At 39.7% G+C, this 70,943-nt stretch overlaps 8 protein-coding genes across 14 annotated transcripts in view; 3 read left to right on the forward strand and 5 right to left on the reverse strand.

The window, feature by feature from the left end:
- Positions 1 to 13,248: 13,248 nt before the first annotated feature.
- Positions 13,249 to 31,486, forward strand: RB195_004394 (uncharacterized protein; the record flags this gene model as incomplete). Of its 2 annotated transcripts, XM_064182218.1 has the most annotated exons (15): positions 17,129 to 17,219; positions 17,444 to 17,610; positions 18,937 to 19,047; positions 20,022 to 20,141; positions 21,962 to 22,098; positions 22,158 to 22,280; positions 24,655 to 24,799; positions 24,864 to 24,937; positions 25,051 to 25,085; positions 29,426 to 29,502; positions 29,662 to 29,753; positions 30,656 to 30,731; positions 30,786 to 30,889; positions 30,950 to 31,022; positions 31,400 to 31,486. In XM_064182218.1, 15 exons carry the CDS (start codon positions 17,129 to 17,131, stop codon positions 31,484 to 31,486), a joined length of 1,512 nt encoding a protein of 503 aa, XP_064033485.1. The 2 variants fall into 2 exon arrangements, with proteins under 2 accessions (XP_064033484.1, XP_064033485.1); XM_064182217.1 differs by lacking the exons at positions 29,426 to 29,502; positions 29,662 to 29,753; positions 30,656 to 30,731; ... (1 more) ...; positions 30,950 to 31,022; positions 31,400 to 31,486 and adding an exon at positions 13,249 to 13,308 and having other exon boundaries at positions 17,105 to 17,219; positions 25,051 to 25,096.
- Positions 31,487 to 33,005: 1,519 nt separating this feature from the next.
- RB195_004395 (uncharacterized protein) lies at positions 33,006 to 36,638 on the reverse strand (the record flags this gene model as incomplete). Of its 2 annotated transcripts, XM_064182219.1 has the most annotated exons (5): positions 33,006 to 33,135; positions 33,190 to 33,287; positions 36,277 to 36,416; positions 36,497 to 36,536; positions 36,612 to 36,638. In XM_064182219.1, the coding sequence occupies 5 exons, from the start codon at positions 36,636 to 36,638 to the stop codon at positions 33,006 to 33,008; spliced, it is 435 nt and encodes a 144-aa protein (XP_064033486.1). The 2 variants fall into 2 exon arrangements, with proteins under 2 accessions (XP_064033486.1, XP_013295995.2); XM_013440541.2 differs by lacking the exons at positions 36,277 to 36,416; positions 36,497 to 36,536; positions 36,612 to 36,638 and adding an exon at positions 33,358 to 33,483.
- A 1,789-nt stretch (positions 36,639 to 38,427) lies between these two features.
- On the forward strand, positions 38,428 to 40,771 carry RB195_004396 (uncharacterized protein; the record flags this gene model as incomplete). 3 transcript variants are annotated; one of them, XM_064182222.1, is made up of 6 exons in its annotated part: positions 38,428 to 38,520; positions 38,680 to 38,771; positions 39,351 to 39,426; positions 39,481 to 39,584; positions 39,646 to 39,718; positions 40,478 to 40,771. In XM_064182222.1, the coding sequence occupies 6 exons, from the start codon at positions 38,428 to 38,430 to the stop codon at positions 40,769 to 40,771; spliced, it is 732 nt and encodes a 243-aa protein (XP_064033487.1). The 3 variants fall into 3 exon arrangements, with proteins under 3 accessions (XP_064033487.1, XP_064033488.1, XP_064033489.1); XM_064182220.1 differs by lacking the exons at positions 38,680 to 38,771; positions 40,478 to 40,771 and adding an exon at positions 40,079 to 40,123 and having other exon boundaries at positions 39,343 to 39,426; XM_064182221.1 differs by lacking the exons at positions 38,428 to 38,520; positions 38,680 to 38,771; positions 39,351 to 39,426; positions 39,481 to 39,584; positions 39,646 to 39,718 and having other exon boundaries at positions 40,466 to 40,771.
- A 3,973-nt stretch (positions 40,772 to 44,744) lies between these two features.
- Positions 44,745 to 47,276, reverse strand: RB195_004397 (uncharacterized protein; the record flags this gene model as incomplete). Its single annotated transcript, XM_064182223.1, has 7 exons — positions 44,745 to 44,874; positions 44,929 to 45,026; positions 45,097 to 45,181; positions 46,663 to 46,745; positions 46,914 to 47,059; positions 47,139 to 47,178; positions 47,253 to 47,276. The coding sequence occupies 7 exons, from the start codon at positions 47,274 to 47,276 to the stop codon at positions 44,745 to 44,747; spliced, it is 606 nt and encodes a 201-aa protein (XP_064033490.1).
- Positions 47,277 to 49,507: 2,231 nt separating this feature from the next.
- On the reverse strand, positions 49,508 to 49,801 carry RB195_004398 (uncharacterized protein; the record flags this gene model as incomplete). The annotated part of the gene is made up of 1 exon (XM_064182224.1): positions 49,508 to 49,801. One exon carries the CDS (start codon positions 49,799 to 49,801, stop codon positions 49,508 to 49,510), a length of 294 nt encoding a protein of 97 aa, XP_064033491.1.
- Positions 49,802 to 56,395: 6,594 nt separating this feature from the next.
- Positions 56,396 to 58,267, reverse strand: RB195_004399 (uncharacterized protein; the record flags this gene model as incomplete). The annotated part of the gene is made up of 6 exons (XM_013437019.2): positions 56,396 to 56,513; positions 56,605 to 56,702; positions 56,778 to 56,859; positions 57,898 to 58,045; positions 58,129 to 58,168; positions 58,244 to 58,267. The coding sequence occupies 6 exons, from the start codon at positions 58,265 to 58,267 to the stop codon at positions 56,396 to 56,398; spliced, it is 510 nt and encodes a 169-aa protein (XP_013292473.2).
- A 3,915-nt stretch (positions 58,268 to 62,182) lies between these two features.
- RB195_004400 (uncharacterized protein) lies at positions 62,183 to 64,716 on the reverse strand (the record flags this gene model as incomplete). The annotated part of the gene is made up of 7 exons (XM_064182225.1): positions 62,183 to 62,312; positions 62,367 to 62,464; positions 62,535 to 62,619; positions 64,103 to 64,185; positions 64,354 to 64,499; positions 64,579 to 64,618; positions 64,693 to 64,716. The coding sequence occupies 7 exons, from the start codon at positions 64,714 to 64,716 to the stop codon at positions 62,183 to 62,185; spliced, it is 606 nt and encodes a 201-aa protein (XP_064033492.1).
- A 2,769-nt stretch (positions 64,717 to 67,485) lies between these two features.
- Positions 67,486 to 70,943, forward strand: part of RB195_004401 (uncharacterized protein) — a gene marked incomplete at both ends in the record, with an annotated part of 3,464 nt that continues 6 nt past the window's right edge. The window contains 8 exons of one of the 3 annotated variants that reach the window (XM_064182228.1): positions 67,486 to 67,701; positions 67,775 to 67,814; positions 67,869 to 68,023; positions 68,186 to 68,242; positions 68,375 to 68,424; positions 70,555 to 70,630; positions 70,683 to 70,789; positions 70,844 to 70,943. The exon at positions 70,844 to 70,943 is cut by the window's right edge and continues 6 nt beyond it. In XM_064182228.1, the coding sequence (XP_064033494.1) occupies positions 67,486 to 67,701; positions 67,775 to 67,814; positions 67,869 to 68,023; positions 68,186 to 68,242; positions 68,375 to 68,424; positions 70,555 to 70,630; positions 70,683 to 70,789; positions 70,844 to 70,943 (801 nt within the window). Of the gene's footprint in view, positions 67,702 to 67,774; positions 67,815 to 67,868; positions 68,024 to 68,185; positions 68,281 to 68,374; positions 68,425 to 70,554; positions 70,631 to 70,682 lie in introns of all 3 variants that reach the window. The other 2 variants (XM_064182227.1, XM_064182226.1) reach the window with 2 other exon arrangements.

Genomic DNA, 70,943 nt, shown 5'->3' on the forward strand with positions numbered 1-70,943 from the left:
CATTTATTTCATTGCAAGTTCGTGAAATTCTTTTTCTTCAAATTTTTGATCTTACGAGTAGCAGAATGCCTCTTTTCTTTAGAATTGTATTTATTAATAAACCAGGGAATATTATGGAAGCATTACCCAATAGCACTCGTTTTCATTTATTCGTCCATTTATTATTTCATTAATTACTGTATTATTAGTTACTCCCCTCTGTATGTTCCGCGTTAAAATTCACACCCTTTGCCCTAAATTAAATCAGTCTGGCCACTGCTTAGTCATTTCTTGTATGCGAACGAATTTTTTCAACAAAAAAATCAAAAAATTCGAAACTCATCCCTGTACTCCGCTTCAGTTTTTGTTTCATTTATTTTCCGATGGTGATTTTTCCTCCCAAATTTGTGCTTTTCATACATATCCGGTGCATAGTTACAAATATCAAATAGATTCATCCAGACACCCCAAATCACTAATTTCACTCCTAATATTTATTTGAGCTTACATAAAATGAGTAATTGATTTCGTTTTACTAAATTCTTGTACTGAATTTTCGCAAATAAGTTCTCATTGAGCAAATATTTACCAGCAAACAAAGTACCATAATTAGCAGTTAGTACGATAATTGTAATATATATTATAGCCATAATTTTGTTATATTATATATGTATATAATTGTAAGGAAAAGGTTTGTAACGTCATTATTTTCAACAATGAAATATTACGAGAAATTTAAACCAAAATAAATGAAGCATAGTTCCAACTTTTTTTGCAGAAATTTCTGTTAATTTCGTTGTTTGATGATTTTTCCCTAAACAAGAGTGTATCTGCGGAGAATACTCGGAGGAAACAGATGTGCAACACGGCTTCTTGCCCGGAATCGAACTCTATCCATTACAATTCCCCTATTCATCGCGCTAAAGATGAAAGACGTGGTTTCTGCGGTAAAACGAGCTTTTGACCGGCGTTCGTTCGACGCTTGCCCCACTGTCTTTGAGAGTTTTCGAAAAAGCGCGCTTCTTTCGGCTGGTGAGCGCCTTTCACTTCTTTCGCTCGCTCGGTGCCAGATGGCCGGCTTTTTGTGTTGAGGGGTCGCGCGAGCGTCTCACTCGGATCGCAAAAACCAGCCACAGTCCTACTGTAGCTGAATAGTGTTTTTAGTTCGTTTAGTCATAGCTGTTAAGAGCGGTACAGTATCCCGTTCCTTGTTCTCGGAGAATTTCTGCACGATTTTTCCAGAACATATCCCTATGGTATGAGCGTGATCAGAAAAAAAAGAAATCCCTTTCAAAAAAATCAATATTTCAAGCCCTTATCCTCGGATTTCGACTATTCAAACAATCAATAACACTGCCGAGTTGTAACTACGACACATCTGGCACCTACAGCGCAATCAATACCACATTTTAATAGTTTCTTCTCTATGTCCGGGTGAATTTTCACCTGCTTCTCGTGGCTTTGAGGCTTTCTAGAAATTACCACAACACGTGAATTTCAATGCTAATACGCTAGTTCCCCACAATACCCTTTCATTACCATGAATTTTTCCTTTCATTGCATCATATGAGTCGGAAAAAACTATAAGATTCCCTTTAAAACAATCAATATTTAAAATTTGACGTGATAAGATGTCTCACTACTCAAAATTCTTAATTGTTTTTGAGTTATTCATCTGTTTCCGGAATCGTATGGGCGGTCCCGGAAAGAATCAGCTTGCGCAATGTTGCCCTTTCCGCTTGAGCGGCGTCAAATACCGCTACCGTAATCCAACGGCTACGTGTTTCTCTTGCTGTGAGACTTTGTGGATACATTTTCACCGAATGGACGAAACCAAATCCTACTGTAAGTTACTGTAATTGTGCGAGTTCACCAGTTCCGGGGGACAAAATCGTAGAATACGGGGTTGCTCCTTTATAAAAGTTCATTGGCAACGTTCTACGTACCAGTAACTCTGTACAGTCATGGGAGAATCCCCACACCTCCTTATCCACAAATTCCATTGATACCACGCGTTAGAATCTACGCCATTCTGATTGCATCTGACTTTTCCCACGGTGTGTGGGAATCTTCCCACGGTCTCCAGCGTGGGAAATTCCTGTCGGACCATCTAGCGGCTGGTCAGCTGCTTCACCAGCTGCTGCACCGCTGAGCATACGGCCAGAAAGCATCATACTCGCGTCAAGCACACGTCATCCACACATTCCGATGACACCTGCGGCAACAGCTGCAGCAGTGGTTGCAGTAGCGTTAGCTGCAGCCGTTCGAGCGGCTGAAGCTGTTTCCGTTTCTTTCAGAGATTTTGGCAAGCATTTACTACGAAGAGTTTCTTGGCTGCACTCTCTGATAAGGCTCCATTTTCTGTCGTGATAACGGATCGATGGCCTATGGAAGACCAATGATTTTTAATCTGTGAAAGTTGTCCCCAATTTTTTAAAGGTGAAAACCACCGATATAAGAGCGAATACTAACTAAGAGGACTAGAAAAATCGGACAAATCTGCGGCAGAGAAGGAAATAGAATGGAGATCCTGGACGACAGTGTCAACACGAGCTCAAATTTGAATCTAGTGGTACGAAGACGCTGTTGAGAAGCTGGATCCGTTCATCAGAATTAAACACATTTAAGTGACACCACCACAGAACATCAGACGAATTATAGGCTTCGGGGAAGGAAGAGTAAGAGGAGGAGGGAAGTTGAAAACTTCCGGAATGGTAAGTTGAAAGTTGCATCTTATTCCTCATACTTTTCTACTCTTCTATTTTCCACCAATGCCCCAATAATTCTTTTTCTGCAGTATTTCTTCTTCTTTTCACGTATTTTCTTTATTCTCCTTCACTTTGAGGCATATTTCTTCACTACACCATATAATTTTAGTAAAATATGTAGATGTAGTCAGTCATTAGGGATACCTCATGTTAATTTCGCACCTCAACGTCAAAAATTTGAGTTTCTTCAAGAGCTTGATCATCGAATGGAGGAAACTAGAACAGATCCATGAAATTGTACTGATTTCACCTTTTTCGATTTTTTACCCTTCTCTCCCTCTCAACTTCCCGAAATTCTGCTCTAACACATCTATCGCCTTAAAGCAGCATAAGGTTAGCCCAGGCTCACCCAAGCCGTCCTCCTTGCTGGGCTCATAAGCTGTCAGCTAACCTTAATCCCATCCAGATGAGATCTATATAATTACTGGCAACACTCAATCACATTAAAGCGCCGACCAACTTACAGCTATTGCCGATTGCACGCACGAGTGAACGGGAAAAAAGTTACTTTTAACCAAGGTCTCCAAGCGGACATAAAAGCTTTACCGACTCTTTCCGAGCTGTTTTTCGATGCCAGATGTCCTACGCCTCTCTAACTGAGTCACTAAACGTCCATTACTGCACAAAAATTTGACGATAATGATGATTCAAAATCAGAAAAAGCCCCCCTCTTTCATTTCGGGAACAATTCGTTAGGATTCGTTTACGCTTTATGAGCACTCCGCCTCTCATCACATCCAGTTACCGTATTCAAAACTAATTAGCATCGAATAACACAATACACGCTTCGCTCGCTTCTCAGTTATGGCTACTGCTCGCTTCTATTTCTAGGTCCACAGCTAATTTAATGATTTTCAAAAAAAAAAAAGATACATGGCAGGATTTGCCTGTGCATAACAGCTCTTCGTTGCCCGCGTTTCCCCACCGTTTGTTCATCTGGAATTCGAAGTACTAAAATATCTTATGACTGAGTAAACACATGACAAAAGTCAATAATTTATGACATAGCAACAAGTGGATACATTTTTGGGGATTGGGATGAATCCGATTAAAATGGATGAGCATTGGGACCTTAGGGTTTAGGGAATCAACTAATGGGACAGCAACTGGTCACAGATATTTTGTACCACCAACTCAGAACATGGTTTAGGTCTAGTTTTCTTGATTATTTATGGTGATCTAAGGATAATTCCGTGCGTTTTTTTCTTTTATCACGATAAGGACTACGCAATGGCTAACACCTAACGATGTTGTATTTTAAATTACTTATTTTCTATGTAAACTCAACAATTCCATGCACTTGTCCTTCTTTTATTCGATCGATGAAAATAAAATAAAATAAAATAATGCAAACATAAAAGTAAAATAGTACTTTGTATCTCGCTCCCTTCATTCAGCCTCGTTCATTTCTGCTTGGAAAGAAAGCTGTGACCTGCGTCGCCCATCTTGCTGCTCCTGCACCCCTAATATTTGTTTTTTAGAATTTGTAGAAAATTTATTCTATTTTTTCCCGTCATCGACCGAATAAAAGAAGGACTCATGCACGGAAATGTTGAATTTGTCACTTCTACTGTTGTTGTAAAGCAGTAGGAGTCAAAGTGCGTAGGAAGTGAGGATAACCGCACGTGGATCGAAAAATACAGCAATATTCAGTGATGAGATTCAGTTTCAGTGGTTTATGCGGTGTTATTCGTGTAGAATCCATAAAAAAGTATTTGTTAATTCCTTATTTAACAGTTTTAACCACATATTGTTGTTTTGCCATTGTCAAATCTTCATGGTGACCGCAGCTATGATGGAATAATCTCGAAAGAATCCACGAGAACTCCCACTGACCAGTCGTGCCCTAATCCTTAGACATCTCGTCCGCAGTCCGTCCACTCGTATCGCTACCCCAATCATAGCAGTAATATGTTGCGAGCCGCCGAATTCCATTAGCAGTTCTATCAGTGCAAAGTTAATGTGGACCGCAATCGAAGCGAAGTGAAGTGATTTGCTGGACGGCCGGCCGGCCTTTCCATGCCATATTTCTCATTATCCATATGACAAGCATCGTTAATTGAATAAACTATGAGAACAGCAGCTTATCCCTCAGGTGTATAATGCACTTATCAAATGGTCCTAACTAGATTTGTGCGCTGATAACCCCATGGGGTGAGGGTGGGCGAAACGAGGTCGTGTCCTGCATAGGAGCTCACCTGAATGATCTCGTAACTTCTTGCGCCAAAAATGTGAACAGAAGTTTTTCTGCATCATAACTACAGAACCTCAGAAATCCACCAATATTTCGGATGTGTTATCCTCTCAGGCGACGAACTTTGTTCTCTGCTCACTGTTTTAATATATTTTATGCACTTCTCGCTTACTGTCAACCTTCAACAATCGCTACTTTTTCCACGAAATCCACAAGTATTGAATTATCTACCGTATAATTATGGTATAAATTATCCTTCGTGTTGTATAGCATGAATTTCCAATACTAGTAGCACCAAAGCAGTTCATAAATCCTTACCGATACTGACTTCACTAACTGTCAAGCACTGGATCGTGAATGACCAACAATTTGTTTACAACGAGATGTTTTCCAGTGGATTTGTGCCTGTTTCTCCGGAAAAAGACCAACCCAATCCATGTTAAGGTTTTCAGTTCGGCTTCAGCACAGGATGCACATATTCGGCACAAACAACGAGTCTTTCATCAAATTTCAGAGTTTTCACTGCGAAATCACCTGGATCTGATACCACAACACCGGAGAAAATCTCATTCAACCTAGATATGAGATTTTCTCCAGCGCTTAGCTCCAAAACAATCGAAATATTGAATCTTAGTAGAATTCTTGTTTTGCTAAAAAAAAAATACGGTCAGATGGACCAAATATGGGTTTTTCTACGAGAAAGAAAACACGTATGAAAGGATGAAGGATAAAATATAAAGTCACTGACGTATCAATCCATTTGGGATGCGCTAACGCGTTTTTTTTTTGTAAAATTCGTGATTAATGGAAAAAATAATACGTATAACTGCAAAAAAAGGCTAAGTGACGCACAAAATTCGCCTTAAAAATAATAAAGAGGTCAACTGGAGCGAATAAGGATGGTTAACAACTGAAAGGGTGCTATCCGTGACTTTTCTGGATAACAACAGATGGTGGACCAGCGAGGGAAGTACAACAAATAAACAAATAGATAACTAACACCGCATTTCCTCTCCTTTTCCGTCCTTTTTATTTCCTTCCTTCTTCGAGCATACCCGTAAATTTTAGAAACTTTCGCGTTTCCATTCTATTTTATCGCTCTCTGAATCCACAAGCAACAAGTTCCCCTATCCTCCCGTACTGTATAATCCCTGTATGATCGTCACTTCGTCAGGAAGAGCATACATTCGATCTGATGCGTAGGCGCTGGTGGTGGCTACGAGTGGATGCAGAGGGTATCTATCTCTATCCGACCGCGTTAGCGCTCGCTCGCTCGCTCGTTCGTTCGTTGAGGTGAATTTACTCAGCTGCACGCGTTTCGCGTACCATCTGTCATCCCTATATGTGCCTTATACCGTCCTCCCATATACATACATACACATACACACGGATGTCGACCATTCCACTAATGATACATCTCTAGATACAAATTATGCATAAATTAGCGCCGTACCGTAGACGGTGGTTAAGGGCCCGAATTCTCCGTTACAATAGTTATCGTCATGTCCCGTTCGATTTCCGTGTTCCGGTCTCACTAATTGATATTCTTCTCATTCTTCTTCTTCTTCTTCCTCTTGTGCTAATTAGCATTCATCGCCTGCCATTGACAGTTTCAAGAGTTCTGTCAATTACTGCCATGACACTTCATTGTAATCCTTCTCTCATCGATCAATACCTATTCCTTTCATGAAAACAGCACTACAAGAACTGTTTTTATATGTTAATGGAACGTTTCCCTCCTTATTTCCATTGCTTATTTTCTACTAAGTATCCTAGAAATTTCAGGAAAAAAAAACTCTTCCCACCCATAAATTATGCGCATCCACGATTTTTTGGAAATATTGAATAAGATACTATGGAAATAGTGAAAACAACTGGAAAAAGCTCTAATGAACCGGCAGAGAAAAAAGGAAAAAACTTCTGCTAGTACTTTCCTATGAAGAATTTTTTACGCTAGTTTACCGGCTCAAAATGAACTCGGACAAATTGTTCAAAAATTAGTGTGCACGGCTCAAAAATTGTGTTGCTTTTCCAATTTTTCCGTTCCACCGTCTGAACATTTATTTTAATTAATTGGCATTATCTTGATTTCTGTTCACAAAAGTTGTTTCTTCCGCTAGAAACGCCTTCTTTCTGGCCACGCCCTCTTTATTCCAGTTTCCGGACCGCCTCTACGGCTACACCATTTTTGAGTTTCTGGTTTCCATAATTTTAGCACAAACTCAATTTAAAAAAAAAGTTCATTAAATTCTTGTAATCAACTGCAAAACTTCACGGAAATGGAATACATAAGTTCCTTCCATCTTTTTCCTCTAAGGATACGAGTTGGTGATCACGTTATTTTTCCAAAAAGCGCTGTTTCCAGGAATTTTTATCGACATTTGATTTACAGGTCTTTTAGAGAGGATTTTGAGTTTTAAAATAAAGTGAAAAAGGGAATTTGGAGATTTCACAAATTAATTTCTGAAAATCTAGACGACCACTATCAAAAAGACATTTTCCAACCAGTAGCAATGAAAAAAAAACAGTAGAAACAGCATTTCCTATTAGTAATGATCCTCTAATATAATCCAGGAAGTCCTCTTTGATATCTTTTTTTGTATTGTCTAAAACCATCTCTTCCGACCAACGAGCCAATCAATAAACGAAATTTTATTCTGGAATGAATCCAACGCCATTTATTTCTCTGCCATCTGAATAGATCAAATACCGTATCCATGCACTTGATTAAAATAATATGAAACTATAGCCAATCGATTGGATTCTCAGCCACCAGCCATTATTTTTAACTTAGCGCCATTCAGATGGATCATAGCTGCATAGTGCGGTGATGGATTACATTTTAGCGTCCCACTACAAATATAAAATCCTGAATTTTGCAAATGATTCAATTCTTCAGGCTTTCTCGATATTTTTCTTACTTTGTTTCTCGAAACAGTAAAAAAAAATTAGCAACCGTTTGTTGGCCAATCACAGCACTCCTCCTTACGGCGCTAAATCCATTTCGCCTATGCTAACAGAAAAAGATTTCTTTTCTGCAAAATATATTTTCGGATATTCTCGATTATTCCGAGCTCTACATATATCCTCAGGAGAAAAATCAATAAAGCGAGTTGTTTCTGTTCCATGCCGTTCCGCCGAATTCGCTTAGAGGATCGCTGATATCCTGAACTTCTCCTATCGATTAACTGACGAGAATTTTCTCCGGGTCTGCTTCATGGTGTAGTTGATCCACGAGAGTTTACCATATTTGTGCACGATAAAACAGTGTACGCTAAAACCTGGGTCATTTCTTTTTCGCAACTTAGATGTGCAGCTGGAAAAAAGTGATCTACTTTTAAAAAAATAGGCAGTATTGATTACGCGACTGATGTGACGTGAATATTTAGCTTGGGAATATTTTTCGAGAAAAAGTTCCGATTCGCCTACATTTACCAGTGGACCAACAACGATACTGTAGCCCTCATGGTGTCCGGTGATCTTCACGGTAGGGGGATTTGTGTGGAATGATCCTTTGGGCTTTTCAAATAGAGCCGACTTCAAACTCTTCCACGGATATGGTATTAGGAATTTGTTTGCGTAGTCATAGTAGTAGTTGATCTTCATAATTTCTCTATTCCTTCATTTCCCCCTATCAATCACTCATCGATCCTATTTTTCACTCGAATCCTGAGTTGTAATCACTTCCCAGAATTACGATATTGCGTAACAATAGTGTAGTGTGCAATGTCACGCGTGTCCGCAATTGCACACATCACTTTAACGAGATGTCCCACTAGAATTTTGTCATTGTGCACTGCTGACATCCATTGTACACATATCAGTGACAATGTAGCCTCGATTCCTTGTTTTTCTCTCGCCGTCTGCATCTCTGCTCGCTCAATTTCTTTCGGATCGCCGGACGTAAAAGTTTACAAGCCATATGGTTTCGATTCAGCCGCAGCTCGTGGATCCGAGGGGTAGCGGTTCGATGCTTTGATCTTTTAATGCATACCCTCAAGAGTACTGTAGAACTAACTGATTGGAGCTATTCTAGCTCAGCGTAGGTCCAATTATAGTTTTGGCCCATTCACAGTAAATCCACAACAGATCAGTTCATCCATATTGCGACAACATTACGGTATCTGTAAACGCAACGGTATCTATCTGGTTACGGTAAGCTGTTCCTTAGCGACAGTGTCTTTAGCTCTTGTCCCATGGAGCTACGGCTCTCGTTCAGAGAACGCTTGTGGATTACGGTATCGGCACCTACTCCTTCCATTGTACTTGTGCTCATTGCGTGTCGTACAAAAAGACAAAAATGCGCAATGGCTAGGTTACGGTCAATTTAGTTTCATTCACAAACAAATTTCAGCAACAAAAAAATGCTTCTTCCCGAACTGAACAACACGGGTTTAACTGGAAAAAAACCCCGGTTCAAAATAAGTGAACTCCTGTCGTGTCGGAATTCTCGATTGCCCTTGGACTCCACCGATTAGACACCCTTCAGGAGCCCTTGGAATTGAGAACGGACTATATTCCTCTTGTATGAAGTCCCTAATGACACTTGTGCGACCTCGGCTGCAAGCGACCGACGAGACTCGATGCTCACCATCTGGCGTCGACGATCGCTAATCAATAATTATCCACGGGACGAGGAGCTTCATCGAGGTTGTTGGCGGGCAGCCGATTAGATACATATCGATTGATCACTGACAATACAATCTTTGCTGCCGATAAACCCATTTATGACCCATTACGTCTCACTTCTGATCTCCGATGTCGTCCGCCCTTCAACAACGAACTACTAACTCTTCCGACCGAAGTGACAGTGCATTAAAGGTCACCTACAAACTCCCATATATCAGATCTCTCAATTTCAATGAATATTTGCATGTCGGAACCAATCTCGTCTTCCAGGATAGTGTTAAGACTCAGGATTACGTCATCGATGTCGAGCGGCAGCGCTAATTGCGAGCTACCGTATTCCCCCAACGACGCGAATAAACACGAACCACTTAGAAAAACATAGATTCTCACCGCATCTAGCCTGGTTAACTAACTAATCGAGGTAATCATTCAGGCAAACATTGTAAATGGGGTTACGGTAATTGGAATCGTGCGGACGGATTCGTTGAGTTACGGTAGGAAGAGTTACATGAGGGTAAGATGAGGCGACTCCCTTACCAATGTAAATAGGCAGTTTCTTTTCCTGAGACGAATATCAAGACATTTCCATGGTTAAGCTCAGATTAACAAGATCCAACTAGCATAATCCAAAAATATCCGGGCAGATTACGGATAGTATGGGTCAACGGGGTTGGAAATATTTAGGTCAGATGAGCGCCGGATTGGGGCCAGATGATCTCGGAAGCTCTGAGCTAATAATTTGAAGGCGAGGCAGAAATTTCGTAATTGAAAAAAACTATCCCTAAATAAACCAAATTTTGAGGAATTCTGAAAATCTTACCGTATCCGTGTTAAATGTTTCTGGAGGTCTTCGTTAGAGTCGCTAATGAAATTAAAGTTATTCCATCAAAATTTTCAGGTGAAGTGAGCCTAAAAAACTTGCAGTTTATACTCCAACTGAAAGAACCTCATTATTCAGCCAAAAACTTAGCGATATGTCTCTAAATTGTCCCTTTAAGAATTATTATAAGCTATTCCAAGAATTCTAGATAGTATTTCAGTTAGTTAACAGTTCTCCATCGACTTCTTAACGAAACATTCTTCCTCTCTCCGAAAAACCGGAAAATTTCTCCTTTTCATTCCTTCTCATTAACTTCATTCTGTGAAGACTTACAGAGAAAAATGTGTCGACTTCCTTTCAACTGTATGAATCCTATCACTTCCGCCACATTCTCGAAAAACCGATTGATCTGTCGGGATCGAATGAGGCGAGATTTTGTAAGCTCCGAGTTGCAATGTAACCATGCTTTCTATTTCTTCTACTGAGGCGTTGAACTCACTCTTAAAGTTATACTGTGGTTTTTTCCTCATCTTCCAACACTCTAATTGTCAGAGTCGTTGATCCTGGGGTCCTTAGGTTGCCAACCCACACCTAATTTTCGCAAATCCGCCGGAGTTTCGAGAATACATTCATTAACGCTTCCTCTCAACGATTCCTCATGGAATCTGGAGAGGAGGAAGTTTCTCCTGAGCTTTTTCCATGTGAAGCTTTGGCGCTGCGAAATCGACGAGGTCGATCGCTGCATTGGCTGATGTTGGTCGGCCACCATCTGGCCCTCCACACTAGCGCCTATGAAACGTTTGACTGATGGATGTCTTTTGTCAAAACGAAATAAAATCGATGAGTATCAGTATTCATAGCTGAATACATAGCCGTTAGGATCAGTTAAGGTCCCATCGTTGTGTTCCACTCCTAATTGTCATCGCTTCATCCATTAGATCACCGATGAGTTCATTTCGCAGATTTCTTGCTATGAATTCCAGGGGACCAAAGGAATTTTCGGTAAAGTTACGGTCACAGCCTATCCACAGCATTGATGCACATCTCAAACGTCCTCGTCAACGTATTGTAAGGCGGCAGAGATTCCGGATTGAAATTCAACCACATAAAAACAACATAAAAGTCAAGGACATCGAATTCATTGAAGTTCGTGTGTAAGACGTAAAATTACAGGCATTATAGAGTTCCGTAGCGGTCATTTAAGTTCAAGTCGGTCAACGTGGTGGAAGACGGACGTCGGCCCGCAGATTGTCATGATTGTCCGTTGTTCCGAAAATGGCTACGACAGGTGGTGGACGGCATGCTGGCTGCGGTGTGTATGTGTGTGTGTGTGCTAAAGTGCTTACGCTTTATTTGCGATTTAATAGAGGGTTGCAGCTAATTCCTGGATTCAAAGGCGGTTTCTAAGCAGCGGAAAAATATTGGGAATATGATATATTTACAATAAAAATAATTAAAATATACTGAAAGTAGAAAATTCTGGAAATAGAATTCTGAAAATAGAAAAAATCATGTGCTCAAATACATTCGACAATTTTCTATAGTGATACACACTGCCTCCAGCAGTCTTGCCATATTCAAAAACGGAAATGTCCCCGAAATCCCTATGGTTTAGTCCTTAAAATTCTTTTTTTTTTTTGCTTTTTTACTATTTTCTTTCGAACTGACGCAATGATACCTGCAAAAAAATCATCCAGCAAAAAATATATTTCATGTTTCTATGCAATTATTGTAGTTGAACCTCGAAGCATTCTCTTCGAAGCTAATTTTGTTAAATTTCCTGCATACTCCTAATTTTCTTAAGCCAACATCGTTTTTATGCAACTTTCTAGAAATCAGATTTTTTTTAAAGATTAATGTACACAATGGCAGAGAATCACATTCACAACCGCAGCCACTAATTCTGCGTTCGAAGAATCGTTCCAGAGCGAAACTATGTAGCTGGATCTCATACACCTATTTCTCATTTTAAAACAATCTAGCGACCACATGTTTTCTGGGTTGAAAGAAGAAAAAATCCTCAAATTTCTCAAACTTTTTTCTAGAAAAAACCAGCGTTAAAACCATGGTATTCGTTTTCTTTCCAGGGTTCCATCAATCCCTCAAAATATTTTATGCGCTTCTAACAACAGTAACTTCATTTATTTGAAAATGCGCGTAAAACTTCTGAATCCATGAAGAATCCCTGAATCGTTAAAGCATTAAGAACTTAACATCTACTGAAAATGTTCCAAAATCTCAAGGAGTCGACGACTCCGCTGTTGTTTCTGCTTCGGTAGGCGCTCAAAATCTTTTTGAAGCTTGAATGATTTGATTATTCGTGCGGTTCACATTGAGGCACTGGATCAAAATGCTGGTGCTGAGTCAATTGAAAATCCTGACTTATACTTATTTCCTTAATTACTAAAATCCCAAACTATTCTTACACATCAGCTGTTAACGAACTCATCAACCAGGAATTTCCGGTGATTTTTTCAATAATTTTCTTCCAATATATGTACATGAGTTTCTCCTGAAATCTCCGGGTTTTCTTCACCTAAGAACTCCTGTCTCCAAGTTAGATTTCCTTTGATTTCCTGTAGACTATTGACCACATATCGCTGACCTCACGATTCTGATTCTATTAGTCAGGAACTCTTCAACATATCCTCGTTGAGCCCCCGGTATTGTTCACCGCTGCGCGGAGTGACCCCTAGCGTCGATGGATCTCGTCTGCTGGACGACGCGACGAGAGCTCTAAAAGGCGCGCTTGACCCCTCCCATCTCCACTGGCTGCCCTCGCCCTCGTCCTCCTCCTCCTCCGCCCATTCGGTTTTTCCTTAACTGCTCCTCTCTCACGGGCACCACCTCCGTAGGAAATGCTCGCGCCGTCGTCTTACGCCGGCTCACAGGACGCCAACTATCCGCCGTTATCACAGGTATTGTTACTTGTCGCCTTGTTGCATGGTTACTGTATTTGGCAAGTTCGTTGCGAGAGTCGTTTGACAATCATCGCTACATCATCGGTTCGCGAGATCTTCTTTTCCTAGTGATTGGCTTTTTTCACCTACAATGTTCTCCTCCTGTGATTAAGCTTCCTCATGAAAATTTTTATCTCTTCCCGTAATCAGTGTTGTTCTATTTGCACAATCTTACACCCACGCTGCAAATACTGTACCGTGCGAAAAATTAAAAGTCAAATCTCTTGTCTCAATCGAAGTCGAAGTAATCGAAATATTATATATTTGACCGAATCAAACAGCGCTTAACTACTTAGTCAAGCACTTAAATATTGAAATATCTAAAAAGTCAAAAGTGCTATTGAGGGTAAATAAATCCAAAACCTAAACTCACAGCAGGACCCGAGTTATCCGCCATTATCACTGGTATATTGTCATTTGTCACCTCGTCGTATGGTTACAGTATTCGGTTGAAAACACTGTTCCAGTGGTGAAATTCTGTTAAATCCCTGTGCTCTTTCGATCCTAAGATCGCCTTTGAGGCCTACCACTTCACTCAGAATCTTATCTAGATCGTAATCCTTCGCTTCATTTTCCTCTTTCTGGAATATCCGCAAAAATCTTGACGTTCACGTAGAAAAAGACTTTTTTTATTTGGAAATGATAATTCACGGTTTTCATTCAAGGATACACTTATTTGCACTCAGTTATGCAATTATCCTATATTCTCTTTATTCTTTTAATAAGTTTAATCATAGTTTTCCGTGAAAACCATATTCTATGAAATTTGATTTTTTTGTATTTCAAAAATTCCCCGGAATTTCAATAGTACTTTGCTCGGCCAGCTTTTTTTTTCGCTATTGTTCAAACACATCCTACTTTTACGCGTTGTTCACTCATACGTCAAGTCTACAGGGTATTTTAGCCTACGGTATCGTAAATTTTGTGCAACAGCGCTTCGTTGCGTTTCTTAAAGTTGCGAATTCCACGGGGCTGCTGTTGCTAGTGAAATGCAGAAATGAAACTGTCCTACCGTATCCATTTGAAATCACACCGCGCACACTAAATATGAATATTGATCAACTAAGTTTCTGTTTACCTTATTACTCCATTACTTATCAGTTACCAGCTGACTTCTCGTATCAAAACACACTCGCGCTACCGTATCCTCGCCGCCGCCGCCGCGTTGTGATCTCGTTTCTTTGTCTAGTAGTGCATGATGCACTGCACTGCGTGCACATCGCGTGAACCTCGCCGCTTGACACGATGGTGCTATTAATCGATCAATAATGCCACATTTAACCCCACATCCACATACGTAATGAACTGACCGAGAGGATTACGTCGGTTTTATCGTCAAATTCGAATTCGACCTTATTTGTATATTTATGTATTTATTCTAAGGACTCATCTGCCGGAGAAATCTTTCTATTCGAGAAATTTCTTAATCTTCTATAACAGAATGATGGAATCACAACGGCAAATATCGATTTCCGCAGCGAATTTAAATTTCTTCGAATTTCCCTCCGAATGAAAAAAAAACAAAACACTGAACGAATGACTCGTCAACAAAGTCAACAAATGACAACAACGGCTACAGCAAAGATGAGCGCTCTTTTTAGGCTCGGAATCTAAAATTAGAAACCAGAAGCTGCAGATGAAATCCATCAAAAATCCACAAATCCACGGAAAAAAAACCAAATTTTCTGGACGAAAATCATGTTTGAGAACAATATTAGAGCGAAAATAATGTCGTTCCACTAGGCAGAGTTCTCAAGTGATTCCACATGAGAAAAAAATCCCATGTTATTGGAAGAACACTATGGAAAAATGTAGCTTTGATGAACTGGTTTGTATATTTCACCGATTCATGTTGTAAAATATAAGAGACGGTTTTTTTTTCTAGAAACTTTATGAACTTTTCCTTAAAATAACCTTTGAATAGCTCAGAGGTAGGTTGTCCGCCGTTAGAGAAATAATCCATAAAGTTTTCTTGTGCATTTTATTCAAGCACTACCCTTTACCCTCTCGTTATTTCGACAAAAAAAAGGAAACGCAGAACAATTCTTGACATAGCCATAGTATCCTATGACTGTTCCATAAGTTTCTCCTGACAGAATCATTTCTTTGTCACCCTCTGCCTATTTCGAGCATTTCTTAAGTTTTTTTTTAACATAAAGAACAAAAAAAACACTCACAATCCGTGCTGCCTAAGCGAAGCAATGGAAAAGTAAAATCCTGGGCAACGGAGGTTCGTTAATGATACGGCAGCTAACGTCGTTAGCGCATCTGAAACACGGAAACACATCAACATCAGGAATGAAGGATTTCGATTACTATCCACAGAAAAAAAAATCAAAAATTTCGATTACTATCCACGGAAAAAATGTAATTAGGGGGAGCGAAACTCAGTCGCGCTCTTATTTCTGGAAGTAAATAACTAGATCAGTCGAAGCACTAAGACCGAAGCATTAGCCTTAGAGGACTTATGAATGCGAGCTACTAAGGGAGGAAAAAAAGTTAGAGCATCCAGAAATAAGAGCGCGACTGAGTGGCCCCATATCGCAGATCACGTTTTGAAGGATACCATCTAATCTCCCACTTTTTGGTTTGATTTTAATGAAAGAAGAAAAATAAATAGAAAAAATAATAAAAAAAAATAGTAGGACAAAAGAAACGCATAGAACATGTGTCACCCACCGAGATAATCCAATATAAGAAGGATTGTCTACCGACCGGCGGATGTTTTGACCCAACGGGTTTTTTCCACGTTGCGCCACTTTTTCAGTCTGTAAGCGCTTGAAAAGAGGTGATTGTGCAACCGCACAAAAAGTCTTGGAAACACGGTATAAATCAGTACAGTACTTCACGAAGAGTGTAGGAATGCGGGTTAGTGAATTAGGAAGAGGAAGTTAGGAAGGTCTTATGAGGAAAACAATGGGACATCATCAGCGATGGGTAAGAAATGTGAGCGGACTGGTCATACAGTTGTTACCACAATCGATTCCTGGTAATCTCAGTGTTTATTTTTTAAAGTCAGGCTGAATTAAACAAAGACCTGAGATTTCTGGATGCTATGTCATGGTCCAGAATCGTTTGTCAATTTACCCTGAACAATCCTTGGAATATCACTTTTTACTCCAATGTTCCAGTGGTCTGCATATTGTTGAGGTTTTTTTTCTGTGATCGTACTAAATCCTTGAAATCCCGCAAATTACGGTAGCATGGAGATGTTAGTGTTGATGACAATTACTCCTACCACTAAAAGTGTGATAGATTGCCGTAGGAATATATTGAAGCTGCTAATCGATCGATTCAACTGGAACTCGTAAAGATTTACCGCTTTCCCGTTGGCGGACTACGGTACTCATTAGTCAATGTTGGAGGGAAAATCGCGAGGAGAAGAAGGAGAGCGAGGGGGAGAGAGAGAATGAGGCAACGGTTATTCGCGCCCACAAACTCCACGCTTCGGTCCTAGCACTTTTTTGTGGGACCGACATTATTAGGGGAAGCGATGCAATGTTAATTAGGTGCTATACTACAAGCTATGAAATAATTACCACCTAAATGTGTGGATCTTCTGTCGGAGTTCGTCTTTATTACACTCTTCTCATTATCCTAATTCTACATCACTCTAACCTCTACGCCACTTATTTCCTGCTGTTTGACATATGTTTTTTTTTTCGCAGAAAAGGCTCTCTTGTAGAAACTATTTCACTCCTATTTTCCTGCCGATTTCGAGTATTTCTAGAAAATTACAATTTTTTTTCTTAAGTTACGTGAGGGAAAACCCAGTCCAATGGCGGCTCCGTACGACTACTCGGCGTACTCGGCTATGGATCCACACGTGTTACAGATGGCCGATATTGGAGCAGGATACTGGGGTGCCGGTACTGTTTGTTTGTTTATTCCACTACATTTGTTTTCTAACGTACTATCCTTGAAAATAACGAGTTTTCTTCCTTCTCCAACTTTTCTTTTTGTGCTCTTTTTCCTTTCTTCTCCATCTTTTTTTTGTGCTCTTATCGATTATAATCCGTCATTCTATCTTTACGACCAAAAACGCTCTGAACGTTGTAGTTAGGCTATTTCGGAACATAAAGCATCCGTTCAGGAACCCCATCGTATGCCCCACTTGGCGGTTTGTCACACTATCCACCGCTCTCCTCCGGCACCGAAACTGACTATGCCACCGCTCCAGCTGCATATCCATCGCCGGTAGTACCGGCGGTCTCAGCGTCGAATGGTACTGGGTCATCGGATGTACTTGAGATTGGGAAGGTACGCTATAAACTCCACATATATTTACAGTACATATATGATCTCGTTACTTACACGAAAAATTTTCAGTGTTACAAAGATTTTTGATTATTTTAATGATAACTATTAATTATGGAGCCGATTAGCTCTAAAAAAATTCAAACTTCTTCAAGGTTTCGTTGTGCTTCTATTTTTTCTTTCCTTCACAGATATTAAGAATTTCATCACTGAAGAACGGATACGGCTCCATTTTCTTCCATTGTTTTTTTTTTAAATGACCATGGAATTTAATTTTGTGTTTGCTTACAATAACACAAAATGCATTTAAAAGAGAAATTATCACATAGAGAATCGTTACTTTGGAGAAGTAAAATTCGGTTGTATTTGTGAACTGTTTGTCATTCTAAACCGAATTAGACAATTTCTAGGAATATTTTGACGCTTCACAACTTTACAGGTTTCTTCTGGCTCCTGCCAATATTCTTAACTTCTTCTTTACTATATTTTCTTCTGTAAATTTCCCTTTCTTTTTTTTTGAGATTATGACCAGCCGGACTCGTTATTGCACCTGTTTGCCATGACAGAAGTAAAGAATACATTGCTTCTAAGCCACATGATATATTCCACAATTCTAGGATTGTTGGTATTGTATGAATTAGTTTTTATGATTTCATATTGACTACTCCCGCTTCTTGTTAAAGCTCAGCTTTTCTGAAAGATAAATACCTGGCTGTCAGAGGAGCTCTTTTTATTTTCACTTTGTTTCGTTTGAACATTTGGATCGTGGTGAAATAATGACTCGATCCATACACTCTTTCTTGAGGATTGAATATGCGAAATTCTCATTGAGGATTTTCTGTTTTTCCGTGCTATTAGTTTTTCTACAGTATTCAGAACATTCATTACATTCCTTAAAGATAGAACTCCCTTAGGTTACTTGACCAAGATAGCTCTGGATTTTACATGTAGTTACGAATTGTGCGATCTTCTCCTTTTTATATTTTATGGTTTATCACATTTTGTAGTTTTCGGTACCGATGTAGTTAGTGTGCCTGTGCACAACTATTATTTAAGGACCATAATAGTTTTACTTCTTTCCTTTTGTACAAGATGAAAAAATTCAATGTGTAAAATTAACTGCTGAATCATTAATGCCGAAAAATGGGAATATAAACAGGTGGAGGAGGGGAATTATCAGGTTTAATTGTCAATAAATCTAACCATTATCATAGATTTGGAGTTCTTTTTTTAATTGTTAAACCTTGGCGTGTAACTGCACCAAGAATACTCGAAAAATTCGTTCAGTACTAATTTTTCAAGATATCTCTCAAAAACCTTTTCTTTTAGTCCAACGTGCAATCCTATGTCACCTCAACTTCAAACCCTGCCGTATCGAGTGATGCCCTCACGGCTATGTACCAGCCTCCTACTGTTTGGCCTGGATATACAGGATACATGGTAAGTGTTTCTCTTCATTTTCATTTGTTTTGCATTTATCTATGCGTATCGATTAAATTGTGGGTAATGAACGTCGAAAAGCGACCAGTCTAAGTCAAAAGAGGTTGCCGCTACGGTTTCTCGTCGAAATAGTCTCACTTTACGCACTCCCCTCTGATTAGAGCGACTTAAGTACGTAATTTCGCGTTTGACACGCCGCCGCACGATGTGGATGACGAGCAATGGAGAAGCGATGACTATCTTGATCGCTCAATTGTGTGTCCGGCTCATTCACAAGGTTTCCACTGGTCTGACTCATTGCTGAGGGACCGATGAACTGCCTCAACTGGCCATCTGTTAGCTGTCATTTCACTGTGGAAAGAGGCTCGTAAACGATTCGATCATTTGTTGGCGGGACCAGTTGACATTGAAGATCGTGTGGAATTCACTGTCATGGCGTGTTGTTTAGTAATTAGATCGATGAAGAAAACACAGCAGCAGCATAACAATACAAAACTTTCACTATTTAGTAAATAATAGTGATCGAAAACTAAACAAACAATCGATGACAAAAGAAGAGCATGTCTTTGGATAAAAGAAATGCTGACACTTTCAAATTTCTTGAAGATTCTAAGTTTTTTTAAGACCTAATGTTGTCAATGTCTTGTCTGTCCTGAGGATTTGCGAATCCGGGCGCCTTCAGTATTCTGTATTCACGTCCTCAGCGCTTCCTATTCATAAATTGTTGAAGTATTTTGTTTTAAGATAGGTCCATTGCTACGTACGTGATGTACGCGAAGCGTTTTGAAAATCATTTTAAGCTTTTAAGTATAAATTGTTTGAATTTATGGAATTATTAATTATTTTAATTCCTTATTAGGATGTTTAACACTTCTTGTTTAAGTGATGACATCATCTTTCATACCCTCAGTTTTAATCACTTGAAAATTTTGCGGCAGTACACAGAAGATTTTCCTGAATTTCCACTTTTACAGCCTCCCGACGAGAAAGCGGCGACGACACCTGGTGCCTCCAGTGCGTACCCGACGCTACCGTTGCCGTATCCCTTTCCGGATGGCTCGGATCTTAATCATGCCTCGTTCTATCCCACTCAGGTACCAATTTCACCTTTCGAAGTGTTTATTCGTGCACGTTCCAAGCGAAGTTCTCGTTTATTTGATTGCATAGTGATGATCGTAGTGGTGTAGGGATGGGGTGTTGAATAACAGTATAGATGGAGTGGTTCGGTTGAAAGGGTCTGGGTCAACGCATCAAAGCGGTGCCGTCGCGTCTCGGGCGATGATCAGCGTATAAACAGGGTCTTGTAAATCATAATCCGCCCTTCGAAAGAGAGAAAGAACGGCCTTGACGCGACACGCCCCGTCTGCAAAGACAATGGCGCGTGGAGCACACACACACACGCACACAACGATAGAAGCGATGAAGACTCACTGGATATGTGATGTCGACGGCGGGGATACGGTGCAAAATGAGGATCGACGGCACAAAAGGCAATCGCGATCCTTTTTTTCTTCGGTATTCTGTGAGGACAAATATTGGTTTCGGATCGACATGATTTGAATGTGCCGAGGTTTTTATGCGGTTGAGGGATGTTCGGTAGCATTGAGAAGGGGAGACGGTCAGGGTGCAATTGATTTATAGAGTCCTTCATGCGTTATCATTGCGGCCTCGCTGTCCTTTTCATGTGCACTAAGGTAATATTTAACCCCTAGGCATTGAGCAGTAAGTAAGAACGAAATGGTACCACTCACGACTAACATAAGAAGGGAAAGTTTTTAAAGAAATAATTAGCGGCACTGATGTACGTGCTATTTTTGAAGGTTTTCTCCAATCAGTTAAAGAATTCTAAATGCTTTGGCGGTATTGTGTAGCAAATAAAAACTACTTATAACACGTCTTCGGTTTTTATGACAACTTGCTAGTATTTCGGGACATTTCTGTGGTAGTCCGGACGTCTACATAAGCACTTCTTTGTTCCATTTTGTTCCAATTTTTGTTTTTTTTCTTCTGTAAAGAATTTTGTTGCGCTCATTTTTAAAAAGTAGTTAGCAATTTGTGACAAGTACAAGGCCGATAGCGCCACTGAGGAACATCTGCGCGTCCGACTCCCATTGTCTTGCAAATCCACACTCTCCCAACGCAACGCACAGTTCGGAGCGTGAATGGCCTCGTTTTTGACGATCCTCTTCATTTCTAACGAGCAACATTGACTAAATTAACAGTGATTCATATGTAGATGAGGGGATTGGGCGAATGGGGTGACGGGAGGAGGTGAAAGTTCCGTAGAATAGCCACGAAGACTTTCGTTTTCTAGGATGAATGGAAATATGGTGGATATGACCAGACTTAAAACAATTATGCCCCTAGGAAGAGTTACTGTATGTGGTATTGTTGAGGCTTTTCTTTTGAAACTGTTCAGCGTACTCCCTCACTTGTTTATCACCTCTTTCGTCTGTTTCGACTCTTCTCATTGACTACTAAGGCTACGGTAGGGCTGATAACCACTAGCGCCACCATTACGGTGGTGTGACTGATTGATGTCACACTGGGGCAGCAAAAACTCCAAACTTACTTCTGACCCTGGACTGGTATTGAAACGATGATGTAACCCATGACTTTTGTGTCCTTCCAATGGACGCTCCAATGTTTGTGTGTTTTCGAGGAATTTGTGATTAGAAAAACTAAGTATAATACCAAATTGTTCCTTGAATACTATTTATCGTCTGCAACAGCCTTTTCCGTATATGCTATAAAGAAGTGCTGTATTTACACGATATTTTTGATTGTTACTCTTTATTGCTGAAAGGGAAGTTCTTAGAAGAATTCCACAATTCCACGAGCAATTACAGATTTGTAGTGTTGCCAATATTTTTTGCTTCTGGTGTAGATTCAAAGTCAATAATCAAAGTTTCAGTCAACGCTTTCCGACACACCATCATCGACAGATACCGGCTATGCATCGCATTGTCTACCACCGGCTCAAGTCTCCCCTGCACCTGGACATTTTGACTACTCCGTAATGCAACAGGTCCCATCTGGTTCTAGTCTCAGGTGAGGTTGATTGTCACCCACTGTGAGAATTTACGGTGAAAACGTTGAGCACTTTGCAGTTCGCTGCCCATTCGACCCTCGTCGAAGCGGAAAACGAAGGTCCGAGGAGAATCTGACGACGACACGAGATCTGGAGATGAGCGAGATGTCGATCGACGATCTGCGAACAACGCAAGAGAACGGTAAGGGGATCGTTCTGTTGTCGATTGTTTATTGTTTAGTTGTTTATTGATCGATTTCCGCTATTCTTTTGTGGTGAACTCGTTCACGCCATAGTGGTGTTTATATTCTCTTGCCATTCGGTCATCCATCCGTTTGATTACGAGATTAGATTCTCGAATGGCCACGCCCATCCACTCAACGTGCACTGTATATACATAGATTGCGTAATACAAGGCGACATCGCGTGTTGTAGTGGCCTACATGGGAAGAACAGAGGAGGAGGAGAAGGAATAGGAGGAAAGGATTTGAGGGATTCATTGATTTGGAAGTTGAAAGGTAACTGGCCACATATTGTGCTGTAGGGGGTAGAAATTCAACTTTTCCGCACTCTAATATCTTGTGGACGGTTCTACTTGTGTTTACATCTCTTTGAGACCTGCTTGATTATAAATTCGGAGCATTCTGAGAATACTTTCGGTGTAGTTATCGTTTTTACCAGGGATTTTACAATTACTTGTCTTATAAGTCAAGTATGAGACGACAGAGTGTGTACGACTCGTTGTTGACCTCTTGAATGTTACCTCCAGGATCTTTGTAATATCATTTGTATCTCCAATAGTGAGTTATTTCTTTTTTTTTAAAAGACATTTCCGGAGGTTTTCTCTTCTGCGCACTATTTGAGCCATTCTTCTAAGCGCACTGGAACACCTCAAGATCTAACGAAGGGAAAACTGTGGAAACATTAGTCTTAGTAAGGTTCATTGAAGTGTTTTACTTCCCAATTAAGGAGTAAAAGAGTGACAATTTCCCGCTAAACTACGATAATCAATGATTCCACTAAGGTTCAGCCATCAACTCACTTGATTGCATTTATCACTTGAACAAATCGAATCGATCTTGTTTTTCCAATCTCTTTTTGTCTCTTATGTCACTCTTTTCCAGACCTTTTTTTTGTCTTAATTGTCGTATTTTGAATATTGTTTGTTTTGTTTACCATTTTTATTGAAGGTGTCACTAGGATTCCAGAAATTGCCTTGGGAAATAATTATAGAGCCACCTTTTCACCTATTCATCTACCGCTTGCATTTTCTTCAACGGCATGACATCCTTAGGTTAAGAGCACTTTCCCATCGATTTAAGATTCGTAATTACCGTAGAATTGTCACATGCCAATGATGATGCAATGGTTGACGTGAGTGTGTCATGACATTCAGCTGTAAATCCGTCACTCCTTAGCACAGTTCCCTTCAACATAATACGATTAACTACGACATCGTTACGTCCTGCGCGGGATTTACGGGTTTTTGTCCGCGTTTTATGGTCCGCCTGAGAACGCGGGTCTTACCGGACGATTGTGGTTGTTGTGGGTTTTTTTCTCTCCCTCTCTGGAGGGTTGAAACGCTGAACAAAAAATCCTCTTGCTGTAGACTATTGATTTTTCGTGTTGGATTGCCACCGTGAAAATTATAAAACTACCATAAAAGGATTGATGAAGTCGACTGATACTGTTTTACGGCTATTGTTACACTCGCAGGTGACATCCGTCTGTTGTGTAATGTGCGGAATGATTGCGGAAATCCAGGAAATACATTCAATTGGAAGGCGCTTAAGGATTAGTGTCAGGTCGATGAGATTTTTCAAAAAGGAGTACCACGAGCGATTATTACGAACCCATTCTTATTTCTATCTCTGTTTGTTTTTCGTGACTGTTTTTACAGTCATAAGATTTTAGAATTTGAAAATAATTCGCAAAAATCCCCGCATACAATCAAAATGCGCTCAATAGTCGGTGAGGTTGATGTGATTTTTGGAAGAATTCCAGAGAAAAGCGTGGTTTTTTTTTATATTTGATAACACGGTCAGGTTAGGTTCAATTAACCGATTGCTAAGACTTTAATTAAAGAACAGAGCGTAAGAATGGTGGCATATGGTGGGAAATTGCAAACTGCAGGTAGAAGGTTGTTACCAGCAATTGTGATACGAAGACAGGAGGCCAGAGCATGAAGAAAAAAATAGTGAGAACATTCTCGCTAAAAAGTTCATTAATTTTTTTGTATGCTTACGCTTTGCGGATTTGATTTGCAAGAGCTATATGATGGATTCTTCTTCCATAGTCATATCGTTCTTTTTTTATAGCAGAATTTCTTTTTGCAATTACAAACTTTTTGTGTAGCAATGGTACTACGGTTTCGATTTCGATGATGTTCGGATTGTTTTGAACATCGAAATCAACGAGAAAACGATTTTAATCTCAGTTATTTTTTCATGATCTTCTAGTTCGGTTCAAAAGTTCGATTAGGTTTTTTTTTTCGAGTGTTTTCTTTTTTTCGATAAGAGTTCCTCAGTCTAGGACCACAATAGCTGTTTCTCTTTGGAATGAGTTTGTGCTTACAGAGTTCGTGTGCGTGACATCAATACAGCGTTCAAAGAACTTGGTAAAATGTGTGGTCAGCACCTACCAAACGCATCCGAGAAAGCGCAAACGAAGCTCGGAATCCTACACCAAGCTGTTTCCATTATCACCGCTCTCGAGGAACAGGTACAGTAATTGCCGAGTGTTATTTTAGGGTTCTAGTGGTTTTAGTATCGTTTTGGTTCTTAAGGTGCGACAACGCAATCTCAATCCGAAAGCGGCTTGTCTAAAGCGACGATCCGAGGACGAAAAGTTGCCACCGAAGTGAGATTTCTCCCTATTTACTTCAACCTCTTTTTTTTTGCTTTTCCTTCGTTTTTTTTCGCAATCCCCTTCCTATTCTTTTGTACCCTCCTATTTTTCTTTTTTTTTTTCAGCGCACTTATGGAGCAAAAACCACACGAGTATCAAGGTCAGTACTAGCGAATCACGGATTGTTCATCATATCTACTACGGTGCGCTACCGTGCGCTCCGCAATAGCTACAATAGTGCCGACCTATTCTATATTTAACAATTCGTCGAGATGACTGGGTCCCCTCTCTTCGGATCCTGCGAGCGTGTGCTATCATCTATCATCGTCATTGATTTATCTGATCTTTGATCTTTGCTCTTCTGTGGATTTTTCTTTGTTTCACTGTGATTATGCGCGTAATACACCGTTTCTGTTGTCACTTCGATAGAAAAACTGTGGTTAGTTGGACCTGAGATTGTGCATTAACTGTTTAAAAATGCAAGTAACCTTAAGGTCAATCAGAAAAAAAAATGTTGAAAAAATAATAGCTACGGTAGGAGATCGAAATTACTCCAATTCTGCAACAAATTTTTCTCATTTTCAATGTTGTCAAAATTTTATTGAACTCCACTTTATTTTTTTTTTCATCTTCATCTGAATTATTCGACAAATCGCCTGTTATATGGAAAATATGCAAGTAATAAGATTAATATGTGTATATTTTCATATCTTCTCGTTTATTTTTTTTTGTCATTTCTCTTCATTTCTCGGCGATTCTTCTGTCTTTATTAAAGTGTCTTCATTCACATAGGTCATTTGTGTGGCATATAATATGTAACCGATCGCAGTGCACCATATTTGCTTCTATTTTTAAATAGACTGTTTGTTGTAATTTTCGATAAACTATTCATGCAGGCTATGTTTTTCTTTAGTTGAATTTTTATTTCGTGTTTGTGGATCTGTCGTCGCGCCTGTGTTTTTCTGTGGCCCGTCGAAATCCGTAAATGTTCTTGGTTTATCATCCAATACCTGCATCAATTTGTCTTCTCAAAGGAAAATGGTCTGAAAATTGTGTGATTCCACTCAATTTACTCATCAGTTTTTGAATGTGCAGTTAGCACGCCAGGGGATTTTTTGCTTTACTCTGTCAGAATCCCACTCTCCCGGCTCGATGTGCGATTTTTCGGAATCAAGTCAAATTTCGAATCAATCGGGCTCTCACAGCAAAAAGCCATATAGAAAATTTGGAAGCAAAATAATTTAGATGCGTTTCATCGGAAAACACCTTGGAAGAACTCATGCGAAATTATTGGTCGAAAAAAAATCAGGAAGGAACAGCCAATTGAAATAAAGAGATATTGAAAGAGACTAGAAGTAAAAAAGATATACAAGAAGTATTGTAGCACAAAAAATACGGCAGATTATATTATTGAACAGACAGACCTCGCTATATCAGTTGATCTAAAAAATTGACAACTCAAAAAATGCTAGTATAGACTATCATTTTGGTGGATGATAGAAGTGTGCTGTGCAATGAGTTGAGGACCAGTTCTCGCAATAATAGTAATGAATTTATCTCTCCAAACACATCGTAAATGTTAATGAATTACTTTCTGCTAATGTTTTCTTCTAGTAATTATGTGATTTTAAAAATGAATCCTTTTCTTCCTACTATGATCCACAAATGATATCACGGGGATTCTTGGGCTAATCACGGCTAGTGTTGTTGTCAGTTTATGAGCTGCAGAGATAGATGTGACAGCGTGAATCGGTGCACGCTTCGGCAAAGGCAATTACCCACTGACAGCTGAATATCTCTCATAATCGAAATCCAATTAGCGCTAGTCTCCGTGTATTCACACCGCACATACACATACATGCTCACATAGATATTTCAAAGACAATTTCTATTGGTGGGGGAAGGTGAAGAAAAAGAGAGGAACACAACTAGCCCAGAAAGGGAAACGGTAAAGAGGGTCCCGGCAGATTCTCCGCGAATGCCTCCGAGACATTACGTGTCCAGTCCAGGATATTCCATTGGATACGCGAACATACCTCGATGAGGTGCCGATCCAGTCGCTTACGGAGACGTAGAAAACCAGTCTTCTGGCCACAGAGACGCAAACAACTACACACTTATAAGGACCGAATAAATTGAAGAAATAAAAAAAAGAAAGAATGAAGAATTGAAAAAATGAAATAATATGTGAGAATCATAGACAACAACCTCCAGATAACGTCTACCTTCTTTAACCTCCAGATAACGCCTACCTTCTTTTTGTTTTGGTTTTCCCTATAATTTAGCATTCGTGGGATGTGACGAAGACATGTCTACGGATTTGAATGGGAGAGTTGATTCCATAGTACTGTTACGCCGTTAACAGAAATCCCATGCGATTATCAACATTATTAGTATCGAAGTTCCTTTCCTATAAAGAAAGTGGAAACGTGAGATTTGAAGGTTTTGCCTAGCCTCATCACAATTTAAAGGCATCACCCCACGATTCTGAGGTGGTACGGATTTCAGGTGGAGTATTCGTATAAGGGATAGTGGATTATGGAGAGGGGGGTGATTCCGTCCATTTCTTCCTAATTCCCGTAAAAAATAGCCCGGAAGATGCGACAAGCGCGCACAAGGCTGGCACGCTCCAATCGAACTCCTTGTAGAAAATAGCGTCGCCGGAACGCTCGAAGCCGTATCATCCGGGCTGTTTTTTGCGGCAATTTGGAAGAAATGGACGGAATCATCTCCCTATCCGTAATCTACTATCCCGTATACGAATACTCCACTTGAAATCCGTACGTGATCGTGTTCGTGGAGTGATGCCTTGAAATATTGATCGTCCTTGTTGCAAAGCAATCCGGCTTTTTTAACTTTTTCCTCGCTTCAACCGGCCTTCAACCGGTAATTCAGACTGCATATAATATGATATCTCTAATAATTGTGGGATTGAGAACATGTCGATCCGAATTTGTATAATTTTATTCAAAAAATTTTTGTATTAATGGTGCCACGTTCTGAATGGTGCCACAGCCGTATCCGAATCGTTTTCAATCAGTTATGGGAACTTCTGTATCTCGGAACTGGTTTCACTAAAATTTAGTGTTTCCGCACAAGAATAATTCTTCATTTTGTTGAGTTACGACGAACTGCTTAGATGAACGTAATCACAATAGTCGAAGGAGTTACTCGCCCTTACTTCACATAAATTATCCACGAGTCATATGAAGATCCAAGCAGGTTTCGCTCCCAAAAATATCCCCAAAAATAACCTGAAGCGTAGATCAATAATTGCTAAAAAGAAGTTTTTTTTCTAGGAAATTGGTGTGAACAGGCGTAAGATTGTTAGAAACAGTTGAATAGAAATTTAGACGAAGTATACACTTTTGTGTGCAAAGCGAAAAAAAAAACAAAATCTAAGAGAGAAGAAGACTGCGAAAAAATCAAAGTAGAAGGATTAAGGATACCAGGATATCTCCCTGGTACTCACTGCATAATTCAGTAGTCGACGAGTTTCAGTGTTTCATATTCATGTCTAGTACATTTGCAAAAATCATTTTTTTTCGTTCTCCGTACGATTTCAGCAATTAGGCGAGCATGCCGCTAAATACTAGTTAAATTGGGCAATTTGTTTGGGATAAGTGAACAGTTCGGGTTTTGTGGAAGCATGTAAGAAATAGAAACAATCAATTTTGTTCCGCTCTAAGTCTGTATCGAACTAAAAGCTAAGAACTAAAAAAAACTATGTTTCGAAATTTTCTTTTATTTGTGCTTTGTGTCTCGACTATTTTGTTTTAAACAGATTGTTTTTCTCCTGTTGAAATAAAAACTACTATTCCCTTACCTTATCCAATGAGGGATTAGCCTTTATCCAATTAAAATGAAGAACTATTCTTGGCTTCGAACAGCTACAGCAAGCTGCAGATGCGATTTCGTAACCAAAAGTAGGATATAGACACAGGAGGTTTTTGCAAGTTGTCGACGATTATTAGGTACCGGAGTGATACATAAACGTGTCCTCAACCCTATTAGTATAGATGTTTTATGGTGGTTAGAACACAAAAGACCAGATAATTGGAAAACAGAAAGAGGCCCATCGCTTTGCCCACTTGGATGAAATGTATTTAAGCGAGCCCGACTGATCGTTCCTCACCTTCAACATGAAAACGATACTTCTCGCTTCCGTTAGTTGCATTGTTAGTAATTTCTTACTCTACATATCTCAAAAATGTTCCTTCTAACAATCTTTTATTTCTAAATCTATTATTCATTCTATTATTATTTAAAAAATCTTAATCTTAAAAAAAATCTTAAAAAATCTTAAAATAAAATTAATCTATTATTTAGATTGCTTGTCTGGCTGTTCTGAGCTCTGGTCAAGGAGAAGGTAAGAAACAGTAATAAGAAATTGGCGATGAAAACTGACCTTTCTTACGATAGAGCAAGCGGTGAAATGCGAGACACCGGACGGGACCGAGCTGCAGAGTCACCTAGACCTCATACATGTATTCTATCTAGAACTTCGTGATATTGCAGCCAGAGGTGGAACTTATCAGAAAGTCCCGCTGGGGAAGGGAGGACAGATGTACGCGCTCGTAAGTGTGTTCACTATTTACTAGGGAGCAAGACAAATATTCGAGCGTTGTGGTAAAAAGTCACTGCAAACGACACTGATTAAAAGTATGGGAAGAAGGTCATGATCCTTAGAGTTCTACGAAGAAGTTTCGTTTGGTGAGTTATGAAGTGCATTTTAGATACGAAACAATACCCTATTCGGCATGGCTGAGAGGGAGATTAAGAAACGCTTTCTGAACCCGAGAAAATATGGTTTGTTCAGAGTTGAAGGGTACGTTCTCTTTCACGTTTAAAGTGCCTAGTTTTCAAAGTCTCCCATTGATTTGCACACAGGTGTTCTTTTTCTTTGGTCCGTCGATCATAGTGAATGCAGTCTACGAAATACCCTACCGGGGATAATTTTCATAGCTATGGTGGATGATTACTTGCGCTTAAAGGTTTTTAAATAATCTGAGGGAAAAAATAAAGATCGTATAGGTCATACTCACTATTCACACTACGTTGAGGAGAAAACGTTTGGAAATTTGTCATTATTTTCCTTTTCCAGAGTGACTTCGTGTCCTTGAGGGACTAGCCCTAACTGAAATATCTATCTAACTCATGATACATGACGGCTGTAGATCAATACCCAAAAGTTCTGGTCTGTTCTGGAATTTTTCCCAGAACTTTTTCTTCAACCCGAAGTAGACTGGGGCGGATGTAGCGCACCGGTGGTTCTGCACCCTCGTGTGTAGTTCGAAACCTTCCTAGAGCGAACCAGTCCTTCTCGATGAAATTGCATCAAACCTGTCTGGGAGGACTAAAGTACTGACTTGGTACATCAGCTATTGTTGATGTTGATAAACCTCAAACGATTCCGCAATGAAATCGGACCCGCAGGCGCGTCCGTTCATTGATCGATGCTGTATACTTTTTCCGTCGTACTTACACTTTATTATCCAGACTTATAGAGAATACAGAGATCGGCAGTCTCCTGTTGACGGCTTAACTAAACTCATGAAAACCCTCGTGTGTAGTTCGAAACCTTCGTAGAGCGAACCAATCCTTTTCGATGGAATAGCGTCCAACTTGAGTGGGAGAATTTAAGTGCTGACTTGTTATCTCAGTAAACCTCAAATAAATGCTGTATACGTTTTCCGTCGTACTTATTCACTTTATTGTCCAGACTTATAGAGAATACAGGAATCGCTACTCTCCTATTGACGACTTAGCTAAACTCTTGAAAACTAATGAGGCAGTCAAAGAACAGGTAATTCTAGTCTTTCCTACGCGGTAATATGTTGTTGGGTCCCAACTGTTTCAGATGATATATCCAAATGCTACACAATATGCGTGTACGCTGCAGGTATTCAGAAATAATTCAAGTAATGTTTGTCAGCAGAAAGTTCTGTGCATACTCGACAAAAAGTTTGTTCCTCTTTTAAGCAGCTCGTGTATTCCAACATAAAAATGTGTGTAGTTTTTTAGGGCTCCAGCGAAATATCAAATAACAGGAAAGGCATGTAACCGGGACAGAGACTGCACTTATATAAGACCCGCGGTTTGTCTAAGTCCCTTGTGCTACACATATTAAAATATATTAAGAACATCACATGAAGATGATTGTTTCATTTATGGTCAGGATAATTCTCTGCATTTTTTTTCTGAATTTGAAATGCAAAGGAACACGCAATAAACAGTACTTGCAAATTATTTCTCTGAATTTTGTTCCCTATAGTTATCAAATAGAAATGTCAAGTGGCCAAAAGGGGCAAATCCGAAAAATTCGTTCTTTTCTGCCTTCAATCGAGACCTAGATAATCAAGGGGCCAATTTGCGGCTGAAAGCTAACAATTGCGCTCTAACAAGAACTGTAAGATAGGAAAATACAAAAGTCGGAAATTTAGTCTAAGCTTTAGTTTTGTTTAAAATTTTAAGGTAGATTGGTTAGTGCCGGATTTACTGAACATCCTACACTCTACCTGGTTGATGCAACTTCTCATGGGATTTTTCAGCAGTAAATGACCGCCATAAGGAATATTCTTTAATGGTGGTTTATATGAAAGTATAGCTTTGTCTGTATTAGGCTGGACAGAAAGTTCTGTCACCCATTTTTCGAAGCTTCCAGAACTTTCCATGTTTGTTTGTTCCAGAAGTTTTGGGCGAAACCCATGTTGCACCATGTTTCAGTTCTAGAACATTCTCGAAGCTTCTCCACAATAAGTATATTTAGCCCTACGCTGATCCGCATTTGACACCGATTTTTACAGTAAACAGTGTTGTTGCTACAGTATGTGAGTTGATGGGACAGAGTTATGTGGTCTGCGTGAATCGCTACACTTCCGACACAAATCAATTGCCTAATGACAGCAAAATTCCTCTCATAATCGAAATCCAAAAAGTGCATTTTCCCCGAATTCATATCGCATACAAATACATGCTCACAAAGATATCTCACGCACATTTTTCCGTCAGCTGAAAAAAAAGAATACAATTTCTTATGCATAGTAGTTTAATTGTGAGCATGGAATAAAATCTTAAGGGAAACAGAAGGTGACTTATCAAACTCCTAAGTAGATCTGTACAAATATGCTAAAATAGCTAGGCATTGGGGAGTAGAGTTGATGCGGAGATTCTTCCCTTTTGAATTTTCAGATTCATCCAGAATCCGAGATTTCCGTGAATTTCATACCACAAAAGAAACAACTACGATTATAAATGCAGAAGATTGCGTAGTCAACACAGTCAACGACAAGGAAATTCGAAACAGACTCTCCGCGAGCAAGCTGAGGTTACTACAGAAGGGAGAATTTGCCGGATTCACAAGCTTTAATGCTTGCTGGATGCCCTTTATTAAGATTTAACTGATACAAAATCTGAGCAAGTTGTTTGCCACTATTTCTGCTCTCACCCTCTCAATTCTGATAATCCTAACTTGGAAACGACTGAACCTTCGCGGCTTGTGTGTAGTTCCCGTCATAGCAGTAGAATGAGATTCCTGTTTTATGTTTCGCCTTCATTTTGCATTACATTACATACATGCATACATCTAAGCTAAATAATCAAAGCTAGGCATATATGGCCACATATGCATAGAATAAATTGGCAAAAGGCGCTGAGTGAGCTTTCGATTAAAGCACTCCTTATTTCCACCACATTCCCTTTCTTCATGTCGCGCGACTTTTCACCTGCTCTACGTCGCACCCCCTTCTATAGGAATCTGGTGACAATCAACTGATTGAAGAATATTGGATTTCCTCCAGCAGAGCAAAAGCTGACGGAAGAACTTTATTCTCTATCATTACTTGATGCAGCCTCTTCGAGCTAACTAGAAAATGGATTCGATGAGAAGGATTTTCTCAAATTCACTTTTCATTTCATTCACCATTTAGGATTTCATGTAAAGACAACACATACGATCTGTGGAAAAAAATAAAGGTATATTATCACACTCTTACCCTTTTAATGAGTACTTATTTATTGTGACGAACATTACTATAAATCATGTATAAATCATATAAAGGGAATGGTTGTCTTAATACTGTCACTTCTCCTTGATGTAGCACAAGGGATATTTACAGGTCGCTGGAGTCACATAGTCACAGTCTTCATCATGTCCAATTCTACATTTTTGCTTGTCTCCTATTTTTTCTATATCAAAATCATCAGGAGCCCTGAAAAAAGCCAATCAAGTCGAAATACACGAACTATATAGTACAGATACATACTTTTTGTCAAACAGGCAGACACCTTTCACGAGACATTTAGATTTCTTTTCAATGCCTTTGACCCAGCAGCCATAGCGTGTTGCTTCTGGATATATCATCTAAAATAAAAAAGTGGAAATTTTATCCTTCCGGTACGACAAGTAATATGACGAAAAATAATTGCATAACCTGTTTCAAAACTGTCCTGTTGCTTCTAATAAGAGCTGCCAAAGCGTACACAGAAGTGAATGTAGGGTGTCTACTGTCGAGTATACTAAACGGTATTGATTTTGCATGTTGCGAGTGTCCCTCCATGGCAAAGGGAGGAGAAAATAGTTGGCACGAAATGATAGAAGAGCTTATAGCTACTAGTACTGCTATTAGTCCCTTGGTTGTGACAGGAAGAAAAAGGAGAATTGTAAGAATAAGAAAAATTGTACTGCGATTATAAACTCTTCTTGGATAGGTTGCTTCTGAATGAAGGATAGGAGTCTGATATTCTGCTCCTCGAGGGAAGAATATCAATATGATGCAAAGCATCGCCGTTTTTATGAGCTTTATCATTTTTTTTCGCAAACCCGTGCTTATTATTAAACCAGTCTGAACGTCCGGCTAAAGCCGGACTTCAGACTTTCTGTGGTGCTTGCTTCGCTCGCTTCACTGATCAACGAAAATTGTTATTAGCGCCGTTTTCTTGAAACTGGAGTCGTGCATCTCCACCAATCTTTCTTCTTTTTTATGTTATAACTAAAAGCGAAAGATTTCATATTCTTCTTTTTAACCGCGTCAGTCCTAGATTTGGAGAACATTCGAACTTCAGCTTCAAACACTTCTTATCAATATATTATAAACAAAATTTGAAAGTATCACAAGAAATATGGGTTTTCCTCCTGTTTTCCCCAAACAGTTATCAAAGGATGATGTTCTGACATAAAATGACGTGAAAGACATCATCCTACTGACAAAGATAATGTTCCACGTCAGATCACGTAAACATCTTGCTACTATTTAAGCAGCCGTTTGCATGCGTGTTTCCATTTTCTAAGAACGGTATGCTACAAACTTGAGACGAACGAAGATGGAAGGTGAAGTCATAAAAGTGAAGAGCAAAGCGCCCAGTGGTCACGGCTATAAAACGGCTGCAACCACTTATCTTTTGCGTCATGCACACTATGTTATTGCGCACCAATGACCGGGTACTCCGACGCCGGTAGATCCGTCGCACCCCCTTCTATAGATATCTGGCGCCGGTGCACGAATCCGACGCTGGTAAACCCGTCCCATCCCATATTATGGCTATTCGGCGCCGGCCCTCCAATCTGACGCCGTTGGACCCGTTGCACCCCTTTCTGTAGGTATCTGGCGCCTGTGGATCCGTCGCGCCCGCTTCTATAGGTATCTGGCGCCAGTGGACCCGTCGCGCCCCCTTCTATAGGTACCTGACGCCGGCGCACCAATCCGACACCGCGGGACCCGTCGCAATCCATTTCATAGCTATCTGACCCCAGCGCACCAACCCGACGCCGGGTGGTCCCGTCGCACCCCCTTTTTCGAATTTCGTGACACACAGACAAACACACACACACACGGACTAAGTTCGTTATTATATATCATGATGGTCTTGTTAACCATTGAATTGTATGTGGTATTAGTCTCTTTTCTCTCGAAAACACAAAAATAATGGACTTCAAGAGAACGACTTCAAAATGATATCGCAAGGCCATTGAAGAAAGAAAGGAAAAATTTACCTTCCCACAGCCAACGTATAACCTCGAAAACAAACAAACGAATTCACATATCACAGCTGCCCCAGAGCGGTTTTATTTCGTTTCGATGAAAATTTGTTTTTAAGGGTTTTGAGAGTGTTAAAAAATGTTCGGGAGAAAAGCAACTATCTTGTATTAAAAGGCATAATATAACCCAGAAAAAGTAAAAAAACAAAAAAAAACCAGATAACGTTTGTTCGCTCGATAGGTGTGCTCCATAGATCAAGGTGATCCCCTCTGATAGTTGTAGAAAATCAAAAGATCGAAAGATCGATCAAAAATCCCCAATGTCCGTAAAGTGCGGCGTTGTATTGCTGTGTTTATTTTTGTCTCCTACATAAAAAAAACAGCAGAACCGCCGCTCTGTAAGTGTTTGGTCGTAACACTAGCACGACTTCGTTCTCGAACTCAAAGCCATCGATGGTGCCATGCAGCTACGCATCCCCTAATTTGTGCGCGCTTAAACCCAGCTACATTCTTAAAACTTGGGAAAATTTTGAAAGCTCGGTCTAGGTGAGTTGTTCTACTCTTCTTTGTATATGAAACATACACAAACTCGCAAAAGCATAGATATATCAACAAAAATTTCCAGTGTTCTACAAATAAGTAAATGGATTACACAGAAAAATCACTGGCCAGGTATGAGAGCACGTAAAACAGAATGGTCAGGGAGAGGATGCGTAAGCGAATTAAAAATCATTCTCAGAGTAGTGAAAAAAGGTCGATGGTGAATATATTTAAGAGGACAAATAATAAGTTAGGGCGAAGGTGTGACGGGTGTTACGCAATCGGTTAGAGGTCCGCTGTAGCCACATGGTCGATGGTTCGAAACCGCCCTGGTGGACACCAAGCCTTTCATCCCTCCGAGGTCGATAACTTGGTACCAGACTTGTGTGGGAGGATAAAAACACTGCCTTGATCATCGGCGGCCCCCTCAAGTCATTGTATAGGAAAATACGCATTGTAAAATCCCCAGCGATTACGGATTGCACGAAAACGCGTTGGCGTATTAAAAGTGATATGATATGCCAGTGACTTTATCTTTTTCATAATTAGTTATATTATGTTCCAAAACTAATGCTAGATAGAACGTACCGTTGAAATTTTATTAATGGCTCCGATGGAGCAGTGGAATTAGGCTTCAAGGCAACACGAGCTTTTTTCTGGAGGGATTTCGTGAAGAGCTAAAGTGTTGTATGTTACTAGTCAAAAATAACTATTCCATGTAAATATGCTCGAAAACACTTGAGAAAAGAGGTTACTGCAGTCATTTATCAAATTCGTGTCAAATACTTGTTCCAAATTGCAAGAAGCAGAAAAAAAAAAGTTAGTTACTACTCACAAGACCATACATTTTTCCTCCTGGGCCCAAATACACTTTCTGGTATTCTCGACCTAGAGCCGCATTAAAACGAAGTTCTCTCCAGAAGATACTCAGCTGACGGAAGTGTTCTTCCCGATTCAATATTTTGCATTTTTTCTCTAAAGTATTCGATAGTAGTAGGTGTATAATCGTAAGAGCCGGTTTCTCCAACTAGGAACTTTTCATATCGTCTGCTTACCAGAATTTTGACCAGCAATCAGAAGAAACACATGGGTCACCTAGAAAAAGGATTAGTATAAAAAGTTACATAAAAGAAAACTCTAAGGCTCAAAATTATTGAAAATGTAACTAACGAAGACGACGATAAGCAGCGCTTGCATTTCGACGGTGAGAAAGACCAGTCGAGGTCGCTTAAATACTATTCGTCCTTGTTGCAAAGCGATCCGGCTTTTTTAAAATTTTTCTCACTTCGACCGGCCTTCAACCGGTAATCCAGACTGCATATAGTATGATATCTGTAATAATCGTAGGATTGAGGACACATCGACCCAAATTTTTATGATTTTACTAAAACATAAAGTATTAGCGCGTTCCGAATGGTGTCACAGCAGTAGCCGAAACGTTTTCAATCAGCAAAACTACTTCTTCTGGAACTTCTGTATCTCAGAACTGGTTTCACTAAAATTTAGTGTTTCCGCATAAGAATAATTTTTCATTTTGTTGAGTTACAACGAACTGCTTAGATGAACGTAATCACAATAGTCGAAGGAGAAACTCGCCCTTGCTTCACATAGATTATCCATGAGTCAGGTGAAGATCCAAACAGATTCGAACCCTCTCTCTTTAGCGCTCATGGAATCTGATTATTATCTTTTACTTATCAAAGTCTCAACATCCGTCGTCACATCGAAGAGGCGGATTCGTGCACGAGCAGATTTCAACTAGCTGATTTCTGTTCCAAATCGTTATCCCCACAGTTCAAATGTCAAAAAAATCTCAAATGTGTCCTGTTCGGGAAATTATGTTTTTCCTTTAGTTTTGTGTAATCATCCTTGGTTTGGTTTTAACTTTCGCTCCCAAAAATAACCTGAAGCATAGATCAATAATTGCTAAAAAGGAGTTTTTTTTTCTAGAAAATTGGTGTGAACAGGCATAAGATTGTTAGAAACAGTTGAATAGAAATTTCGAGGAGGTATACACTTCTGTGTGTAAAGCGAAAAAAAAAACAAAATCAAAAGAAAGAAGAAAACTACGAAAAAATCAAAGTAGAACTGAGTATTTCTTCCTTATACTCAATGCATAATTCAGTAGTTTTTCAGTGTTTCAGTTTCAGTGTTTCATATTCATGTTTAATACATTTGCAAAAATCATGGTTGTTTCGTTCTTCGTACGATTTCAGCAATTAGGCGAGCATGCCGCTAAATACTAGTTAAATTGGGCAATTTGTTTGGGATAAATGAACAGTTCGTGTTTTGTGGAAGCATGTAAGAAATAGAAACAATCAATTTTGTTCCGCTCTACGTCTGTATCGAACTAAAAGCTTTTATTTGTGCCTCGTGTCTTGACTATTTTCTTATAAACAAATTGTTGTTCTGCTGTTGAAATAAAAACTCCCTTATCTAATGAGGGATTAGTCTTTATCCAATTAAAATAAAGAATTATTCTTGGCTTCGAACAGCTACAGCAAGCTGCAGATGCGAATCCGCAAACAAAAGCAGGATATAGATACAGAAGGTTTTTGTAAATTGTTGATAACTATTAGGTACGGTACATAAACGTGTCCTCAATCCTATTACTGTAGGTATTTTATGGTGATTAGAACACAAAAGGCCAGATAATCGGTAAACAGAAATCGCTAATCGCTTCGCCCACTTGGATGAAATGTATTTAAGCGACCCTGACTGATCGTTCCTCACCTGCAACATGAAAACGAATCTTCTCGTTTACGTTAGTTGCACTGCTAGTCATTTCTAGCTTTAGATTCCTCAAATGTGTACTTTCTAACATTTTTATTTCTAGATTGCTTCTCTGGCTCTTCTGAGCTCTAGTCATGGTAAGAAACAGTAATAGGAAGCTGTCGATGAAAACTGACTTTTCTTATGATAGGGAATTCGTTGGAATGCAAGACACCGACAGGGAACGATCTGGAGGATCACCTAGTCTACATAGATGCATTCTATCAAGAACTTCGTCATCGTGCAGCTAGAGGTGGAAGAATACCAGGGAGAGCCTTTGGGGCCTGGAGGACAGATGTACGCGCTCGTAAGTGTGTTCATTGTTTCCTACAGAGCAAAACAAATATTCGAGCGTTGCGGTAAATAAATACTGCAGATGACATTGATTAACAGTATAAGAAGATGCTCATGATCCTCTGAGTTCTATGAAATAGTTTCATTTGCAGAGTTATGTAGTGCACTTTAGAAACGAAACAAAACCCTATACGGAATGGCTGAGAAGGAGATTAAGGAACGCTTTCTGAACCCACGAGAGTATGGCTTGTTCAGATTTGATGGGTAGGTTTCCTTTCATATCTTATTTAAAGTGCAATGTACTTCCCATCGATTTGCACACAGGTGTTCTTTTTCCTTAGTCTGTCGATCATAGTGAGCACAGTCTATGAAATACCCCACCGGGGATGGTTTCCAAAGCTATGGTGGGTGATTACTCGCGCTTAGGTTTTAAAATAAATACTTACTTGCGCTTGGGTTCTTAAGTAACCTGAGCAGACAAATAAGGATCGTATAGGTTAGGCTGACTATTCGCACTGCGCTGAGAAGAAAAAGTTTGAAAATTTTGACTTTATTTTCCTTTTCCAGAACGACTTCGTGTCCTTGAGGAACTAGCCCTAGCTAATACACAGCGCAGCGGTGGTTTTGCACCCTCGTGTGTAGTTCGAAATCTTACTAGAGCGAACCAATCCTTCTCGATGGAATAGCGTCAAACTTGCCTGGGAGGATTTGAGTGCTGACTTGTTATCTCAGTAAACCTCAGTTGATTCCGCAATGAAATCGTGCCCGCAGGCGCATCCTTCATTGATCGATGCCGTATACTTTTTCCGTCGTACTTATTCAATGTATTGTCCAGACTTATAGTGAATACGAAGGTCGCGATTCTCCTGTCGACGGCTTAGCTAAACTACTGAAAAGCAATAAGGCAGTCAAACAACAGGTAATGCTAGTCTTTCCTATGCGGTATTATGTTATTGAGTCCCAACTGTTTCAGATGATATATCCAAAAGCTACACAATATGCGTGTACGCTGCTAGTATTCAGAAATGATTCAAGTAATGCTTGTCAGCAGAAAGTTCTGTGTATACTCGACAAAGTGTACGTTCCTCTTTTAGAAAGCTCGTGTATTTCAACACAAAAAATGTATATAGTTTTCTAGGGCTCCAGCGAAATATGAAATGGAGGGAACGGCATGTAACCAGAACAGTGACTGCACTTATATAAGACCCGCGGTTTGTCTAAGTCCCTTGTGCTACACATATTAAAAACATCACATGAAGATGATTGTTCCATTTATGGGAGGAATAATTCTCTGCATTTTTTCCTGAATTTGAAATGCAAAGGAACACGCAATAAACAGTACTTGCAAAATATTTCTCTCAATTTTGTTCTCTTTAGTTGTTAAATAGAAATGTCAAGTGGACAAAACGGGCAAATTCGAAAACTCGTCTTTTCCTTCAATCGAGATCGAGATAATCAAGGAGCCAATTTGCTGCTGAAAGTTAACAATTGTTCTCCAATAAGAATTGTAAGATAGGACGATACAGAAGTCGAAAATTTGTTCTAAGCTTTAGTTTTGGTTAAAATTCTAGGGAAGATTGATTAGTACCGGATTTGCTGAACATCCCACACTCTAGTTAGTTGATGATACTTCTCATAGGATTTTTCAGCAGTGAATGAACGGCAGAGAGAATATTCTTCAATGCTAGTTTATATGACAGTATAGCTTTGTCCTAAGCACAAGAAATAAGAGTTCACCACTCTCATCTGTTCTTTTTATTCACAGCACTTTTCACTTTGAGAAAGAGGCGGGGCAGATTTTGCTAAGAATCAAAGTATGTGACACATGTTGTATTAGGCTGGACAGAAAGTCTTGTCACCCATTTTTCGAAACTTCCAGAGCTTTCCATTTTTGGGCGAAACCCATGTTGCACCTTGTTTTAGTTGTAGAACATTCTCGAAGCTTCTCCTTAATAGGTATGTATAGCCAGAGGGCCTCCCTTAACTTTAATCACGGTGTTACGCAAGAGCAACTTCGAGCTATCATTTTCTATGAATGGCGTGGCGACATTGGAGCAACAGCAGCAGCCCACAACAGAGCAACAGCAGATTGGACGAGGGCACCACTACCTTTACGACTGTCAAGCGCTGGTTCACTCGCTTTGCAGGCGGAGACACCGACTTTGAAGAAAAGCACCGGTCGGGACGTACAGAAAAGTGCTGGCTCAATGGATCCTTCACACTTTTACGGATGGCAGCCGGCTTACAAGGGTATCCACATGTAAATCTCTCTTTCTTCGCCCGCATCGAAAGGAGTTTTTCGAAGATCTTATTACTGGAGATGAGAATTGCGTACTCTGCTACTCTAACGCGCACCGTCCCGTGTGGCTCCCTCGAGGAGAAGACCCGCCGACGCAAGCCAAATCGGACCTCCATTCCAAGAAATGTCTCCTTTGTTGCGGTCGAGATGAGCTTGGGTGCATCTCCTCCATGATAATGCTAGGCCCCATGTAGCTAAGGATACCCATGACAAACTGGAAGATTTAGGCTGGGACACGGTGCCCCATCCCTCCTATTCTCCCGATCCTGCCCCCTAGGACTACCACTTATTCCGGCCTCTCAATTCTTTCCTAGCTATGAAAAAAATCTTCACCAAGTTTGAATAAGTCGAACAGGTGGTCAGGGGCTTATCGTCCCAGTTCTGGGAGAAGGGGATCGCTGTCCTGCCCATTAGGTGGGGCACTGTTGTAACTGATAATGGTGTTCATACTATTGATTAATTTCTATTGTTAGCTGAGTAAAAAATAAGACAGAAAAAATGACAAATGGTGACAAAGACTTTCTGTCCAGCCTAACAGTTTTAGGTGACTTTTTCACATGTGGGAAATCTCGCTGAAAGATGGCAATAGATCACAATAGATCATAGTATGTTTTCTGTTTGACTTTGATAGCAACTGCCTTTTGCAAAATGGCCATATGATCTGCTCCTAGAGTTTCGTGAGCGGTCATCTGAAAAAAAGACCCTATTTGTTGGCAAGAACTTGGCTATTCCCCTTGTTATTAGACTCATTCCATTATAAACAGACCTCGACTGATCGGTGATTCACTGTTCTATCACCGTTACTGAAAACAATACAGCGGTACAGCGGTGTTTAGATGGACCAGAGACTCTTCTCTCTTAAAATGTCCAAGTGAATTTAGAGTTTTTCGAGAAGATGGTAAAGGATGCATTGTCGCGGGAAGAGAGGATTCCTGAAATACAGGCGGTCCTCGGTCAGGGAGGAGTGACATATAGATTGCTTAGATGGATACTTAGAACGGGTACATTGAACATCAGGGTGCAGTAAACCCTAGTCTCCTGCTAGATCCAGATTCTGTTTCGTTTAGGCAGCCAACTTACATTGTTCCCAACCAATAGGATAATTGACATCGTGGAAGAATTATCCAACTTTGGCTAACTGAAAGAGGTATTTCCGGACGATGGTTACAGAAGAATTTCAATTACATCAAGATTCACTGTGAATCGGTCAGCGCAGCAGCAACACATAAAAATCAAAAGGAGTGTCATTTTTGATTCCTAAGCTGCTTTGAGCTATCGCTTATACGAGGTAGACCATAAATAAGCTTAGGTAGAGAAGAACTCGCTATAAATAGTAAAATGTTTCGTACAGATCCAGGAAGTTCGATCAGTCTGAGCTGATGTGATTGTGTGATTGGAAATACTTCGCGAAATCACATCTTCTTTCCATCCTTGCCAAAAAATCTCATCATTGATAATAAGTTTCTACTTGATACTACTTGGGGCGGATGTGGCGCAGTCGCTTAGAGGTCAGCTGCAGCCACACAACCGATGGTTCAAAAACATCTTAGTGCAAACCAAGCCTTTCACCCCACGGGATCCATAAATTGGTACTAGATATGCCTGGAGGATAAAAACACTGAATTCATCGTCGGCTGGCCCCCACAAGTCATTGTATAAGTCAACAGGTGTTCCAAAACCCCAACGATTACGAGTTCCAGTAAAACGGCGCACACCAAATGGACTAATATGCCAATGACTTTATCCGTTTTATCCTTTTTAACGCTGTCCTTGAGATTTTCCGCACAATTTGATCTGGTGACATTGAATGGATGTTATTCGGGTGTTGTCTCTAAATCATTTTTCGTTCTTTAGTATCATTTTGTCTGATTCTATAAGTGTGCGCAGTGAGAAAGATATTGTCAGCGTTCATAAATATTGAAATATTTGCATTTTCGGGAAAAAAATTAACTAATGAACTCACAATGTGTAGTTCTTGTCAACCATTCTCGCCAAAATTCCGTTGTTATTTCATGCAGCAACACTTGGGAACTGAAAAGCTAACGAAGTGAAGGACCTACGGACTGGGTGTACTGATAAAGCTGACGAGCGAGGGTTAAAGATATGCGGCAAGCCGGTGTACAGAACGCCTTGAGAGTTGTGGAAATACCACTAGCGAATCTCAAATGGTACTTCAGCTACTGCACAGTTGTGCATATGGTCGACTTTGTACAATTTCCAGCTGCGTGATTTGCCTATATGTCAGAGAGAAGGGTTGCGTGGTATCAGGAGTGGTGTATCGCATCACGTGCAGGCCGTGTGTTGACGATTATATAGCAGGAAGGGTACGTATTGAGGCCAAGAAACACTTAGGTAATTTCGCAAAATCTAAACCCTCTGCCACACTTGGAGCACGGCGTAAAATATGTCATCAAAACTCCGAAATAAAGTTAGAAATTACGATACTATCTTTCGAGTACGAGATCGTTGCGCGCAACCACTAGAGGCATTTGTCCACCAAAAATCATAAAACGAAGAGAAATAATAAGTGCAATGCGGTAAGCTACTGTGCGATAATACTGCGGTACGGCGACATCCGACGCTGTGCGACCTATCTCACCCCATTTTTTCGAATTTTCGAATTCGTGACACACACACACACACACAGAGAAACACAGGAACACACCACACACACAGAGACACAAACACAAACACACGTGAGAGAATACAATAGAAGATGAAATCTGAACGATGAGCAACATCTCGCCTTGCCTGAAAGCTACATGGTACGCAGAAATGAAAGAGATTACAAAAACATACTATCTAGTTATCTTAGAACAGTCCTTAAAATTCTTTATCTTATTTATTTCAAAATATTTAAAAATGATATACTTATCGCTATGTAAATACTTGAAAATAGCGTAAATAATGACACCATCATCATATTTCAATGTATTTAAGAGCTTGAGCATAATTGTTAATCTGTCTATAAAATCAGAATAGAATTGACAATTTCCTTTATAATAGTGGAAGACCTTAACACTATACGACAACCAAAAAATGCCGTCCTTGGCTGTATTATCTGAAACATTAGCATAAAGTTTAACATTTCTATTGTTTAGAAGAAGAATGACGTAATCTGTAGCCCAGCTGCCATGTCATATTTTTCCAGCTTGTCCGAAACGTCCATAGAACTGTATTTATCAGTCAAGAGGAAAAATGCAAGGCATTCAATGAAGACTAGAAAAAGAGATGTTGTTTGAAAAAAATTGCTGTAAAAATATCTTGGTTTTCAATTATACTATTCACGTTTCTAATAATTTGTTCGCCAAACCAAATTACTAGAAACACTGGGAATTCAAGAAATGTTGAAAATTAACTATATGTACTTCTGGTAGATGGTCAAAGTTTGCTGTGCTAGTTCGAGGACCAGTTGTTCTTGAGCAGTAAACTCGTGCGGTGGGAGTGAATTTTTTCAAAGACAAATTATAAATTTGAGTAAATTACTTTCTACTACTTGTTCCAGTGATTTGATAATTTCGTAAATTTTTCCTCGTTCGTACGCTGATCCGCACTTGACACCGATTCTTACAGTAAACAGTGTTGTTGCTATAATTTATGAGTTCATGGGACAGAGTTATGTGAATCGCGTGAATCACTACACTTCCGACCAAAATCAATTACCCAGTGTCAGCAAAATTCCTCTCATAATCGAAATCCAAAAAGTGCTTTTTCCCGAATTCATTCACGTACAAATAAATACATGCTCACCAAGATATTTCTCGTGCATTTTTCTGTCGTGGAGGTGAACGAAGGCACACAATCGATTATGCATAGTAATTTAATTGAAATAAGTTCTCCAGAAAACAGAATGTAAAAGACAATATCCACCATTTAATCATTTATTGTGACGAATACTACTATAAATCAAGGTAAAGTAAATAGTTGTCTTAACACTGTCAGTTCTCCTTGATGTAACACAAGGGATACTGACATGTCGCTGGTGTCACATAGTCACAACCTTCATCATGTCCAGTTCTACATTTTTCCTTGTCTCCTATTTTTTCTATATCAAAATCATCAGGAGCCCTGAAAAAAGCCAATCAAGTCGAAATACACGAACTATAGAGTACAGATACATACTTTTTGTCAAACAGGCAGACACCTTCCACGTAACATTTAGATTCTTTTATAACGCCTTCAACCCAGCAGCCATAGCGTGTTGCTTTTGGATATATCATCTAAAATAAAAAAGAGGAAATTTTATCCTTCCGGTACGACAAGTAATATGACGGAGAATAATTGCATAACCTGTTTCAAAACTGTCCCGTTGCTTCTAACAAGAGCTGCCAAAGCGTGCACAGAGGTGTATGTAGGATATTCACTCTCGAGCATACTAAACAGAATTGATTTTGCATGATAAAGGTTGTTCCTCGACGACATAGAGAGAAAAAAGACGAATGGGCACGAAATGATAGAAAACATTATAGCTGTTAGCCCTGTTATTAGTCCCTCGGTTGTGCTAGGTGAAGAAAATAGCACTGTGACTATGAGCTGTTCTTATGGATGTGTTTTTTCTGAATGAATGGCAAAGGATTTGATGCGCAGAGTTGTGTTAGTCATTAAAGGTCCAGATAACATTGGATTGTGCGTGCTATTAGTCTCTTTTTTCTCACAAACATAAAAAATAATGCGGTTTGGTAAGATGATGACAACAGTAGGCCATTGAAGAAGTAAAGGAAAAATTTGCGATCACAAGAATTGCTCCCAGGGCCAACTTATAACCTCAAAAACTAAAAGACAAATACGCTCACCACAGCTGCCACCAAGCGATTTTACGTCGTTTTCAATAAAAATTAGTTCTTTTTTTTAAGTTGAGCAAATGTTCGAAAGAAAAAACTACTACTCCTGCATGTAAAAGGCACGGTATAGCCTAAGAAAACTTAAAAACGGTTCAGATAACATTTGATTGCTCAACCTGATTGATAGGTTGATAGAGTGATCGCCATTTGGACCCTGATTTCAAAATCTTTTTTTTTTAATCTTAGCTCACGAATCTAAGAGGTTAGTTTGGAAAACGCTGGAGGCATTTTGGGTCCAAGCCAAAAATCCTAAAATGAACCGTAAGGGCGGATATCTCTTGATAACACGGGTATTCGCACCATACTTCAGATGGCTCTTTTGATTGGAATGAAACATTCGAATCTTTCGCTCTCGTGATCGATCAGTCAGCGGTCCATGCTAGGCGTCTCCGATCCAAGGTGAGCATTCAGTACAGTCGCTAAGTTGGTGGTTGAAAAAGTAGGCATGAAGTTTAACTGTTTAGTTATGGAGAGGTTGGGTCGTATAAATTGTGAATTGAGTCGCCCATTTCAGGCCCCTTAAGAAGCCGATTTTGCTGAAACTATTCAAAGCCAATAAAATTATTTAACAACCTGGTGTACAGCTGATTAGAAATCAATATGTTTATGTGTGTTTACTGCACAAAAAAGCAGAACCGTCGTTCTGTGAAAATTCGGCCATAACACTGTAACGGCTCCGTTCTCAAACCCGAAGCCGACCTCTGCCAGTGCCATATTGCTACGCATCCACTTATTTGTGCGCGGTTGGACTCAGCTGCTCTCTTACAACTCGGAAACATTTTAATAACATAGTATAGGCGGGTGATTCTGCTCTTTCTTGTATACGGAGCATACATAATCCCGCAAAAGTATACTTACATCAACAGAATTTTCGGTCTTCCTCAAGCACGTAAATCAATTTGGTCAAGGAGAGGATGCATAAACAAATGGAAGAGTATTAATCTCTGAGTAGTGAAAGAATGCATTTAAAAGGAGACAAGATTAGTTACATTATGTTTCAAACTATTGAACGTACCCTTGAAATTTGATGAACGGTTCCGATGTAGAACGGCGCTCCAACATCTCTTGAGCTTCTTTTTGTAGGGAGTCCGTGAGTTTCTGAAGTGTTGTATGTCACTAGTCAAGGCAACTATTTCGTGTAAATAAGATCCAAAAGAGACAGATTCAGAAATGAGTAAAGACACTATAGCAATCGTTTCTAACATTGCTGCCAAATGCTTGTATCACACTGCAAACAGCAAAGCAAAATAATTCGCTACTACTTACAAGACCATACATTTCTCCTCCTGGGCCCAAATACTGTGTTTGGTATTTTCGACCTAGAGCTGCCCTGAAACGCAGTTCCCTCCAGAAGATATTCAACTGATGTAAGTGTTGTTCCGGATTCGATATTTTGCATGTTCGCTGACTCGCTAAAGTAATCGGAATTAATAAGTATATGATAACAAAAGTCGGCTCCTCGAAGCAGAATTTTTCATATCCTCTGCTTACCAGAATTTTGACCAGCGGTCAGAAGAAACAAACAGGTCACCTAGAAAAAGGATTAGTATGAAAATTAACATAAAAGGAAACTCTAAGGCTCAAATTATCGATAATGTAACTAACGGAGACGATTAACGGCGCTTTCATTTCGACGGTGAGGAACGATCAAGCGAGGTCGCTTAAATATTGATCGTCCTCGTTGCAAACCGATCCGGGATTTGTAAAATTTTTCTCCCTTTAACCGATCATAAATCAGTAATTCGGACTGTATACAGTATAATATCTGTAATTATCGTAGGATTGAGAACACAGCGACCCAAATTTTCATAAGTTTACTAAAAACATAAAGTATTAGCACGTTCCGAATGGTACCACAGCTGTATCCGAAATGTTTTCAATGAACTACAGGATGGTTTACATGAGGTGTGACGCAAAAAGCTACCCATAACTTTGCACCAGTACACATCCCTCGATGGTGTTTGTGACTGCTGGCGATAGTGTCGAAACGAAACCTTAAAGACGATGGCTGAAGCTGCTCTTCTGAAATTAACATCGCGGCCGAAGTCGAGGAAGAGCACGCGTCTTTATGTAACTTCCTTTTGCTAGAATACATAAGATTGAAAAGCGGCTGGAGTAAATAAGCACATCTACCACATGCTCACTCGTAGCAATCAATACCCAAAAGTTCTGGTCTGTTCGAATTCTTTCTCAAAACTTTTTTTCCACCTCCTTCACCTTTTTTTCACCTTTTTCTCTTCCTTCTCATTATCAGGAAAAAATGATCGATCACGAAGAGTCATACGGATTATTTTGGCGCCTTAGCTGGCTATAAATAACAGGCTCTATATGAATTCCACATTCTGCCCACTCCTCCTTGCTGAAGAGCCTCGGGATAGAATAACCCTTGTCATTCCTAATTATTCTCTGCTTCCCAATCTATAATTACTCCTTCCGTCTAAGGGTAGAGGCGAAACGGAAGAATTGCTATATATTTTAAGCTACTTTTCCTGATATTCTATTCTGTAATCTAATTTCTATTATTCTACTTTACTAGAATTCTATTATTCTACTGTACTAAAATACTATCATATGCTTCACCGTAATCACTTTGCTATCGCCACGGCAGCGGTAGGTGGTCTCAATGCTGACCTTTAATATTGAGCGATCATGCGGTCACAGCGGAATCCCTTTCCAACTTTGGTATCCGCTCTTTATACAGAAAAATCGAAAAAAAAAACCAAAAAATCTCAAAGTTCTTCGTTACCCTGAGGAGTGTGCTTCGTGCACCGGCAGATTTCCTGTCCACAAAACATAGGACTACAATTATTTTTACCAATGTTTTTTTTTATTCTGATGAAAAGTCCTCTTTCGATGTGGGCTCTCCCATGCACACAAAGATACAGCAACAGCTCAGATGTTAAAAAATGTCTGGAATGTACCTTGGGAAAAGATCTTCTTTTTTTCTTAGTTTTACGCTATCTGCTTAACTTTTTTTTGTTGTCCTTCAAGTAAGCAAGAGGGTCGAGAATTAATTATGAAGGAGACAGAAGGAGCAGAAATTGAAAGGAACTGCATACTTCTGTGCACGACGTGAAAAAGAACGAAATCCAAAAAAATGCGAAAAAGCATGATATTAGAACTAGGAATGTCTTCCTGGTACGCAGTGTACAACTCAACAGTCGATGAATCTTGATGTTTTTAAATTCAGGTTCACTAGAGTTAAAAATAATAAAAATAACTGAAATCAGAGTCGTTTCGTTTTTCGTACTACTTTAACTTTATTATAACAGTAGACGTTACTTGTTAAAGTGTACAATTTGCTTGAACAGTTCGAGCGCCGCGAACATGGGACAAAAATAGGTGTCGCGAATTCCACGCGACTCTTTTCACAACATCCAAAGGGCGCGTGCAGCGGACGCGACAAAGGTCCCGCAGTTCTCCTCCGTTTCGTGCGCTTCTCGCTCCGCCCACTTTTCCCGCTATAAAAGGAGCCGTTCCGTATTTCGAAATCATTCATTCCATTAAGTCATCTGGCGAGCCATAACCGGAAGGAGCTCAAGGAACGGATGCGATCGATACGAACATCAGCGCAACTTTCGATCAATAACATTTGCCAAAGGGAGGAGGAGGAGCTGCAGCGAGAGAGAGGTATCTGGCGTCCCTTATGCTGTCCGGCGGAGTGGAACGCAGACTCCTGCGTCCAGGACTTCGCTCACATGTCCGGGGATTTGCACTTGCTGGGCCCCTAGTGAGTGGCTGGTTAGGCCCCGCCCCTTTAGTATTGTAGTTGTGTATATATGTGTAGAGTGGAATGAAGACTGAGTATGTACTCAGTGTGCTGGAGTGCAGTGGACTACACAGGAGCCACAAGGGAGTGACTAGGCAAACCGTACGTGCACGGCAAGTGTACGTACGTGTATTGCCAAGGGCTCAAAGAGCTCAGGCCGCAGGGCGGTGGCCAGCAGTACCGCACATGTGCCAGAGCCTAGTGTAAGGCCGGCATGAGGCCAGAGTAAGGGTAAAGTACAGAGAAGTACGGCGGTAGCCTTAGAGCCTCCCAAAGGACTGGCAAGTGCGGCAGCGAGTGAACCATCGAGGCCGGACGCAAGCCTGGTGGCTACCATGACCACATGCGGATATGCTCTAGCCCCGACTGTCCGCACACGTCGCATTCACCAGGGTGTTAGGGTCATGGTGCCAGTTCCTCACAGGACCCACACATCAATGAGTCTCCGGAACTGGACCTGGGAACCTAGCATCCGGGACAATAGGACCAAAGAATTTTTTCGACTCAACTTTTGAAGTTACAGCTTTAAAGTTGCATTTCTTCTGTGATTTGTGTTCCGATTATATTCGACTAAGCAATTTGTTGGTCTACAGTCCAAATAAAAAATATTCCCTATTTTGTTGAAATAAAGGATTTATTTAGTGTTATTTATTATTTATTAATCTTTTAATTTATCCTTTTATTTTCATTAAAATGAAGAATTAATTTTATTTTTCATTTTTTTGACTGACTGCAGAAAGGTGACGATACAAATTTGTAAACAATGGTAGGCTACTGCCACGAAGGATTTTGTAGTTTATTGAATTGTGTTAGATACGTGAGTGGTACAGGGTGGAACGAGCAGACGTGAATTGTTCCCTTGAATCTGTGCAAGTGTGTCACTCGTAGAAGTGTCCTCAATCCTATTATTATAGATACTTAATGCTGGCTACAACACAAAAATAACCAGACAAAGGAAAAAAAGAGACGGGACGGTTTGAAAACTTGCACGAAATAACGATTCTTTTCGTTTCCGTTAGCTGAATTGCTAGTAATTTCTTGACTCAGATACCCCAAATATATTGAATCTAACATACTTCTATTTCTAGATTGCTTATCTGACTCTTCTAAACTCTGGTTGAAATCATGGTAAGAAGCAGTAGTAAGAAATTGTCATTGAAAAGTGATTTTTCCTACGACAGGGAATGCGTTCGAATGCAAGACACCGAAAGGGAGCGATCTAGAGAAGCACCTAGACATCATTAATAAGTTTCATCTATAAATTCGTACTTATGCAGCGGAAGGTCGAGATTGGTTAAGAGTGCCACTGGGGAAAGGAGGACAGATGTATGCCCTCGTGAGTGTGCTCACTATTTCTTGGCGAGTAAAGGAAGACATATCCGATGTGGTGGAAAACAAGTACTGTAGATAGCATTGATTAACAGTTTAGAAAGGAATACATGACTCTCAGAGTTTCATGAAATAGTTTTGTATGCTATGTGATGTAGTGCATTTCAGATACGGAACGATACCCTGTACAGAATGGCTGAGAATGAGATTAAGACCCGTTATTTGGACCCGGAAAAGTACGGGTTGTACAGATTTGAAGAGTACGTTTCAGTTTTCTATCATTCATCAGGGGAAATCGTTCGCAAATTAATTCAGAATCATTCAGACTAGGGCAGGTGTAGCGCAGCGGGGGTTCTGCTGCCACCGGAAGGTCGGCGGTTCAAAACCACTGTAGAGAAAACTAATCTTTCTTGATGAAATAGTCACAGACTTGTCTGGTAGGATAAAAGCACTGAATTGATACTTTGGGCGGCCTCCGCAGGTTATTGCTGATGCTCCACACGGCTAATCCTCGAACGATTCCGAATTGAAGTTGTTGGACCCGCAGACGCTTCTCCATTGACATTGATCAATGCTGTACACTTTTTCCAGTGTACCTATTCAATCTATAATTTAGACTATATGGTTACAGGCATTACTCTGATAAGAACTCTCCTTTTCGCGGCCTATTCAAGCTCATGGAAAGATTGGAGGCAGTCAAGCAGCAAGTAATGCAATTTTTTCTATGTAGGAAAATGTTATTGAATGTCTACTGTTTCAGATGATATATCCAAAAACCACACAATATGGGTGTGCACTGAAAGTTTTCAGAGATCCGCATAATATTTGTAAGCAGTATGTGGTGTGTGTGTTCGACAAAACGGATGTGCCTCTTTTATGTGGCTCATGTATTTCAACAGACAAAAAATTTAAGGAGTTTTCTAGGGCTCCAAAGAATTATACGATGCAAGGCGAAGCGTACAGGAGGGATCAGGATTGCACTTATATAAAACCTGCAAAATGTAAACATTTCCTGTGCTATACTAAAATTTAAAAAAACCGTAGACTGCATTCCGTACGAGTTCGATAGAAGGTGCGTTATGCGCAATGGCCATAATGTTCTGTTGCTGGGAATTCGTGAATGGTAACCTAAAAAGGGACTCTATTCGTTTTTTTTGTTTTTGCCTTTATTTGATTTAGCTGTATTTGCAGTCTTTTGCCACTTTTTCTTCTCGAATAATTAAATCAGACCTGGTTCTAAAAAAACCTATATACTGCGTGGTCTCGGAAAACCTTTTATTTTTTAAATTTCAGTGACGATAAAAATAATATGTGGTAGCAGTCGCAGCCGAAAAAAAAGGCCATCGTCTCTTATAGCTGATTTTTCCCAGAACGCGATTGTCGACAACGTATCATTAATCTGATATGACTTGTGTCGCTTTATTTAAGAAGGTGGCTCTGCTCATAATTTCCTGCTGCTCTCCCTCTGTTACCGTATCCGCAGAAAGCTGCAAATTTATCCTTTTGCAAATGCTGCCAAACAACTGCCCTGTTCAAAGGGCGGGCTGAAAAATTGTGAAAACGCCTCTCTGCTGCGCAACGTAAGCCAGTACATCTTGTTCCGGGCGTACAGTTAGCTGAATTACATCATATAAATTGTTGTACCTTATGCAGTTTCGACGGCTCGATCGACGAGTTGTGGAGTTGTAAGCAAAATCCTCAATCCTAATAAATTCTAGTTTCTTAGGGATTTTAATGTCGACCTGAACGGTTTAGGTCCAAATCGACGGTTGTCCTTTTTCGATCGAAAGTGATTACAGATCTGCTAATGCCAAGGTATAGTCGTTGTTCAATATTATCAAAAACTCATCTTTTTTCATATGCCTTTTAGGCATTTATTGCGTACGTTCTTCCAATTCCGGGGCAAAAAAAATGCGATAAAGGCTCGCTGTCACCTAAGTCAAGCCAAATTTACGAAGTTTATAATGAGGAATCATTATTTTATTAGCTTCACGTGAAAGGTGATTTGAATAGACGTCAAATTCGAAATTCCAAGGTCTAAAATCTGAAATATCATAGATTTTTTCTCGATTTCTAATAAAAAACTATATCACAAAGATCTGCGCGCAGTACACTAATTGAATGATGAACAACATCTCTCCTTGCTTGAAATCTGCATGCAATCAAAGCGATCCTCTCAGGATTTTTTTTCGAGTTTGAAATCTCTAGTGTACCTTCAATAGGAAAGCTGTTAATTTGCTTTGTCCATTCGAGGATCACACATTTTTATCACAGACGTGGACATTTTTCACTTTTCTCTTGTGAGACTATATCCATCTGTGAAATTTGTAAATGCAGCAGAATGGTGCTCACCAAATAATCTTGAAGTAAAGCAGCAACAGATCTCTTTGAAATCTACATAATCAATAATCTTCCTGCATATGCCGGTACAACTTCAAGAATGTGCCGTTCTAGGGTTTCTGATGAAAGGAGTGCAGTTCGAACGACCATACATAGTGGAATTTTTTCATTCACGAATTTCCCGGTTACAAACACCCTTCGAGACCTTAGCGAAGGGAAACCAAATCAGACACATCGTGGGTAATATGCGGTGAAGAGCCAAGTATTGAAATGAAAGCTTTTTATAACCTAAATAAGATTAGTTAAGAGTAAAAGATTAGGAACCTTCTAGAACTCCGTATCTCCCCTTTACTGAGACAAAGTGAGAAGAAAAAGTCTATAGGGAAAGAATAATTCACTCCCGAGGCTCATCAGTAATGAGGAGTGAATAAAAATAAGGAATCATTGTCTAGCCAGACATTTATAGCACTCTAGTGTGAGGAGAGATCAGAGAATTTGAATGTGGTACACAGAAGTGAAGTGGAGATCACAAAGACATACTATCTAGTTATCTTAGAAAGATTTTTAAAATTCTTTATCTTATGTAGTTCAAGATATTTAAAAACGATACCCTTATCGCTAATTAAACATTACTTATTGAAAATAGCGGAAATAATGGAACCATCATCATATTTTAATGTATTTGAAAGCTTGAGCATAATGTTTAATCTGTCTATAAAATCAGAATAGAATTAGCAAATTCTTTATAATAATGGGAGACCTTAAAGCTAGCATACCACGAATCTGAGGTGGTGCGGATTGCAGGTGGAGTATCCGTATAACGGGGTCGTAGATTATTAAGACGGGGGTAACTCCGCTCATCTCTCCCTCCATCACTGCAAACAGCCGCCTCCAGAATGCTGTTTTGTACAACGCCATCTACTGCAACGCTCCACCATTTGCGCCGCCTCCGTCCTGCAATTTGTCGAAAATCACTTCGGACTGCCCCGATAGGCAGTAAGGAACGCTACGCGTGCAAGAGTGACGCGCTGCAAAAGAAGGCTCCGTAGAAAACAGCATTCATGGGCCGGCTGCTTGCGGTGATTCAGGGAGAGATGAGCGGAACCACCCCGGTCTCCATAATCTACGACCCTGTATACGGATACTCCACCTGAAATCCGTACCACCCCGGATTCGTGGTACGCTGCCTTCAACACTATACGACAACCATTAAGTGCCGTCTTTGGCTGTATTATCTAAAACACTAACATAAAGTTTAGTATTTCTATTGTTCAGAAGAGGATTGAAGTAATCTGTAGCCTAGCTGCCACGCCATATTTTAACAGTTTGTCCGAACCGTTCACAGAAGTGTATTTACCAGTCAAGAGAGAAAGTGCAAAGCATTCGTTGGAGACTAGAAGAAGAGATGTTGTTGTAAAAATTTGCTGTACAAAAAAATTTGGGTTTTTAGTTATACTCTTGACAATTCACAACAAAAAATTATTGGAATCACTAGGAATTTAAGAAATGTTGAAAATTAACTATATTTACTTCTGGTAGATGATCAAAATGTGCTGTAGTAGGTTGAGGACAAGTTCTTCTAGAGCGGTAAACTCGTATGGCGGTAGTGGATTTTCTTAAAGATAAATTATAAATTTGAGTAAATTACTTTCTATTACTTGTTCCAGTGATTTGATAATTTCGCAAAATTTTCCTCCTTCTTACGCTGATCCGCACTTGGCACCGATTTTTACAGTAAAAAGTGTCGTTGCTATAGTTTATAAGTTGAAGAGACAGAGTTGTGTGACCTGCGTGACTCGTTACACGCCTCGGGGACAATAAATAATCTAGTGACAGCAAAATTCCTCTCATAATCAAAATCCAATAATTTCATTCTCCTTGGATATACACCGCATACAAACACATGCTCACAAAAATATTTCACGTGCTTTTTTTCATCTGGGAGCTAAACAAAAGAAGACAATTTATCATACACAGTCATTTCATTGTGAATATGGAATAAAATCTTAAGAAAACAGAAGGTGACTTATCAAACTCCTAAGCAGATCTGTGCAAATATGCTAAACTAGCCACGCATTGAGGAGCAAAGTTGATGTTGAGATTCTCCCCTTCTGAATTTTCAGATTCGTCGAGAATCCGAGAATTCCGTGAATTTAATACCACAAAAGCAACAAGTACCATAATAAATGCCGAAGATTGCGTAGTCAACACAGTCAACGACAAGGAAATTTAAAACAGACTCTCTGCGAGCAAGCTGAGGTTACTACAGAAAGGAGGATTTACTGGATTTACAAGATTTCTCGCTCACTGGATGTCCTCTATCAAAATTTTACTGGTACAAAATCTGAGCAAGTTGCTTGCCGCTACTTCTCTTCTCAATCTCCCAGTTCTGATCGTCCGAATTCCGAAACGACTGGAACATTTACTGCCTTTCTGTAGTTCCCGTCACAGCAGTGGAATTAGATCCTGCTGTTTTACTTTTCGCCTTTATTTTTACATTATCGCGACTTCTGAGCTAAATAATTAAAGCTAGCTAATTCTGGTTACAAAAAGGATAAAGGATAAAGTGTCTGGCGGTAATCGATCCGCTTGGGATGCGCCCCCACACTCAATTCAATTCAGAATCGTTTACGGATTTACGAACGTGTAACTGGACTATATAATGACTTGCGGAGGCCAGCCGATGTGTCAAGTCAGTGTTTTTATCCTCCCGCGCACTAGAGCGGATTCGAACCTCCGATCGATCACGCAGGAAGCGGAACCTCTAGCCGCTGCACTATACCCGATCAATTTTCGCATACTGATACAATAAGATGACAGAAGGTAGGTAGCGAGTTATCAATCAAAACAACCCTGGATCGCCTTCACATTCCCTTTCTTCACGTCGCGTGAGCTCTCATTTGCTCTCCTCAGTGGCTCAGATCCAACTCATTGACGAATATTGAATGCAATTATAGTTATCGGTTTGCTACAACGCGTCCGTAACTAGCGCACCTCCTTCGCGCATACATATTTCACATATTTTGGTGACATTCCTTCGAACAGAGGAAAAGCTCACGACAGAATCCTATTTCTTACTGTCACTGATACAATCTCTTCCAACCAAGTGGAGTATGGATCCGATGAAGAGGATTTTCTTTAAAGACGTCTTATTCACTCAGGATTTCATGTTAAAACAGCACATACCATTTGTGGAAAAAAAGACAACCTACATTACTATACTCTTACTCTTATGATTATTATTTATTTACTGTGACGAATATAACCATGAATCAGGGTAATGGGAATGGTTGTCTTAAACCTGTGGATTCTACTCGACGTAACACAAGAAATGTCGACATGTCGCTGGTTTCTTATAAGTACAACCTTCGTTATTCTGACATTTTGGTTCTTTTTTAATATCTTCTACTTTGAAATCACTTGGAGCCCTGAAAGAAGCCAATAAAGTCGAAATAAATATAGCTAGTAATAATATAATAATGTAATAATAAACATAGGTCATATAGCACAGATACTTACTTTTCATCAAATAGGCAGACACCTTTCACGTAACATTTAGATCCTTTTTTGAAGCCCTTAACCCAGCAGCCATAACGTGTTGCGTTTGGATATATCATCTGGAATAGATAAGGAAAATTTTGTCTTTCCGCTACCTACAAGTAATATAACAAGATGAAAGATGACTGCATAACCTGGTCCAAAACTGTCGTGTTCGTCATGAGTTTTACCAACTCGTATACAGAAGTGAATGTAGGGTGTCTACGGTCGCGTTCACTAAACAGAATTCAATTTGAATGTTGACGGGTGTTCCTCTATGACACAGGGAGGAGAAAATTTGAAGATAAAAGAAAAGAGGAAACAAAAATTGTAATGCGATTATACGCTCTTCTTGGATGTATTGTTTCTGAACAACAGAGAAGGAATTTAATATCTTGTTAATTGGGAAAATGACATCATACCAAAGGGAAAACGAAGGAGAAGCTACTATTTTGCATGTAAAAGATACAGTATAGCCCAAGAAAACTAGAAAAACAGTTCCGGATTCCGGTTCCGTTCAGCTCAAACTGGCTAATCTCCATGGACTCACAGCGTTCTATGTCTGTGTGTTGTCCCCTACACAAAAAAAAACCGCAGAACCGTCGTTCTCTAAGTATTTGGTCGTTACATAGTCATCGCGCCGTTCTCAAACTCGAACCCCCACCGTTGATGGCGCCGTGTTGCCACGCATCCACTTACTTCTGTGCGTTTAGACTCAGCTGCTCTCTTATCATTTTGGATATTTTATAAGCCTGGTTCAGGCGCATTGATCTGCTCTTTGTATATGGAATATACATAAAACTACAGAAGTGCGTCTTCATCAACAGAAATTTTCCGTCTTCTACAAATAAGTAAATGGATTCTACCAAAAAAAAATCGTTGCACAGGTATAGCATACGTTAAAAAAATGGTCGAGAGGAAACATAAACGAAAAAAAATCATTCTCAAAGAAGTCAAAAGAAACGTCGGTGGTGAATGTCTTTAAGTGAAGAAATAACTAGTTATTTTATGTTTAAGATCTAATATTATATGGAACGTACCGTTCAAATGTGATTAATGGCTCTGAAGAGGTAGTGGAATTACCCATCAGCTCATCACGAGCTTTTTCTTGTAAGGATGTCGTGCGGATCTGAAGTGTTGTATGTTACTAGTCAAAGGTAACTATTCCGTATAAATATCCTGCAGAACACCTGAAAAAAGAGACCACAGCAATTATTCATCATATTGCTGTCAAATGCTTGCAAGAAGCTAAAGAAATAATCAACAACTACTCACAAGAGCATACATTCTCCACCTGGGCCCAAATTCACTCTTCTTTGGTACTTTTGACCTAGAGTCGCTTTGAAACGAAGTTCTTTCCAGAAGATAACTAGCCGATGCAAGTGTTCTTCCGGATTCGATATTTCGCATGCTTGCTGGTTTGCTTAAGTAGTCGCAAGTAATAAGTATATAATAGCGAGAGTCGGCTTCTCGAAGCAGAATTTTTTTTTCATATCTCCCGCTTACCAGAATTTCGATCAGCGGTCAGAAGAAGCACATAGATCACCTAGAAAAAGGATTAGTATGAAAATTGACATAAAAGGAAACTCTAAGGCTTAAGATTATTGATAATGTAACTAACGGAGACGATAAGCAGCGCTTTCATTTCGACGGTAGGAAGGACCAGTCGAGGTCGCTTAAATATTGATCGTCATTGTTGCAAAGCAATCCGGCTTTTTTAAAATTTTTCTCACTTCGAACGGCCTTCAACCGGTAATTCAGACTGCATAGAGTATGATATCTGTAATAATTCTAGGATTGAGGACACATCTACCCAAATTTTTATGATTTTACTAAAACATAAAGTATTAGCGCGTTCCGAATGGTGCCACAGCCGTATCCGAAACGTTTTCAATCAGCTATGGGATCTTCTGTATCTCAAAACTGGTTTCAGTGAAATCTAGTATTTCACAAGAATAATTTTTCATTTTGTTGAGTTACAACGGACAGCTTAGATGAACGTAATCACAATAGTCGAAGGAGGTACTCACCTTTGCTTCACATGAATTATCCACGAGTCATGTGAAGATCCAAACAGATTCGAACACTCTATAGCGTTCATGGACTTTGATTACTATCTTTTACTCATCAAAAACACGTGGAAATCTCCACATCCGTTGTAACATCGAAGAAGTCAATTCGTGCGCGAGCAGATTTCAACTAGCTGATTTCTGTTCTAAATCGCTATCGTCACAGTTCAAATGTCAAAAAAATCTCAAATGCGTCCTGTTCAGGAAATCATGTTTTTCCTTTAGTTTTGTGTAATCATTCTTGGTTTGGTTTTAACTTTCACTCCCAAAAATATCCCCAAAAATAACCTGAAGAGTAGATCAATAATTGCTAAAAAGAAGTTTTTTCTAGGAAATTGGTGTGAAAAGGCGTAAGATTGTCAGAAACTGTTGAATAGAAATTTTGAGGAAGTATACACATTTACGTGCAGAGCGAAAAATAAAACAAAATCTAAAAGAGAACAAAACAACCAAAAAATCAAAGTAAAACTAAGAATTAAGGATACCAGGATTTCTCCCTGGTACTCGCTGCATCATTCAGTAGTAAACGAGTTTCAGAGTTTCATATTCATGTTTAACACATTTGCAAAAATCCGTTCTCCGAACGATTTCAGCAATTAGACGAGCATGTCGCTACGTACTTGTTAAATTGGGCAATTTGTTTCGGATAAATGAACAGTTCGTGTTTTGTGGAAGCACGTAGGAAATAGAAACAATCAACTTTGTTCCGCTCAACGACTAAGTCTGTATCGAAGTAAAAGCGACGAGAGCACTATGTTTCGAAATCGTCTTTTATTTGTGCTTTGAGTCTCGACTATTTTCTTTTAAACAGATTGTTTTTCTCCTGTTGAAATAAAAACTATTCCCTTACCTCATCCAATGAGGGATTAGTCTTTAACCAATTAAAATAAAGAATTATTCTTGACTTCGAACAGCTACAGCAAGATGCAGATGCGAATTCGTTAACAATCGTCAAACGTCATCAAAACTCCGAAATAAAGTTATAAGTTACGATACTATCTTTCGAGTACGAGATCGCTGCGCGCGAACACTAGAGGCATTTGGCCTCCGAAAGTCATAAGATGAAGAGAAAGAATGTGTGCATTGCGTTAAGTTACTGCGCGATAATACTGCGGTACGGCGGAGCACCAATCCGACGCCGTGCGACCCGCCTCACCCTTTTTTTTCGAATTTTCAAACTCGTGACACACACAGAGAGAAAAACAGGAACACACACATACACGTGAGAGAATAAGCCCGTTACTATATAGCTTCTACTCTCGAAGACGCACCAAAATTTGGAAGAAATCGTTCTAAATATTCCTGTTTTCATCAAAAATTCGCTCCGTTTTAAAACGAATACCTCTGACTTTATTTACCCACTTCCTAGTTCTACCTCTGAAACTTGTATTTAAAGGTCGTGAAAACTCTAGAAATCCTAGATCTTCCTGCTTCATATCATTTTTCGAGTGTCGCAGCGTTAGTGGAATCTTCTTTCTTTGCATGTCACTGTTCCGAGAAGTTTAATGCTCTTTGACGCTGAAGACGGGCAATACGCAAAATATTTTCAACAGATAGCAATCTGCTCCTCTGCAATACTTTCAACAGTTTTCCTCAGGCCATCCGCAGCACCGCCCCCCACCTCCTACCGCCCCCGCGCCTGTAAAGCGCGGACGCGTCCTGCTATTTGCACGAGAATCGGTCAATGGTATAGTCTTTACAGTATCCGCAGAAATCTGCAAATTTATCCTTTTGCAAATGCTGCCAAGCTACTGCCCTGTTCGAAGGGCGATGCTGCAATATTGTAAAAACGGATCTCTGCTGCGCAACGTAAGAAAATACGTCTTGTTCCTACAGTACAGTTAGCTGAATTACACCATATAAATTGGTGTATCTAATGCAGTTTTGATGGCTCGATCGACGAGTTGTGCAGTTGAAAGCAAAATGCTCAATAAATTCTAGTTTCTTTGGGATTTTAATGTCGGCCTGAACGTTTTTAGGTCCAAATCGACAGTTGTCCGTTTTCAGTTGAGAGTGATTACAGATCTGCTAATATAGTCGTTGTTCAATATTATAAAAAACCCATCTTTTTTCAAATACCTTCTACGCATTTATTGCGTACGTTCTTCCAATTCCGGGGCAAAAAAAAATGTGATAAATGCTCGCTGTCACCCATGTCAAGCCAAATTTTCGAAGTTTATGATGAGGAATCATTATTTCATTAGATTCACATGAAAGTTGATTTGAATAAACGTTAAATTCGTTCCAGGGCTTAAAATGAGAAATGTCATAGATTTTTTCGATTTTTGTTATTAAAAAACAATAGCACAAAGATCTGCGCACTAAAAGCTACATAGTACAAGAAATAAAGGAGATCACGAAAGCATACTATCTAGTTATCTTAGAACAGTCCTTAAAATTCTTTATCTTATGTATTTCAAAATATTTAAAAATGATATACTTATTGCTATGTAAACACTTGAAAATAGCGTAAATAATGATCCATCATCATATTTTAAGAGCTAGATCATAATCGTTAATCTGCCTATAAAATAAGAATAGAATTAACAATTTCTTGGTAATAGTAGGTGACACTATACGACATCCATAAAATGCCGTCTTTCGCTGTATTATCTGAAACATTAACATAACGTTTAATATTTATATTGTTCAGAAGAAGAAGGACGTAATCTGTAGCCCACCTGCCATGTCATATTTTTCCAGTTTGTCCGAACCGTTCATAGAACTGTATTTATCAGTCAAGAGGAAAAGAGCAAAGCATTCGATGAAGACTAGAAAAAGAGATGTTGTTTGAAAACACTGCTGCAAAAAAATCCGGGTTTTCAATTATACCCTTGACGTTTCTAATAATTTGTTCGCCAAACCAAATTACTAGAAACACTGGGAATTCAAGAAATGTTGAAAATTAACTATACGTACTTCTGGTAGATGGTCAAAGTTTGCTGTGCTAGTTCGAGGACCAGTTGTTCTTGAGCAGTAAACTCGTATGGTGGTAGTGAATTTTTTTAAAGACAAATTATAAATTTGAGTAAATTACTTTCTACTACTTGTTCCAGTGATTTGATAATTTCGTAAATTTTTCCTCGTTCGTACGCTGATCCGCACTTGACACCGATTCTTACAGTAAACAGTGTTGTTGCTATAATTTATGAGTTCATGGGACAGAGTTATGTGAATCGCGTGAATCACTACACTTCCGACCAAAATCAATTACCCAGTGACAGCAAAATTCCTCTCATAATCGAAATCCAAAAAGTGCTTTTTCCCCGAATTCATTCACGTACAAATAAATACATGCTCACCAAGATATTTCACGTGCATTTTTTCTGTCGTGGAGGTGAACGAAGGCACACAATCGATTATGCATAGTAATTTAACTCAAATAAGTTCTCCAGAAAACAGAATGTAAAAGACAATATCCACCATTTAATCATTTATTGTGACGAATACTACTATAAATCAAGGTAAAGTAAATGGTTGTCTTAACACTGTCAGTTCTCCTTGATGTAGCACAAGGGATACTGACATGTCGCTGGTTTCACATAGTCACAATCTTCATCATGTCCAATTCTACATTTTGGCTTGTCTCTTATTTTTTCTATGTCAAAATCATCAGGAGCCCTGAAAAAAGCCAATCAAGTCGAAATACACGAACTATATAGTACAGATACATACTTTTTGTCAAACAGGCAGACACCTTCCACGTAACATTTAGATTCTTTTCTAACGCCTTTAACCCAGCAGCCATAGCGTGTTGCTTCTGGATATATCATCTAAAATAAAAAAGAGGAAATTTTATCCTTCCGGTACGACAAGTAATATGACGGAGAATAATTGCATAACCTGTTTCAAAACTGTCCCGTTGCTTCTAACAAGAGCTGCCAAAGCGTGCACAGAGGTGTATGTAGGATATTCACTCTCGAGCATACTAAACCGAATTGATTTTGCATGATAAAGGTTGTTCCTCGACGACATAGAGAGAAAAAAGACGAATGGGCACGAAATGATAGAAGACATTATAGCCCTGTTATTAGTCCCTCGGTTGTGCTAGGTGAAGAAAATAGTACTGTGACTATGAGCTGTTCTTATGGATGTGTTGTTTCTGAATGAATGGCAAGGAATTTAATGCGCAGAATTGTGTTAGTCATTAAAGGTCCAGATAACATTGGATTGTGCGTGCTATTAGTCTCTTTTTTCTCAAAAACATAAAAAATAATGCGGTTTGGTAAGATGATGACAACAGTAGGCCATTGAAGAAGTAAAGGAAAAATTTGCGATCACAAGTATTGCTCCCAGGGCCAACTTATAACCTCAAAAACTAAAAGACAAATACGCGCACCACAGCTGGCACAGAGCGGGTTTTCGTTGTTTTCAATGTAAATTAGCTCTTTATTTTTGAAGATAGGCAAATGTTCGAAAGAAAAAGTACTATCTTGCATGTAAAAGGCACAGTACAGCATGGGAAAACTTAAAAACAGTTCGGATAACATTTTATCGCTCAATCTGATTGATAGGTTGAAAGAGTGATCGCCATTTGGACCCTGATTTCAAAATTTTTTTTTTTAAATCTTAGCTCACGAATCTAAGAGGTTAGTTTGGAAAACGTTGGAGGCATTTTGGGTCCAAGCCAAAAATCCTAAAATGAACCGTAAGGGCGGATATCTCTTGATAACACGGGTATTCGCACCATACTTCAGATGGCTCTTTTGATTGGAATGAGACATTCGAATCTTTCGCTCTCGTGATCGATCAGTCAGCGGTCCATGCTGTCTCCGATCCAAGGTGAGCATTCACTACAGTCGCTAAGTTGGCTGGGTGGTTGAAAAAGTAGGCATGAAGTTTAACTGTTTAGTTATGGAGAGGTTGGGTCGTATAAATTGTGAATTGAATCGCCCATTTAAGGCCCCTGAAGAAGCCGATTTTGCTGAAACTATTCAAAGCCAATAAAATTATTTAACAACCTGGTGTACAGCTGATTAAAAATCAATATGTTTATGTGTGTTTACTACACAAAAAAGCAGAACCGTCGTTCTGTGAAAATTCGGTCATAATACTCTAATGGCTCCGTTCTCAAACCCGAAGCCGACCTCTGCCAGTGCCATATTGCTACGCATCCACTTATTTGTGCGCGGTTGGACTCAGCTGCTCTCTTACAACTCGGAAACATTTTAATAACATAGTATAGGCGGGTGATTCTGCTCTTTCTTGTATACGGAGCATACATAATCCCGCAAAAGTATACGTAGATCAACAAGAATTTTCAGTCTCCCTCAAGGGGGGGGCGGGTAAATCAATTTGGTCAAGGAGAGGATGCATAAACAAATGGAAGAATATTAATCTCAGAGCAGTAAAAGAATGCATTTAAGAGGAGACATGATTAGTTACATTATGTTTCAAACTATTGAACGTACCCTTGAAATTTGATGAACGGCTTCGATGTAGAAGGGCGCTTCAACATCTCTTGAGCTTCTTTTTGTAGGGAATCCGTGAGTTTCTGAAGTGTTGTATGTCACTAGTGAAGGCAACTATTTCGTGTAAACGAGATCCAAAAGAAACAGATCCAGAAATGAGTAAAGACACTATAGCAATCGTTTCTAACATTGCTGCCAAATGCTTGTATCAGACTGCAAGCAGCAAAACGAAATAATTCGCTACTACTTACAAGACCATACATTTCTCCTCCTGGGCCCAAATACTGTCTTTGGTATTTTCGACCTAGAGCTGCACTGAAACGCAGTTCCCTCCAGAAGATATCCAACTGATGTAAGTGTTGTTCCGGATTCGATATTTTGCATGTTCGCTGACTCGCTAAAGTAATCGGAATTAATAAGTATATGATAACAAGAGTCGGCTTCTCGAAGCAGAATTTTTCATATCCTCTGCTTACCAGAATTTTGACCAGCGGTCAGAAGAAACAAACAGGTCACCTAGAAAAAGGATTAGTATGAAAATTGACATAAAAGGAAACTCTAAGGCTCAAATTATCGATAATGTAACTAACGGAGACGATTAACGGCGCTTTCATTTCGACGGTGAGGAACGATCAAGCGAGGTCGCTTAAATATTAATCGTCCTCGTTGCAAACCGATCCGGGATTTGTAAAATTTTTCTCCCTTGAACCGATCATAAATTGGTAATTCAGACTGTATACAGTATGACATCTGTAATAATCGTAGGATTGAGAACACAGCGACCCAAGTTTTCATAAGTTTACTAAAAACATAAAGTATTAGCACGTTCCGAATGGCACCACAGCCGTATCCGAAATGTTTTCAATGAACTACAGGACGGTTTACATGAGGTGTGACGCAAAAAGCTACCCATAACTTTGCACCAATCAATAATCCATGTAAGAAATATTTTCTATTCATTTTCCACAAAATTTCGCGCATGTTCTCACACATCACATACTGAATGATCACCTTTAACTTCAATACAAGCACTCAATCTCTTCGGGGAATTTTTGCGGATCTGCGCCATCATTTCTCATGCCTCATTCCTTCTTCGAGGCTCTTTCCAGTGAATTCAATAACTTGTGCTTAAGAGAGCAGGCGTTTTGCTCTCTTAAGCACAAGAAACTGTAGAATCGACTAGACAGCAAAACCCAAAAGATTGAGATCGGAAGAGTTTGACGGCCAAACACCCTCGTCCAGAACTTTGGAAGATTGATCTCACACCACTCCAGTGTCTTCTTTGCGCCGTCAGCTGCGCCCAATCTTGTCGGAAGGCCCAGTTAATGTCACTACCTTTTTTTTGTCCCAAGAGATCCCTGCATCTCTGGATTTTCTATAGCCTGTCACAATTCATGTGGAACTTGTGCGACTATGAACAGGTTTTGCCAAAATCTAGTGTTTACACACAAGAATAAGTCTTTATTTCGTTGAGTTACAAAGAACTGCCTAGATGAACGCAATCACAACAAAAGTCAGGTTTATTCGGAAGTATTATCTCAATTGGTAATCACAATAAAGGAAGGATAGGAAGTCACTTCAATCCACGATATTCCATCAGCAGTGTCGCCAACGATGTCTATGTGATTGAAAGTACTCTGAATACCTCTTGATATTCATGTTTTTACTAATTCATGTAGAACCAAACAACTAAAAAGTTTGAATAAATTAAGTTAAATTCTGTGAAGTTTGATCATTTTCTTATTCAGCTCCACGATTTTTGGTTATTGTACTAACTCTAATTTTCTCGCGCACAACTTCAGAGATAAGTCCTTTTCTGGATGATTGCTAAATATTCAAAAAAAGGTGGAAGGCAACTGAAAATAGACACGTAGGGTACCTGCGACAAATAAGCGGGCTCTATACAAAAACTGCCGAGGATTTTGATCCATTAGGTCGTACGCGAACCACGTCCTAAGTACACAGTATTAACGGATGGAATTCTATCGCAAAGTGGTCTGCTAAACCCTCGGCTATCTGAATAGGCACAACGATTTAGGTTATCTTGAACCTGGTGTGGGAAGTGCTTCTCTGTGAGATTTGAATTTGTTCTGGATCAGGGATTTGAGAGGATGTGTTAGGAACTTCCCAGGTTTTGGCGAAGGCAACGACTTTGAAAATTGAACTTCGACTTTGCCTTGAACCTGGTAAGTTAGGATATGAAAATTTCCTAACTTCCCTGGTTCAAGGCAACGACTGAAATTTTCATCTGTTTAAGAGATACTCTCTCTTGCTTCACACGAATTATCCACGAGCCGTGTGAGGATCCAAGCAGGTTCGAACACTTCTTCTTTAGCGCTCATGAAATTTAATTATCTGATTTTGTGTCTGAAATTTAATTATCTGATTATCTATTACTTTTCAAAAACATGTATAAATCTCAACATCCTTTGTCACATCGAAGAGACTAATTCGTGCACGAGCAGATTTAAATTACCTGATTTCTGTTCTAAATCGTTACAACTTCAGTTCAAATGCGAAAAAAAAACGTCTCAAATGTGTCCTGTTCGGGAAACTACGTTTTTTCTTTAGTTTTGTGTAATCATTCGTTTGGTTTTAACTTTTGCTCAAGCAAATATCACTAAAAATAACCTAAGGAGTAGATCAATAATTGCTAAGAAGAAGTTTTTTTTTAGGAAATTGGTGTGAACAGGCGTAAGATTGTTAGAAACAGAAAATTGAATAGAAATTTCGAGGAATTTTGTACACTTTTGCGTACATGGCGCAAAAAAACAAAATCTAAAAGAGAACAAAACAACCAAAAAATCAAAGTAAAACTAAGAATTAAGGATACCAGGATTTCTCCCTGGTACTCGCTGCATCATTCAGTAGTAAACGAGTTTCAGAGTTTCATATTCATGTTTAACACATTTGCAAAAATCCGTTCTCCGAACGATTTCAGCAATTAGACGAGCATGTCGCTACGTACTTGTTAAATTGGGCAATTTGTTTCGGATAAATGAACAGTTCGTGTTTTGTGGAAGCACGTAGGAAATAGAAACAATCAACTTTGTTCCGCTCAACGACTAAGTCTGTATCGAACTAAAAGCGACGAGAGCACTATGTTTCGAAATCGTCTTTTATTTGTGCTTTGTGTCTCGACTATTTTCTTCTAAACAGATTGTTTTTCTCCTGTTGAAATAAAAACTATTCCCTTACCTCATCCAATGAAGGATTAGTCTTTATCCAATTAAAATAAAGATTTATTCTTGGCTTCGAACAGCTACAGCAAGCTGCAGATGCGAATTCGTAAACAAAAATAGGATATAGACAAAGAAGATTTTTATAAGTTATGGAAAACTATTAGGTACGGGAGTGGTACTAGATAGTAAGAGCTGACACGAATGCTTCTGTTGAAAGTACACAAATCTGTAACCCATCAACGTGTCATCAATCCTATTATTACAGATATTTTGCGCTTATTAGAACACAAAAATGGCCAGTTGATTAAACACCAAAATGAGCCAGAACGCCTAGAAAACTTGGACAAAATGTATTTAAGCGACTCCAGCAGATCATTCCTCACCGTCGACATGAAAGCGATTTTTCTCGTAGTTCCCGTTAGTTGCATTGCTAGTCATTTCTAGCTTGAGATTACTCAAATGTGTACTTACTAACATTTTTTATTTCTAGATTGCTTCTCTGGCTCTTCTCAGCTCTGGTCAAGGTCACGGTAAGAAACAGCATTAGGAAGTTGTTAAAGAAAACATAAATTTTCTTATAACAGGGAATGCGTTCGAATGCAGGACACCGGAAGGGAGCGAGCTGCAGAGTCACCTTGACATCATAGATGTATTCTATCTAGAACTTCGCACCCTTGCCGCTAGAGGTGCAAGTTACCAGGGACATCCTCTGGGGGATGGAGGACAGATGTATGCTCTCGTAAGCGTGTACGATTTCCTAGGCAGTAGAACAAATATTCAGGCTTTGCGGTAAAAACATAAATACTACAGACGACACTGATTGACAGAATAAGAAGAAGCTCATAATCATTAAAGTCTTATGAAATAATTCAGTTTGATTTGGTAATGCACTGCATTTTAGCTATTTAATAGCTCCCTATACGACTTGGCTAAGAGGGAGATTGAGAAACGCAAGACTGTGAACCCAGAAACGTACGGCTTGTTCAGACTTGAAAGGTACGATACTCATCACATCTTATCTTCCATGCAGTAGATCTCTCATTGAATTGCACACGTTTTCTTTTTTTTCTGGCCGGTCGATCATTGTGAGTGGTCCAATCTGCGAGAAAATATCGTTCCTCACGGGCATGGCTTCAATGCGTATGTTGAATGATGTCTTGCTTAATATCTTCTACGTCTCCTCACCGGAAAAACTAGGGGAAAGATGAGGATGAGATCTTAGACCTTCTACAAATAACTTCCGCAGTTACCTCATCCTATATTAGGTTGAGAAATAAGTTTTAAAAAATTTGTTAGTTTTTTTTCCTTAGTTTTTCAATTTTTTGATTATGTAGTTCGCATTGGCCGCTTACTCTCGAACAGCATCGGCGAATTTTTGGATCTGAGTGGCGTAATTGACGACGGCGAATTTGCGTCTTTGCGGTAGTAGAACTCCAAGCCACAGTACACATCCCTCGATGGTGTTTGTGACTGCTGGCGATAGTGTCGAAACGAAACCTTAAAGACGATGCCCGAAGCTACTCTTCTGAAATTAACATCGCGGCCGAAGTCGAGGAAGAGCGCGCGTAATTATGTAACTTCCTTTTGCTAGAATACATAAGATTGAAAAGCGACTGGAGTAAATAAGCACATCTACCACATGCTCACTCCTAGCAAACAATACCCAAAAGTTCTGGTCTGTGCGAATTTTTTCTCGAAACTATTTTTTCCACCTCTTTCACCTTTTTTTCACCTTTTTCTCTTCTTTCCCTTTATCAGGAAAAAATGATCGATCACGGACAAATTTGGCATCATTCAGGTTAGGACAGATGTAGTGCAGCGGTGGGAAGTTCTCGAAGCACCGCAGTTCGATACCTCCCTAGAGCCGAGGAAGTTCCTCGACAAAAGAGGGCCAGACTTGTCCGGGAAAGCGAAAGCCCTAAATTTATAGTATTTTTAAATTGATTTTCCTGAGCTGTAGCCAAGATTGTTATTGATCGCCTTTATTAAACAACGGCTAACGTTTCGGCGCTATCGCCTTCGTCAGAGCCTGGAAAAATCAAAGCCATTAATGATATATCCTCTCAAGCGCATCATCACCCTACAGAAAGCATCCAGACGATATGCAAAAAACATGGTCTGTCAATCTGGCCCATAAAGTAGCAATATCCAATGGGTACTCAGCTGGAGATGGTGCTACCCGGCAAACACGACATCCCTCCCGTAGATCCAACGTAGTGGATAACCCAGAAAGGATCCCCTTCTGTTTCCCCTATATATCTGATGATATGAGCAGAGCGGTACGGGGCTGTTTACGAAAAGCAGGTCTATAGAATGACGTGAGGATTCTGGAAATACCTCCAGCGAACCTCAAGGGTCAGCTGGTACGTAATCGTGCGTATGATCAGCTCTGCACAACTCCCAACTGCGTGCTTTGCCCGTATGGCAGAGAGGGTGATTGCATGGTATCAGGGGTAGTGTATCGTATCACGTGCCGGTTGTGCGGTGACGATTATATAGGGGAAACGGGACGTTCTCTGCGTATCAGGGTCAAGGAGCATCTAGATGGACTCGTAAAATCTAAAACCTTCACCCCACTTGGAGCATACCGTAGAATGTACCATCCAAACTCCGAAGTAGGGGTAGAAATTCGTATATTATCCCGCGAATCCGAGATCACAGCACGCAGAACACTAGAGGCCTTTTTGATAACTGCCAAAAGTCCAAAAATGAACAAGAAGGATGAGTGCATTGCTATCACAAGCGAGTTATCCGCATATCAAAACCTATGCGGGTTTTGATCTACGGGGCGGGCCGTGAGGTGCCTACATAAAACGCTTGTGACTCATAGTAGTGGTACGTGGTGGTCTGTTGCGTTACCAGGACTAGCTAATGAGGTAAGCACTAACCAATGTGTTGCTGTTTGAGTTTGCATATCGTCTGGATGCTTTCTGTAGGGTGATGAGGCGCTTGAGAGGACAAATCACTAAAGGCTTTGATTTTTCCAGGCTCTGACGAAGGCGATAGCGCCGAAACGTTAGCCGTTGTTTAATAAAGGCGATCAATAACGATCTTGGCTACAGCTCAGGAAAATCAATTTAAAACTACTTTTTAACATGCCGAGATTCAAAGACAGTCGAACATGGGCAATATATTACTTTTATATTTTCGGCTAACCTCAGTCGACTTCAAATTGAAATCGGATCGTCAGGCGTCTCCATAGGGACTGATGAATGCTGTGCCCTTTCTATTGGACGTATCCGCTGTATTACTCAGACTGTTCCATTACAGGCAATACAAAAATGAGTATACTCCTGTGATGGGATTAGCTGAGCTCATGAAAAAAAAGAGACCAGTCTTGGAACAGGTGATGCTCTTTCTTTCCGAGAGGGAAATTAATTTGTTACGGACTGTTTCAGATGATATATCCAAATGCGACAGAGTTTGGATGCGCCTTCAAACTTCTCAAGGATTCAAAGGAAGTTTGTCAAATGAGGCTTGTTTGCGTCCTCGACAAAAGGAATGTGTCCCTTCTATGTTGTTGGCATACTATAACATATAAATGTCAAGTGTTTTTCAGGGCTCCAAGTTATGAACTTGAAGGAAAGCCATGCAAGACGGAAAAAGATTGCACTTATCTAGAAGCTGTGCAATGTAGAAGTCCCCTGTGCTACACTCAC

This window comes from Necator americanus, chromosome I (genome assembly GCF_031761385.1).
Source record: "Necator americanus strain Aroian chromosome I, whole genome shotgun sequence".
NCBI lineage: Eukaryota > Metazoa > Nematoda > Chromadorea > Rhabditida > Ancylostomatidae > Necator > Necator americanus.